Source organism: Pipistrellus kuhlii, unplaced genomic scaffold, assembly GCF_014108245.1.
Source record: "Pipistrellus kuhlii isolate mPipKuh1 unplaced genomic scaffold, mPipKuh1.p scaffold_m20_p_9, whole genome shotgun sequence".
Classification (NCBI taxonomy): domain Eukaryota; kingdom Metazoa; phylum Chordata; class Mammalia; order Chiroptera; family Vespertilionidae; genus Pipistrellus; species Pipistrellus kuhlii.
In genome coordinates, this window is record NW_023425595.1 from 60713450 (window position 1) to 60785538 (window position 72089).

General features: G+C 42.5%; 1 protein-coding gene and 1 long non-coding RNA gene across 4 annotated transcripts; both read left to right on the top strand.

The window, feature by feature from the left end:
* Window positions 1–33448: 33448 nt before the first annotated feature.
* FDX1 (ferredoxin 1) lies at window positions 33449–56151 on the top strand. Of its 3 annotated transcripts, none has more exons than XM_036426874.2 (4): window positions 33463–33751; window positions 40500–40624; window positions 51868–51997; window positions 55461–56151. In XM_036426874.2, exons 1-4 carry the CDS (start codon window positions 33597–33599, stop codon window positions 55573–55575), a joined length of 525 nt encoding a protein of 174 aa, XP_036282767.1. In that variant the 5' UTR covers window positions 33463–33596; the 3' UTR covers window positions 55576–56151. The 3 variants fall into 3 exon arrangements, with proteins under 3 accessions (XP_036282769.1, XP_036282767.1, XP_036282768.1); XM_036426875.2 differs by lacking the exon at window positions 33463–33751 and adding an exon at window positions 39119–39213; XM_036426876.2 differs by lacking the exons at window positions 51868–51997; window positions 55461–56151 and adding an exon at window positions 45645–45873 and having other exon boundaries at window positions 33449–33751.
* A 976-nt stretch (window positions 56152–57127) lies between these two features.
* On the top strand, window positions 57128–60036 carry LOC123651849. The gene is made up of 2 exons (XR_006740807.1): window positions 57128–57885; window positions 58096–60036. It is a non-coding gene; the product is annotated as an uncharacterized LOC123651849 (long non-coding RNA).
* The last annotated feature ends 12053 nt before the right edge of the window (window positions 60037–72089 follow it).

Below are 72089 nucleotides of genomic sequence, written 5' to 3' on the forward strand. Positions count from 1 at the left end.
TCCAGCAAACATTTATGGAGTGCTAATGATATGTCAGCTCATGCTGGTCTCTGAGAGATACAAGAACAAAAAGACAAGTTTCTAACCTTTAGGATAGGGAGAGTCAGATCTACACGAGGCCCCTCAGAGAAAAATCGGGGTGGGGGCGAAGGGGATTTTAGTGCTGAAGGATCAGCACTCAGATATCAGGACCAGAAAGAATGAAGGCCTCTGGTCCGGCAGGGGAAGCCTGAGATAGGGGAAGGGAGTGAAGGGCATGTGCCTCCTCATGGGACATAAGGTCAGGGTCAGAAAGGAGGGATAAGAATACAATAGAGGGTTGTGTGACACAGATAGCGTTGTGTGGCCAACCTGCTCTATCCCTTCCCCAGCACACGGGGGCTCTGAACTTGAAAGAGTCAAGTGACTCTGCTTGGCAGGCTGGATCATCTGCAGTTGGCTGGAAGAGCTGTCCTGCTTATGAAGAAAATCTCTCTTTTGGTCATAGTAAGAGCTGAAGCTCTGTGGGTGGACTTGAGGTGTGTGTGTGTGTTTTTTTTTTGTGTTTTTTTTTTTTTAATGTGAAGATGAGTTAATGAAGTCAGGTAGGGAGGTCGTGGAGGGAAGTGGAAAGAGCAGAGTCAGAAGACAGATTTTAATTTTGTTTTTTACCAATTATGAGGTAAGCAAATAATTCGTATGAGCTCTGGTTTTCTCCATCTATAAAAATCCTAAGAGATAGTAATGAATCATCCTATTTCTTGAATTATGTGAACTACATTTTTCTTTTAATCTTCAACTGAGGATATGTTCTTATTGATTTCAGAGGGAGAGGGAGAGAGAGAGAAAGAGGGGGTGAGAGGGGTAGGAAAGGGAGATGGAGAAAGAGGGAGAGGGGAGGAAGAGGGTAACTTGTAATGTCTGGGTAACTTGTAATTTTCCTTTTTCCAGACCCCTAGGGGCACAATCGAATGTGCCTGGGCACCAGGACAGATACCACAAATTCCTTCATTGTTATTGTTATCATGTTAATTGTTGACTGTTAACTGTCCTGCACCCACCTAAGTGAAAAAAGTATGTGTCTATCATTTTACTTTTTATGCAATCCCAGAGGTTTTCCGCTTTGCTTTCTCCCGCCTCTCTAATCTATTACCAATGGATTTCATGTAACCCACCTAAGTCTCCTTTGATTGCAATGTATACAAGTAGATGAAAAACTGCCATTCTCCGGAGCATTATCCCAAAACGATTCTGCTTCCTGGCAATTGTCAACAGTTTTGCTCAAATAAACATATAAAGAATCTTTACAGGCTTCAATGTGTTTACATTAACATAAGACTGTACTACTAATGATATATGGAGAAGCTTTAAGCAAGCAATGAAAAGAAAAAAAATGAATTAAAGAAATCTGACTAGATAAGTTTTAAATTCTTTCTAACTTTGAAATTTTATCATCCAGATAATACTACATTGTAATATTGTAGCACTTTGTAATATTTCAAAGGACTTTGATTTGATTTATCCTTTCTTTTCCTAACAGGGACAGTATGAAATGGTGAGGGGAGTAATGAATGAACTAACAATTAAGTGGTGGCCTCAATTGGGGGATAGAGGCAGGACAGAGGCTTTCCAACCCTTGCTCTGTCTACTATGCCACAGCATTCCCTGGCTCCATAAATATTAACTGTTAAAAGACAATGGCTTAACACACATTGCATTTTATTCTAGACTGACAGATGATGAATTTATTTTTTGAAAAGCCGAAAGTCTTTAGTGCATCCATTTTTGAGTCATTTATAGGCTCAACAAGATTAGGACACAATATTTGCAACTCTCCCCAAATTTGAAATCAGAAAAGCTAGAAAGTGGATGTTATTTCCCCCCCCCCCCCCAACTTATATAATATGCTAAATTCTTTGACTTAAGACAATTTTGTTAAAACCCATGAGCCTTTGAGGACATTTAGCAACTATGATTAAGCAACTTATCTTTCAATTACCTATGCCTATGTTATATATTACTAGAGGCCCAGTGCACAAAATTTGTGCACAGGCAGGGTCTTAAGCCTGGTCGGTGATCAGGGCCAATCAGGGCCTTCCTTCATTCCATGCCGCCTGGGTTGGTCAGCACACATCATAGCAAGCAATTGAACTCCTAGTCAATCGAACTCCTGAGGAGACAATTTGCATATTAGCCTTTTATTATATAGGATTATTATGTTTGCACAAAACATCATCATATTAGCATATTTCCACCTGTTAAAAATATTAATGAATGGCCAAACCAGTTTGGCTCAGTGGATAGAGCATCAGCCTGCAGACTGAAAGGTCCCAGGTTTGATTCGGTTCTAAGGGCATGTACCTTGGTTGCAGGCACATCCCTGGTAGGGGGTGTGCAGGAGGCAGCTGATCGGTGTTTCTCTTTCATTAATGTTTCTAGCTCTCTATTCCTCTCCCTTTGTCTCTGTAAAAAATCAATAAAATATATTTTAAAAATATATTAATGAACGTATTATTGTTGAAGTAGTTTATTCTTATTTTATAGCAGTTTTATATATGCATAATATGAAAATATTTTGTCAGTTTGGAAGAGTATAAAACGAATATGCTCTGCACCCACTTCAGCCCAGGCTCACTCTGTGAACAGCTACTGTTGTCACATTGTGCAGCAGTTATCATTATAACTTAAAATAAAAGGCTTACAGCTCTATTTCTCAAGTGATCAGCCTTAGAAAGTATTTACTGCTTCTATCTATGAGAGATGAAAGAATTTCTTTGCTTATATTTTCTTCCTCCTCCATTTCCTAATTTGTTAGTTATATTATGTTTTTAGTTTTTCTAAAAATTATATTTAAAATTATTCTTTATAATTTTAACTAATGAGTCCAAGTTTCTATTTCTGGACTTATTGATCTAGATGTGAGATTCCCAGTTATGTGAGAGGGCTCTCAATATTTGTTCTATATGTACATGGCCATGGTTTTCTACATTTATATTCTGCTATAGGGGTCCAGAATGCGTAACTCCAAATGTGCTTCTGTGGTATGTGGATTATTTTGAGCTAAAGTCAACCAACACCCTGTGGGCTCAAGAGAAACTGCTTCTGATATCTCCCTCCTCCCCCTGCCCCTTAACTATCTAAAAGATTTTGAATTAGAGGCCTTGTCCATATAAGAGATTATCAGAGATAACTTTTTTTTTTTTTTTTTTTTTTTTTTTAGGGCAGGGTAAAATTCTAATTACCGAACATCTGTTCTTTTTTATTGTCCTATAATGGTCTTGTGAAGGCCCAAGGATCCTTACCTCATTCTTAGTTCAAAATGTTATATACATTCCCTAGCCAGTTTGGCTCAGTGAATAGAGTTTTGGCCTGTGGACTGAAGGGTCTCCGATTCGATTCAGGTCAAAGGCACATGCCTGGTTTGTGGGCTCGATCCCCAGTAGGGGGTGTGCAGGAGGCAGCCGATCAATGATTCTCTTTCATCATTGATATTTCTGTCTTTCTCTCCCTCCCCTTTCCTCTTTGAAATCAATAAAAATATATTAAAAATTTTTTAAAAACACACAAAATGTCATACACCTTTCACTTTCTGTCTCTGAAACTCTTGTGTGTGGGGTTCCCATGCATAAATATGTAATTAAATTTGGTTATTTTCTTTTGTTACTGTCTGATGTAGACCATTAGACAGAACCTTGAAGGGGAGAGGAAAGCTTCTTCCTCTCCCACACAGCTCTGTAATTATAGGAAGTCTTCAGCATGAAACAAATTGGCCAATCTCAGAGGAAGGGAGAAGGGAGGAGGGGAGCATAACCGATGGACACAGACAATAGTGTAGTGAAGACCTGGAGGTGGTAAGAGCACAGTGTAGGGGGGTCAATGGGGGAAAAGGAGGGGGACATTGATAATACTTTCAACAATAAAGATAATTTTTTAAAAAAAAAGAAAGGAAATTTATATAAAGCACTCAGCACAGAGCCAGCACTTAGATTTTCTGGTAACTGCCTGCTGCTATCTGCTGAGTTGAATGGATAAACCCCCATTGAGAAGGAAATGCAATCTTATTTAACTGGAATTTTGTTGCTTAAATGAGATTCTTCTAAGCCTCAAGATCCAATGGAGCCTTCCTTCCTTTTTATCCTCCTTTTCTTGTTTTCTTCATTTCCTCTGGGTCATATTCAGATGGCTTCTTGTTTTCTTTCTTGGATTACAGTCTGCTGGATGACTTCTTTAAGGTTTTATTTTGTATAGGGAGTGAGCTCTCTGAATTTTTGAATGTTTAAAAATATCTTTTTTTAGCCCTCACATTTTATTGTTAGTTTGGCCAGGTTTAGATATTAAGATCCATGTTTTCTTCTCAGAACTTTGAAGACATTCTCTCAATAAAATGCCAGATCCACAAGGGCAGGATTTTGGTCTGTTGGATTCATTGATGTTACCCAAGGACCCCTAGAACAAGGTCTAGCACACAATATATCTTTGATATATATTTGTTTTATTTTTTATTTTTTAATATATTTTATTGATTTTTTACAGAGAGGAAGGGAGAAGGATAGAGAGTTAGAAATATTATTGAGCAAGAAACATCGATCAGCTGCCCCACTGACCTCTCCCTGGCCACCCCCACCCCCAAGCACATGCCCTCACCCCCCTGGTGTCTGTGTCCATTGGTTATACTCATATGCATGCACATAGTCCTTTGGTTGATCTACTATCCCCTCACCTCCCAAGCCTTCCCTCATAGGTTATACAGTCTGTTTGATGCTTCTATGTCTCTGGTTCTATTTTTGTTCATCAGTTTATATTGTTCATTATATTCCACAAATGAGTGAGATCATGCGATATTTATTTTTCTCTGACTGGCTTATTTTGCTTAGCATAATGCTCTCTAGTTCCATTAAAAAAAAAATATATATATATATATATATATATATATATATATATATATATATATATATATTTAATTTATTTATTTTTTTAATGGAACTAGAGGAAGGGAGAGGGAGAGGGAAGAGGGAAAGGGAGAGGGAGAGGGAGAGGGAGAGGGAGATCAATGATGAGAGAGAATCATTGCTTGGCTGCCTCTTGCAAGCCACCCACTGGGGATCCATCCTGCAACCCAGGTATGTGCCCTTGACTGGAACTGAATCCAGAATCCTTCAGTTGGCAGATCATCAGTCTTTCAACCGAGCCAAACCAGCTAGGGCTAAAAATTTTTTTTTCCCTTAAACTGTTTATTATCTTTTTCCTTAAGCCTCAGCTATTCAAGTTATTTTTCTAAGGCTTTCCCTTTTATATTGTTTTTTTTTTTTTTTCCTCATAAGTTTTGATGTTCCTAGTTGTCCATTTATATGAATGAATTAAAAACTAAATAAACATCTTGATTTAGTGTAGGTGGTTTGTGGGGGTTTCCTCTTCCATTGTTTAGGTCTGTTCTCCAAGCGTTTCCCTTGAATGAAATGACTCACACTGGTTTTTGGAGAAGCAGGTGGGGCTTAGGGACAGGAAGGCTCCCCTGTGGACAAAGAGTAGAAAAGGGGGCAGGAGAACCCAGGTCTCCAGGAGCTGCATTTTAAGTAGACTATTTCTGCTGTGAGTTTATTGTACAGATTCTTCAAAACCTCCTCTTAGGCCACAAAATTATCACCAGACACTTCCCCTGAGCTGAAGGCTTGCTTTCTCCAGGGCAGTTCTCTGGCTTTGGCCTGAGGGCAAGTCTCAGCTGCCAAGCTCTGTTTACACAAGTCAGAGGAAAGGGGCCCAGCTGTCCCTGGGCACCGCATCCAGTCCTCTAATGAGGCCACTGAAGATCGCCCACAGCCCGTCATTGTCTTATGGACTGCAGTGTGATCTCCCTGCTCGGCACCTCTTGGGAAAACACATGCTCATTTTTTATGCCTGCAGTTTCAATATTTTCTTATCAGTCCATTCTTCTGCTTTCAGTTATTCAGAAATTTCTCAACACTTCTGGTCTGCTGATGATATTCTTTCATGTTTCTTGCCACTTTGTTGAGAATATGGGAGATATTAGAGGTAAATGCACGTGCTTAATCCACATGTGTGCAAGAATACATGCATTTGAAAAGCAAATACAGTACTTCATCCAGTTAATTCTTTGGGAAAAGATAGGATCCTGTAAATTAACAGAATACAATTCCTGAATTTCTTAGTTGGATTCAGTGTTTTGTCCAGCTTATGTTTACTTAAAAAAAAATTAATGTTGAACAATGTGTCAGGAATTATAGTTATAAAGTCTGGAAATAAGTTCCAGAGTGACATTTTAGATATATGTAATTTTTATATAAAAAATTAAATAAAAACACACACATATCTTTTAATTTAATTAATTAATTCTTTTTAAGAAAGAATTAGTCATTTTTTGCTTTTTCAGACCCTTCCCTCAATAGTAGATATAAGGGACCACATGCCAAAACATTGTTTTAGGCACAATTCTGAAAGAATTGTTTAACTGTTCAACTCATATCCTCTGGCACATCAGTGTTATTTGTGTTCTCCTGATTCAGATTCATTTCTTTAGAAATGCCTTAAATGAGTGTTTAACTTAAGACAAACAAAGCAAAAAAATATTTTTTATTGTATAAAAACCCAAACTTTGAAATGAGCAATATGCTCAACATTTGGTAAATCTAAGATCAAATGTGGACTCTACCATTCACTAACCTTTCATCCTGGACAAAGAATTTAAACTTTCTAAGCCTCACTTTCCTGAAGTTGAAAATAACCATAAAAATAATACCTATCTCATGGGATGGTCTTGAGAGCAATATAATGTACATAAATGTCTTATAGTAAGGTCCTCGATTTATTTCAGAGGGAAAGTGAGAGATTGAAAGAAATAGAAACATCAATGATGAGATAGAATCATTGATCAGCTGCCTTTTGCATGCTCCCTACTGGGATTGAGCCTGCAATCTGGACATGTGCCCTGACCTGGAATTGAGCCAGTGACCTCCTGGTTCATAGGTCGATGTTCAACCACAGAGCCATGCTGGGCGGGCATTAGCAATTATTATTAATGTTCACAAATAATTTACATCTCTTTTACAGAAATGTTCTAGAATAAACATTCCATCTCTTATTATTAAAATACTAGAGGCCTGATGCACGAAATTTGTGCAAGATTAGGCCTTCCTTCCCCCAGCTGCCGGCACTGGCTACCCTCTGGCACTCAGGACCTGCTCTGGCTTTTCTCTGGCCACCCGCAGGCACCCGGGACCCGGGCTTCCCTGAAGTCCAGCTTTGTGTGGTCTAATTAGTACATGATGCTTTAAATTCTATAGATTACTATAGATTGGTATAGACGGCTCTCTCTCGGGAGCATGTCCATGCCTTCCCCACCCTCCTCACCCTAAGTGCGTTTTCCTTGCCTCTCTCTTTCTCCTAAGCTCCAAAGGCTGTTCTTTTCCTCTGGAACTTGTTTTTTAAGCTCATTTCTCCCACAGCTCACTTCTTCTACCTCTGTGACTTACAAATAAAAAAAGAAAAAGAAAAAAGAAAAATAAATAAATAATAAAATAAAAATATTCGTGAAATAAAAGAAAATATTACTTCCATTTCATTTTTTTTGTTGCACTAAAATATATATAACATAAAGTTTATCATTTTAACCATTTTTAAGCATACAATTAAGTGAAAACCATCTCCATCATCCATTTCCAGTACTCTTTTCATCTTGCAAAATTAAAGCTCTGTGCCGGGACTGGTTTGGCTCAATGGATAGAGCGTTGGCTTGGGGACTGAAGGGTCCCGGGTTCGATTCCGGTCAAGGGCATGTACCTTGGTTGCGGGCATATCCCCAGTGAAGGGTGTGCAAGAGGCAGTTGATCAATGACTCTCTCTCATCGATGTTTCTGGCTCTCTATCTCTCTCCCTTCCTCTCTGTACAAAATCAATAAAATATTAATAAAATAAATAAAATAAATAAAAATTAAAATTAAAGCTCTGTATCCATTAAACATAACTCCCATTTCTACTTCCTCCCTTCCCCTGGCGACCACCATTCGACTTTTTGTCTCTGTGAATTTGACTACTGTAGATATATAAGTGGAATCATATAATACAGGGTATCCCCCAAAATTTATGCACATACTTAGGATAATTATTAAGGCAAATACACTTTATTTTCATTTAACAGTTATCAGCTGTTAAAGTGTGTATATATTTTTAGGGAAACCCTGTATTTGTCCTTTCGTGTCTGGCTCATTTTACTTTACATAATGTTTTTAAGGTTTACCCATGGATCAGAATTTCATTCATATTGAAGACCAAATGATATCTCATTGTATACCACATTTTATTTATTTGTTCAGCTGTCAGTGGACCCTTGGGATTTTTTATTTTTTGGCTACTGTGAGCAATGTTCCCATGGACGTGGGTGTTGTGAATGAAAGGAGCCACATGTTAACCTGACAAGCTCGGGGGAGGCCTATATGGCAGTCTTGCAAACTCAGAGACCTAAAATAACCACAAAAGATGGTTTGAAAATTAAATATTTAAACTCCAAACAGGTTATAGTGGGTAGTCATATCCTAAATATTTTCCCAGACAAAGATCAACTTAGATCTTCTTTACTGAGCTCATTAGCCTTTTTGCCTCTAAGATAACATATCTGTGAGATGTCTGGTTAACTTGTAACTTCCTTTCTTTTCTTTTCTTTTTTTTCTGGAGCCCCTGGGGCATAACAAACTGGGGTGGGTGCCCGGACAGATGCCTCAAATTCCCTCTTTATCATGTTAATTGTTCCTGCACTCACTTAAGTATATGTCCATCATTTTACTTTTTATCCAATCCCAGGGGTTTCCCACCACTTTGCTTTATCCCACCTCCTTAATCCGTCACCAATAAATTTCATGTAATCCAGCTATGTCCCTCCTTTGATTGCAGTGTATAACAAATGTAACCCGCCATTCTTTGGAGCATTATCTCAATTTATTAAGGTTCTGCTTCCCGGCATATGTCCGGCATATGTCGACAGTTTGGCTCAAATAAACTCACTAAAATTCTTTACAGGTTTCAATGTGTTTGTTTGTTTGTTTGTTTGTTTCTGTTTTTTTCTGTTAACAATGTCCAAATATCTGTTCAAGTCTTTGCTTTCATTTCTTTTGGGCATGTATCCAGAAGTGGAAATGCTGGGTCATATGGCACCATTTTTGGCTTTGGTTTTTATTTTCACTCTTCTCATTTGGTGTTCCGTGCCAGTTTGCTTTTCTGCGTTTCAACAAGATACATTTTGTCAAAGACGGAGTCTTTTCCCCCAACCTGGCACAGAGTCAACCTGCCTGTACCACTGTGATGACCCAGCAGAGCCCTCTCCGGGCCCAGGGGCTCCCCTGGGGAGGAGCTGTCTCTGTGGCCTGTTTGTGAGAGATAGGAGCACCCTTTCTGCCTCCCACAGAAAGAGCTCTGCAAGGCCTGCCCCTCAATTGCTCCTAACCATGTCCATGAGCTAGGACGGAGATAGGAGGAAGGCTTGTACTTGCCCATGAAAATTCACTTCTTTACAGCAGCGCTACACATGATCTTTTCATATCTGCACTGTACTAGACATGTGCTAGGCCACAGGGGTGCAAGTGTGTGTGCACTGTGGCCTCCGAGTCCCCCTTCTGTCCCCTTCAAAGCAGAGATTAGAGCTCGACTGTGTCATACAAGGATATTTAAAAAGTCATAAAGTACTTCGGCGTGCTTAGGCAATGTTGGGTCTTGGTTTGATAGATTCTGTAATTGGGCAATGTATAGTCCCTGTAAGAAAAAGAATACAAAATTGTGAATTCAAAATAAGGTATCTTTTCAACAGGATCCATGCAAATAAGGGGTGTGTGTGTGTGGGGGGGGGGTTAAGGGGGATGATGGTTAGGGAGTAGGGGCTGAAGCATAAGCTTGATTATTTTTTTATTTTAAATATATTTTATTGATTTTTCACAGAGAGGAAGAGAGAGGGATAGAGAGGTAGAAACATCGATAAGAGAGAATCATCCATCAGCTGCCTCTTGCACACCCCCTACTGGGGATGTGCCCGCAACCAAGGTACATGCCCTCGACCGGAATCGAACCCAGGACCTTTCAGTCCGCAGGCCAACGCTCTATCCACTGAGCCAAACCGGTCCTGGCTAAGCTTGATTATCTTTATAGTAAACCAGCTTCTAGATTTGAGGGACATTAAACAGATATTTCACCCAAAATCTTTCCCTCAATGATCTTATTATGTGCCCAAAGTTTCTGTCATTTTCTTTCCGTAGTTAAGAAATTAAGTGCTTCCTAATGTTGGAAATACTTACGCCCATGCCAACTGCAATTTTCCAGGGCCGAGAAGGCTTTGATGGCAAGGGTCAGGTCTGGAGGATAAACAAGGCTTTAAAAAATTCTGTGTTTGTTGTAGAAAATTTTGAGAGACACAAAGAGACAAAGAAATTCACCTGTTAATTGCTCTACTGCCCCCAGAGAATCATTGTCAACATTTTGCTGAATACCTTTCCAGTCTGTTTCACATACTTTGAAATGTATAACCTGTTTTTTGTTTTTTGTTTTCCTGCATTAGAATACTCAGTTACATTTCCAGACCGTGCATTTTGTAAATATATACTTACATGTTCAAAAAAACTTACTTCTTATGAAAAGGAAAAATAAAATATCCAAATGCTGTTGTTGAATAGATCCCCAAGACTAGTGGAACATTGCATAAGAACAAAAAAAGCAATTGCTGCCACCTAGGGGGAAAATGCTACAAATAATGAAATAATATTTTAAGATGAAGTTTGATGTATTAAGCTGAGATAAGGGTTCTAATTAAAAAAAAAAATATCTGAGGATATTTTTTTTCCAATTGATTTTTAGAGAGTGCAAGAGAGGGAGGGCGGGAGGGGGAGAGCAGGAGACGGAGAGAGAGAAACATCTGTGTGAAAGAGACACATCGATTAGTTGCCTCCTGAATGTACCCCAATGGGGGCCAGGGATTGAACCTGCAACCCAGGTACACGCCCTTGACCAGGATCAAACCCACGACCCTTTGGTGTGCAAGCCAGCACTCTAACCACTGAGATATATCAGCCCGGGCACAGTTACAAGATATTTTCTCTCCGAATGTTGAGGGTATTACTCCATTGTCTTTGAGTATCCTGTATTGCCATTGAAAATCTGATTGTCAGTCAAATTAATGATTCTTTGTACATTATGTAGCCTGTTTTTTCATTCTGGCAGCTTTCATGATCTTTTCTTTGATATTTTAAGATGATGTGCCTGGGAGAGTGTGGCACAGACTGCTATTGGGCCATCACAAAGTGGTGCAGAGTGGTTTTCAGGGAAGCCTGTCCCCCGCCTTGTGCGGCATCTCCCTGCACCTCTGCATCTTGGGAGAACCTGGGACTCGTTCTCTCCAACAGGAAGAATGTGAGTAGAACTGTTGTGTTGGCTCACTTGGTGGTGGGATCAAGGGCATGGACTGAGGGTGGGGGTGAGAAACAGGGATACGCCTAGTGCTTGGCTGACCAGTATCAGAGAAGGTCTACGTGCCTATTTCCACTCTAGCTCCAGTTTCAACCCCACACCTCCTCCTGCCTCTGCTAGGTCCCTGCTGCCTGAGCCTGACCTCTCTGGGACAACTGACTCATGTCTTGCCTCACACATTTCTTTCTCAAGACTCTCAGGTTGCTGTTCTCTTTACTCTGATAAGTTGCCTCTCATTCAATCATAGTGCATTTTCCAAAAAGTTATCAGAGTCCTTTTCTGCTGTTCTCTTTATCTTTATGAATTATATCAGTTTCCCTTCCTTAACTGGAGTGGGTTTTGGGAGTGTATTAGTTTCCTAGGGCTGCTATGACAAATTACCACAAAATTGGTGGCTTAAAACAACAGACGTTTATAGTTTCACATTTCTGGAGGCCAGAAGTCCAAAATCAGTTTTACTGGGCTGAAATCAAAGTGTTGGCAGAGCCATGTTCCCTAAGTAGGTTTTAGGGAAGCTGTCTATTCCTTACTTCTTTCAGCTTCTGGAGGCTGCCAGCATTCCTTGGCTTGTAGCCACATCACTCCAATCTTTCCTCTGTTATCACACAACATTCTTTTCTGTCTGTTACACTTCCCTCTGTCTCACTTTTCTGTTCCCTTTAACATATATATTTTATTTTATTTATTTTATTTTTTAATTTTTTTATTGTTTCAAGCATTACAAATAATAGTGCATATGTCTCATTTTCCCCCCTTGACCTTCCCCCGGCCTCCCCTACCCTCCAGCATGTGCCTTCATCTGCCCCCCACCCTCACCCAGTGTCTTGTATCTTTTGGTTATGTCCATATGCATGTATACAAGTCATTCAGCTGATCCCTTACAGCCACCCCTCATAACTTTCCCTGCCTTCCTCCCATAGTTTGACAGTCTGTTCAATGGTTCTTTATCTCTATAACTATTTCCCCCCCCACATTTCTTTTCTTTAAAAATTCTTGCAACTGAAGACTAGAAATAAACATATAATAACAAAAAATGTTTGAGTCCCAATTTCAATGTCCAATAGTTCTGAGACCCAGTTTCAATCTCAAATAGTTCCTTATGTGTACATGTCAGCAATGATATCTGGATGATGGACAGATGGTGGCAATGCAGGTCCGACCCCCTCTGGTTTGGTCCTGGGCAACCCGCATTGACGCACAGCTGCTGACTGCTAGTGTGAAAAGGTGTTGTTAATGTCTTCCATCTCCTCTTGCCTTCGTGGTTGGAGCAGATCTGACAACTCCTCTCTGTTGCAGGAATCCCCATGGTCTTGGAGTAGTTTTCTGAAAATATACAAACATATTCTCGACCAAAAGTTAATAAAGGAATCTTTTCTATAAAATTGACTTGGGATCCTTTTTATTTTTGCCCAAATGATTTTCCTTTGGCTTATTTGACACCATGTGTGATTTTCATGGTGTCTTGCTATTAGTATTACAAATGAAAATTTTCTACAGTAAAAATTTTCTAGATGTAATTTACTTAAAGGATATTTTTCCTTACATGATATTACCCTAATATCCCTCCTTTTTTTTTTTTAATGGATGCTTTTGTAAATTTTGTAATACAATCTTGATAACTTTAAATTTTAATATTTTGCACAAAAATAAAACTGCTTTAGGTTCGTTTCATGTTAAGCACTGTGAGACACTACCAATAGCAATTTTAGTTAATACTTTAGGAACAGCTTTTTATCCAGTATACTTAAATTTTTTTGGATGTTCGCTTATTTCTATTAACCAATTTAAATGAACCTAAAAATTTGATTACTGTTCTACTGTCAAATTTAATGCTCTAACAACAATCCTAGTTTACTCTGTAAATATTAGTGGAAAGGATTATTTGCATTCTTGAGTAGGCCCTGAGCATTCCTGGTGCTAGGCTGGATTTAGATATAGGGCAGCTGCTGTCAGCCAAGTCTCTGTCTGTTACCTGGATCCCGATCTAAGCTGGGCATGGGAAGTGAAGCAGCCATGGGGGCAGAAGACCTCCCTCCAAAGGAGTGAGGGTTCAGGTCCAGGCAGCAATTTGAAAAAGGACATGAAAGAATTTAATCCATTTCAGTAGGAATTAGGCACTAGGAAGACACTTGAGCATTCTATATTGGCCCCTCTTGCCCTTTTGGTCGAGAGGGACCTCCTTTTACAATCCAATTGCCTACAGCTGTTGACTGAGCTTTCTGTTCATGCTGAGGTTGAAACATTGTGGTGGCTGGTACCATGGATCTGTCTCTCGCCCAATGGTGTGAGCTGGGCCCTCCCTGGAAACCTGAGTCCTCCGAGATATGTGATCAGTGCGGGGGGCCTGCCAACAGGCGAGGGAGGGGATCCCAAGATAGGAGCTGGGTGAGGAGGCCATGGGGGCATAGGCTACCAAGGAGACAGAACTGAACCTCAAATCACCCTGCTTGGCCCTGGAGGATGGCTGGTTAGCCAGAGATGGGTAAGATTCCTCAGGGAAGGAACAACCTAAGAAAGGCACAGTCACAGAGGGGCCATCAGGAGAGAACGTGGAGGTCAACAGAGTGGGGCACAGACCCTTACCCCCTAACCTATATTTTTTAATATATTTTTTATTAATTTAAGACAGGGAGAAAGAGATAGAAACATCAATGATGAAAAGAAATCATTGATTGGCTGCCTCCTGTATGCCCCCCACTGGGGATCGAGTCTGCAACCCGGGCATGTGCCCTTGACCAGAATCAAACCCTGCAGTCTGTAGGCTGATGCTCTATCCACTGAGCCAAACTGGCTAGGGCTGTCTCTCTTTTCTATAAAGATGTTTGTCATTGTACTTAGGGCCCACTCAGAGTGCTGAGAACCAATTCCAGTATGTAATAATTACAAGAGTTTTACCGAAAGGTTGGTGAAGCTTGGGGAGCTCAACAGGATTGAGTCACATGTAGTTTACCTGTTGGAAACGGCTACAAAGCATCTCTCCCAAACCTGAATGGGATTGTTAACTGCCAGACAGCTCAGGGCATTTTATTGCCTCCCATTGGCCAAACACCTGAACAGCTGTAGGCTATTCCAGAAACTGACAATCTCTGTAAACCCTTTGAAATGTATATTTCCACCTTGCCTTAGGACAGGCTGGGTGAATAAAAGCTTGTCCTGGGTCAAGGCAGAGTCTTCTAGCTCCTTCAGCTGAACTTCCTCTGACCCCCAATGCCTATCAAAAATATCTTTCATCCTTGGACTCCTCCTTAATCATCTACACACAGCCCCTTTCTCCAGAATGCTGAACCTTTTGTAAGGCTGGGGAAAAAGAACCCGGGCATCAGAGAATCCAGGATAATCTTGCCCAGATTTCAAGATCCCCAAAGACCACCAGGGAGCCGAGTCTGATGCAAAAACAAAGAGCCTTTTATTCAAGCTTGAGCCCAGTCTCTCCACTCTTACCGACGCAGCGGCAAGATGCAGAGAGCCCCGAGTTCCAAAAGTATAGCAATTTTATAGGGCTTAGGGTTGGATGGTGGGGTGATGCTCAGACCACTGGTTTGCCTGGTTCCGATTGGTTGGGTGAGGGTTAGGGGCTTAGGGTTAGGTGGTGGGGTGATGCTCAGACTACTGAGTTGGCTCGTTCCGATTGGTTGGGTGAGGGCTGGGGGCTTGGGGTTGGGTGGTGGGGTGATGCTCAGAATACTGAGTTGGCTGATTCTGATTGGTTGGGTGAGGGCTAGGGTCTAGTTTCATAAATGACAGGATACTTCCCTCTGCATTCCTTTGTGTGAGTTAGGTAACTGGAACATTCTTGTGGTTTTTCTCAGAAAAGGGTCATATCGGGGACATAGTTACACAAGATGGAGGATACAGAACAAAATGGAGTCGGCCCTGTCCTGCCCCTTCATTTCAAGGGCCTTCATCACAACTGCAAAGTCTTTGCCATATAACATTCATAGGTTTTTGGGGATGATGACATGGGCATATCTATGGGAGCCATTATTTAGTTTACCACAGAGAGAGAAGATAAAAGGGTATATTATATCCACCATATTTAATAGGAGTCCTTTTTATGTTTTCTTCTAGTTAGCATTCGATTTCCTTTTATAGATTTAAACATCTGATACAGTTGGAATTTGTTTTGGAATAGAGCTTCTCTATCATCCCAAACACTAATTATGAAATATTTTATCTTCCTTCTGTAGAAAGGAATCAAAAGTGAGAGGGGGGGAAAAAAACACATTTTTTTTTTGTAATACATATGAAAACATTTTTTGAAAGTTTAAAAAAGACAGCTTTAATTTTGGAGAAGTTGACTTTGCTCTGTGTGGATTCTGGAGAGCATGAGTGACGTGCCCACCTCTGCATGGAGAACACAAAGCCCCCCTCCAGGTCAGTCCTCTGACGAGAGCATGCAGCCTCAGGTGGCAGAATGGAGTATTATCAGCATCAGCATTGCTCCTACACACAACAGTGGGAGAACTGTGTGGGTGGGGAATGACACCCTTCCATGGCTCTGGCCTCCCAGCCTTACAATGAATGAGAAACTTTAAGTTGTGGAAGCCTCTTATTGTTGTGCATGTACTGTAATCTATTCTAGCTAATAAAAGAGTAATATGTAAATTAACCATCACTTTGCTACACCCACAAGCCATGCCCACAAGCTATGCCCACTAGACAATCAGGAGCAAGTATATAAATTAACCCCAACCAAGATGGCTGTGGCCACAGAGAGAGTAGGAGAGAGGCTTGGGTTTCCCCAGCGATGAAGGAAGTCAAGCTTTCTGTACACCCTGGCCAGCCCAGGCCTCTGCTTAAGGTTACAAAGTTTCAATGATATAAGATAAATAAATCCCAACAAAAATGATGGCAGCCACAAAGCTGGAGAGAGCAGGATGCTAGGGTTTCCCCCAGCAATGGAGGAAGCCAAGCTTTCCACACACCCTGGCTGGCCCAGGCCTCTGCTTAAGGCTACAAAGTTTTAATTATAGAAGATAAGTAAATAAATCCCAGATACCAGGACCTCCTCTTGGGTTGCCGGGGGTGGGGGGTGGAGAGTTGGGAGGGGTGGGGGAGGTTTGGAAGGGGGAGGTATGGCCAGCCTGAAAACTACCACAGACCCCTCACCCAGGCTGCCCCACGCCCCAAGGGAACCCCCACCCTGATCTGGGACATGTTTTAGGGCAAAGCAGCTGGCCCCCACCCATGCACTAGGCCTTTATCCTATCTAATAAAAGTAATGTGCAGATTGACCATCACTCCAACACACAAGATGGCTCCCCAGCATGTGGTCAAAGATCCTGCCCCCACACAAGATGGCTACCACAATATGGCCAGCAGGGAATGGCAGTTGGGAGGGACCAGGCCTGCAAGGGAGGGCAGTTGTGAGTGATCAGGCCAGCAGGAGAGGGCAGTTGGGAGAGACCAGGCCTGCAAGGGAGGGCAGTTGTGGGCAAACAGGCTGACAGGGGAGCAATCAGGGGGTGATAAGGCTGGCAGGCAGAAGCAGTTAGGGGCAATCACGAAGGCAGGCAGGCAAGCAGTTGGGAGCCAGCAGCCTGGATTGTAGAGGCTGCAGGCTGGGCTAAGGCACACTCTGACCCCCCCTGTGCACAAATTTCATGCACCGGACCTCTAGTATATATATAAAAACCCAGTGACCGGAATGGCAGAATGACTAGAACAACTGATGGCTATGACATGCACTATAGCAGCCAACCAGCTTGATCTAGCCCCCTATTGATCCCAACACCCTAATGGGGGCGTGGCTGGCTTGTGGCCCTTCCCCCGCTGGTTCCTCCCTCCTGCTGGCCTGGCCCAATGGGTCCCCATTGGAGCAGGCCGGTCAGATCCCATCTGTGCACAAATTCATGCAGCGGGCCTCTAGTGAGTAATAAGAGAACAAAACAAGCTAGATCCCTTGTCAGACATCCCAGGGCCCACAGGCCTGGCTGATCTTCAAATGAACTTGAAAAAGTGCAAGATGTTCAAGTTTTCACCCCATCTTTGGCACACCCCAGAGGCAAATAACCAATGGCCTCTGTAGGGGTTTTAGGGCAAGCTGTGGGTACAAATTTTTCTACTGCAGCCTCCTTTTCCTTATTTAAAGAAAGCATGCCAAGGTAACTGTCTTGTTCTAATGCACTGTAATTTATTTCCTCTGTGGCCTTTGTGTGTCTGAGTCACTTTTTGCAGCAGTGCTAGGAGATGCAAGTAGAAGAATATTATTTCTGAAAACCTGAAATTTCAAACTGGGCCTTTTTATTTCTATTAGCTTGTCTGTTTTAGTCTCAATTGTGACATTCAGATTCCTAAAAGAATGTCAGAACCTGAATAACATTTTTGTCCCAAGTACAAATGTAACAAGCTGCTTCTCAATTTCACAATATTATTTCTTTAATTGGAAGCTCATTATCATATTGTTTTTATCTCCCCCACCTCTGAACCATCTATCCCCCACTCACATACAAAATGTATCTCTGGGATTCTAGGTCTTTCTTTATGGGTGATCTAGATTTTTGTGTATTCTATTTTGTTACTTTTCATACCCTCTAAGTACCCCTCTTTGTCTAAGTTTGATTATCTTATACTTATCCTGTACCAGTTCTTCCTTCTTCTAATAGTACAATAAACTAGTTCCAATGCTTTATCTTTGTTGCTAGTGTGGCTGAAGAGCAAAGAAAGGAGATGGTGAGTTTGAAAGGAAAGGTGAGCTGTGAACAAAGAAAGAGGAAGAGAAGAGGGGGCTAGGAAGAGAAGAGGTAGTGGCTCTTAAAGCAGTATCTTGTGTCTTCTCCTTTTCTAAAATCGGGCACAATGTCAGGACCTAAAATGAATGATACTGAGCTATACTGAACGCCTGGCACAGAAGCAAAAGTATGAGCAGCAACAGAAGTTAGGGCACAGATGCTTCTCTCCCATCTCCTACTTTTTTCGTTGGCTTTCTTTGTAAACCTTAGCACAATGCACTATTGCTTGGTTTACAAAATGTGTATTTGTTTATGAAAGTAGGTAAGACAAGAGTAGAAGTTTTATTTTTTTTTAATATATTTTATTTATTTCAAAGAGGAAGAGAGAGGGAGAGAGAGATAGTAACATCAATGATGAGACAGGATAATTGATCAGCTGCCTCCTGCACACCCCCCATCTGGGATGGCAACTTGGGCATGTGCTTGCAACTGAGCTTCTGCCCCAGAATGAAATTGAACTCAGGACCCTTCAGCTGCAGACCAACATTCTATCCAATGAGCCAAACGAGAGTAGAAGTTTTAGAATCAGAAAGACTTGGGCGAGAGTAGAAGTTTTAGAATCAGAAAGACTTGGTTTTAATTCTTAGCTTTGCTATGTGATCTTGGACAAATTATATAACCTCCTTATGCTTTAGCTTTAGCTTTCTCACAGTAAGCTAAAGTGAAAAAATGAGAGGAAAACATGTAGAAAATGTGTGAAAACAGCCCAGAATATTAATTAATTAATTCAACAAATATTTATTGAGTGTTTACTATGTGCTAGACTACCTGCCGGGTACTGAGAGTACTGTAGTGAACGGGAAAGCCAAGATCCCTCCCCTCATGCAGCTTACCTTCCAGCAGAAGTAGATAAGAATCATGTGAACAAATCAATTACATAGTTACAGATGCTGGCTAGCCCACAGTGAAATAAACAGGGTATGTCACCAGGACCAGCAGGGAGGACATGGGAGCTGGGGAAATCACAGCCTGAAGGATGAGAATGAGTCAGTAGTTGCAAGAGCTGCTTGAGGCAGAGGAGATTAGGACACTGGCTAAGAATCTACTGGTCCTCAGAGGCCAGCAGTGCAAGGTTCATCCTGTCTTCTTAAGGCACGTATCTCATGTCCCTAGCCCCTGAGAGCAAACTCAGAGAAAGGTGAGTGTGGGGAAAGGCTGATTACCTGCAGAGACTTCCTAGCTGTGTGACCCAGACACACAGTCTGGTTGGATTTGTGAGTTTGACTGAGTAAGGACACGTTTCAAGGGCGAGAAGGACTGTGCTTTGAAGAATGAGATGAGATGGTGTGCCTGTGACTTCCTATCCTCAACAACCTCCTTCTCCAACTTAAATTTAGTGGTAACCATCCTAATCACCTTCCTCAGTACACCGCAAACTCCCTTATCCTTCTCTTGGTACTTTATGCTCACTTGGACCTGCTCCCACCTTGTTAATCCAGCTGTCTACCCTACTCCATGTCTACACCCGTGAAGTGGAGTGGAAAAATCACCTGCAACCTCATCGAGTGCTCTCAATTTAACTTCATGGAAGCCTTTATGCTGCCCAGAAATCCTATGATATTTTGCTGGTCCTTCTCTCCTCCATTCTCCTTACTGCAGGCTGATGAAGGGAAGGTTGACGCATGATCCCTGTCCTCCCCTACCAGGTGGATAAGAGAAGGGCAGCCCTGTGAGTCTCTGCTCCCCTTTCTGTCACTTTCTCTTCACCCACACCATCTCATCTCGTTCTTCAAAGGACAGTTCTTCCCTCCCTTGAAATGTGTCCTTACTCAATCAAACTCGCCTATCCAGCCAGACTGTGTCTGGGTCACACAGCTAGGAAGTCTATGAAGATGACCAGGCTCTGCCTATGTCCTGACCTCCTCTCCCCACACTCCCCTTCCTCTCTCCCTCCAAGGCCATCCCCATCTCTCCACTGGCTTGAGGGACCTTCCCTACATCCTTTCCTGGTTTACCTCTTATCAGCAGGTCTCAGCAAAGCAGCCATCTCCTCAGATCCCTTTGCAGTGTTCCATGAAGCCAAACAGAACCTGAATTCCTTCTCAATCCCTTGCCCCTAGCCCACCCTTGCAGTTTCATGCTTGCAATCAGACCTGGCCCAAGAAGCAGTGAAGGGGTAAAAAAAAAAAAAGAACCCACAAAACTTATTCAAAGAATTAAGGGGGCAGGTGACTCTTGGTAGTTAACAGGAACTTATAACATGTTACTACTTGCCCCATTCATTTTGGGCTAATTGTTCATTTCTGTTTCTGAGGTTCTGTCTGGCTCAGTGGTTGGGTTGGTTGGGTGGTTGAACCTCAACCTGTGAACCAGGAGGTGGCAGATTCAATTCCCATTCAGGGCACATGCCCAGGTTGTGGGCTTGATCCCCAGTGGAAGGTGTGCAGGAAGCCACCAATCAAGGATTCTCTCATCATTGAGGTTTCTATCTCTCCTTTCTTCCTCTCTGAAATCAATATATATATAACTTTTAGGAAAAAAAAAGTAGGAGAGCACTGGCCCCAGCCAGGTAGCTCAGTTGGTTAAAGCAAACTCCAGATATACCAAAATTGTAGGTTCCATCCCTGGTCAGGATACGAATCAACAGCCCTGGTTGGTGTTGCTCAGTTCTGAGAGCGTCAGCTCATGAGTGAAGGATCTAGGGTTTGATCCCTGGCCCTCTCTCTTTCTTTTCTCTTCCTCTCTCCAAAATAAATAAAAACAAAAGAAAAAAATCAGGTGATCAAATTTTAAAAACTTTGTATATCAGTCACAGGCATTTGGGGGAATTACTAGACACCACTTTTCTTCTTTCTTATGCTTTGTTTTCTTTCTCTCCCTCTAATACATATGTGTTCACCATAAAATCATAGACTTTTTACTTTAATTTTAATGATTGGCCAACTCATACAATCTAACCCCCCAAAAACAAACAATCCAATTGTAATAAAAAATGGACAAAGGACCTGAATAAACACTTCTCCAAAGAGGGATACAGAGGGCCAATAGACATATGAAAAGATGCTCAATATCACTAATCATCAGAGAGATGCAAATTAAATGACACTGAGATATCACCTCACACCTGTCAAAATGGCTGTCATCAACAAATTGACAAACAGTAAGTGCTGGTGAGGATGCAGAGAAAAGGGAACCCTTGTGCACTGTTGGTAGGAGTACAGATTGGTTCAGCCACTGTGGAAAACAGTATGGAGGCTCCTCAAAAAAGTTAAAAGTAAAATTGGCCTATGACCCAGCAATTCCACTTCTGGGTATTTACCGGAATAAATCTGATATAACAACTCAAAAAGTTATATGCACCCTAATTTCATTGCAGCACTATGAACAATAACCAAGATATGGAAGCAACCCAAGTGCCCCTTAATAGAAGATCCAATAAAAAAGATGTGGTACAGCCGAGACCGGTTTGGCTCAATGGATAGAGCGTCGGCTTGGGGACTGAAAGGTCCTGGGTTCGATTCCGGTGAAGGGCATGTACCTTGGTTGCAGGCATATCCCCAGTAGGGGGTGTGCAAGAGGCAGCTGGTCGATGACTCTCTCTCATCGATGTTTCTAGCTCTCTATCTCTCTCCCTTCCTCTCTGTACAAAATCAATAAAATATATTTAAAAAAAAAAAGAAAAGAAAAAGATGTGGTACATTTACAAAATGGAATACACAAAATTGAAATCTTACCATATGCGTGCGACAACATAGATGGACCCAGAATGGAATGCTAAGTGAAATGAGTGCGACAGAGAAAGACAAATTCCATATTACTTCACTTATATGTGGGATCTAAAAAACAAAATAAGCAAACCAAACACCCAGTTCTGGCCGGATGCCCGATGGATAATTACGGGATAGAATCCACAATGGATTCTCAGTTGAATATACTACCCCAAACAGTCTCCTTTCTACTTTGGCTCCATCTGTTGGAGGAAAATGACCAGTGCTGCCTGTTTTATTTGATGATGGCTTTGTTGGCAATCTTCACCTTACGTGGAAATCTAACACATCTTTCCTTAATGTTATTCTTAATTTCGACTCTATCAAGCCCTATTCCTAGACACAAAAAATTTAAATGTTTCTTATTATACCTCCTGGACACATTTTTTTTTTTTCTTTCTTGAAGGGAAGTTCTGATGTCCCTTAGTGGTAATTAATTACTTTGGCTAGTGAGGGCTTATGGGAACTGTAACCTCCCACCTATTTTCACTGATCCTCAGTTACTGCTTCTAATATGCAAAAGTTGTCTTTCTGGAAGACCTTCATTGATCATTGTTACGTCTGTTAGAATCACAGGGACTGACGTGGGTCTTAAGTCCTTGGAATTTTATTTCTGGAGTTTGCAATTTACTTCTGTGTTCAAGTCCAGGGATGAGTAGCTTTGGTTTATTAATTTTTTCAACTAATATTTATTAAATGCCTACAATGGGCAAAACATTGATTTGTTTAAATGAAAGTATTTTGTGTACTCTTATTAGGAGTATATTAAAGTTGCTACCTTCCTGAAGGGTTGTATCTTCTAGGAGGAAGGGAAGAATGGATATGGAGATAGACAGTGACTGAACATAATGTATGTGACACAGCAATGCGTGCTGTAGAGAACAGCAAAGCAAGGAAAAGGAGCTAGGGTCTGGGGGGTGGGCATTCACTATTTTATAATATGATTTGCAAAGGTCTCACTAAAAAAGGTGACATGTGAAAGGCCCCCAAAGAAAGTGAGCCACGTGGTTATCTGGGAGAAAAGCATGTAAAAAAATAATTAAAGGGAGCCTCTTTAAAAATGGAGTTGGAGCTACCCTCCTAGAGGAACTGCCTTGAGCATCTTATGTCTCAAACCTTTGGCATGTTAACAGGGCAACCAACCTTTGAACTGGGCCTAAAGCAACACTGCGGCTCAGAGAACTGTTTGTAGGATACCAAGACAGCCGATGTCATGACTACAGGACTGATGACCACCCAACTGAAAACAAACACATTGTTTAGCATTAGCATCACTCTGCTGGTTTAGTTGCGCAAGTAGAGGTGTCTTTCTCTGTTGATGCCCTTATCCCCTTTCCCTTCCTCATAAACCCTTGGCCTGAATCCGTGCTTGTTGAATAGCTATTATTTTGGATCTTAAATAAATGCGTGTTGGCCTTTTATTTTTAGGTTAATGAACATTTTAGGCGGAAGGACCAGCAAGTGAAAAGGCCCTCAGGTAGAGGGCCAATGTGGCTGGAAAGGAAGAGGTGAGAGGGCAGAGCAGGGAGACAGAAGGCAGCAGATCACGTGGGGATGTATAAGCCATTGTAAAGGCTTTCCTTCTGCACTGAATAAGATAAGAAGCCATTTGAGTATTTTGAGCAGAAAAATAACATGATCTGACTTAAATTTTTATAAAATTTGTGTTTAGAAGAAACTCTAGTGAGAGCAGATGCAGAGCAGAAAAACTGTCGGGAGTGGGAAAATTGCCCCCTCTCCTTTAGCTCTCATGACTGGGCAAATAATAAAGTTGACACAAAGCTAGCCCTGACCGGTTTGGCTCAGTGGATAGAGCGTCGGCCTGCGGACTGAAGGGTCCCAGGTTCGATTCCTGTCAAGGGCATGTACCTTGGTTGCAGGCACATCCTCAATAAGGGGTGTGAAGAGGCAGCTGATCGATGTTTTTAACTTTCTATCCCTCTCCCTTCCTCTCTGTAAAATACCAGTAAAATATATTTTTTTTTAAAAGAATTGACACAACGCTAGATTAGCAGAAGAAAAATTAAATACATGTTCATGGGAAAATCCCAATATGATACTCAGATCATAAAATGAGGCTCAAAGAAATGATCAAACTAAGCACCTTTTAAAACGTTTTGGATAAAAACAATATATTTGTGAAACATTGACGGGACATCGAAAGTGTTAGAAAGGCATCCAGCCCTAGCCGGATTGGCTCAGTAGATTGAGCATTGGCCTGTGGACTGAAGAGTCCCAGGTTCCCTTCTGGTCCAGGGCACATGCCTGGGTTGCAGGCTCAATCCCCAGTAGGGGGTGTGCAGGAGGAAGCCAATCAATGATTCCCTCTCACAGTTGATGTTTCTGTCTCTCTCCCTCTTCCTTCCTCTCTGAAATCAATTAAAAAAATATATATGTATATATATATATATATATATATATATATATATATATATGTATAGAGAGAGAGAGAGAGAGAGAGAGAGAGAGAGAGAGAGAGAGAGAGAAAGAGAGAGAGAGAAAGGCATCTAAGAAGGTTTTGGCTTACCTAGCAGATTAGTTAAAGAGTTGCAAGGTTTGTTTATACAGGCCTTTTCAACTCTGGATTTCGTAATGCTTGTGATAAGGTTGTCTCAGTCCTTCAGGAGTGGGGAGGGCACCTATCACAGGGAGAGTTATTTGCTGCATTTAGAGAGACAGAGAGGCGTTCAAGAGCTTCCCTCACTCCTGCTGCCTCTCATGTGATTTTAATTTGGAATAATCAATATGCCCCAACACTACAATAGGAGATTAGATCGCAATAACCCAAACAAGAAATAATGGTGGCTGGCTTCCAGGGTAGTAGCAGATGGAGGGTAAGAAATGGTCTTTGTGGGGGCCTGATGCGGTGGGGATCTCCCTTTTCCGCGTCCTACACGAAAAGAGAGATGAACGAACCAGTTCTAAATGAAGGTGGCCAGGGATTGAGAAACAATAGAAATAAAGAGAGAAGACACAGAAATAGATTTTAAGCTGGGAGCTGAAAGGGCCACTGACCTCTGCTGGAGAGACAGAGGACGACCTCCTGAGCCACGTAGCACATCTATTTATTCTCCAATCCACAAGGAGGTTTCACAGGAAAACAGGGAGCCTGGGAGGGCCCAGGTCCCACCCACTCCTCCTCCTGGACAAACAAGCCAGGAACTAAGAACAACTTCACACTCCCAGGGCCGGAGTGCAACTGATAGGACTCTGCCAATATCCCGGGCCCAGTCAGCAACAATGTAAAGAATGTCCAGGTGTCTTCCCAGGTGGCCCTCTACAGGTCTGATTTTAATATCATCTAAGGATAGAACTGATAGGGTTTGCTGATGGGTTAACTGGATGTGAGATGAGAGAAGAAGGAAGGCTTCAAGGATGACTGTACATGCCCTTGACCGATACTTCAAGGTAGCCTGAGAAAATCTGAGAAAAACAGTTGCCATGAGCTGACACAGAAAAGAGGATGGGAAAAGACAGTTTTTTCCTATGGGGGATGAGTCAGAAATCAGTAATTTCATTTAGCATATGTTAATTTGAGAGGCCTATTAGACATTCAAGTGGAGACGTTGAGTAGGTAGTTGGAAAATTAGTTTTGGAATTCAGGCTTGTTGTCAGAAGACATGCCCAAACCTGTAGAGAATTTTTATGAGTTAATTTGAGCCAAGCTGATGACATGTCAGAAAGCAAAATCTCAAATGCTCTGAACAATCACGGTTTTGCAATTTTTTTTTTTTTTTATACATTTGTGAATTAAGGAGGGGACATGGGGAAGACTATATGAACAAGGGAAAAGGCAAAGCAGGGAAATCTCCATGATTGCATTATAGGATAAAGAAGGTTCTGTGCTCTCCTGAGGGTGTTCAGAGGGGTCTGAAAAGGGAATTACTTCTGGCATTTTAAAGGGGTTAATCTAGGTGCACAAGACCAATGGGCCGGGTTTGCTTAGCAACCTTTTACTGAAGAAGTTATAGGCCTGGGGTACGACTACCCACCATGACCTGCCCAGTTAGGAATTTATGACCAGTTCACCCTGTGAGGTTTCTTTCCATTACTGAAGTTATACTGATAAAATCCTGTTCAATCCACAGGCTAGAGGCCCGAGGAGACTTATTTTATTTTATTTATTATTATTTTAAAAATATATTTTTATTTATTTCAGAGAGGAAGGGAGAGGGAGGGAGAGAGAGATAGAAACATCAACGATGAGAGAGAATCATTGATCGGCTGCCTCCTACACTCCCCCTACTGGGGATCAAGCCAGCAACTTAGCATGAGCCGTTAACCGAAATCGAACCTGGGACCCTTCAGTCCAGAGGTCAACGCTCTATCCACTAAGCCAAACCAGATAGGGGTGGAGACATATTTTAAAGCCAGGAGTATGTGTGATATTCCTGAGCAGAAAGAGGGAAAATAGAAGGTTTGAGGATTAAGCCCTGGACACTTCAACATTTAGAATTGGGGACACGAGGACAAACCAGCAAAGGAGATGGGGAAAAAGCAGAACTACAAGGTGTACCCTGAAGACAATGGAAGGAAGCATTTTGGAAGGAAGGAGGAATTCACAAGAAAGGATCCAGTAAGGAGAGGATTGAAAATTGACTAGAATATTTAGCCATGTGGAAGTCATTGATCTAGACTCAAGGATTTTCAGTGAAGTGGTGAAGTGAGTCTGACTTTAACGGTTTGGAGAGAGAATGGGAGGAGAGAAATGGAGACAGAGCATGCAAAACTCTTAGAGTCTTTTCTGTAGGCTTTTTATTTTTCCCAGGAATGCTTGTATGGTTTAATATTTGAAATTCAATCACTATAATTCATTACACAAACACTTTAGAAAAGCCACATAATGCTATCCTATATAATAATCCTATATAATGAAAGGGTAATAAGCAAATTAAACAAACGGAGGAACAACTGGTCACTATGATGGGTGCTGTCACCAGGGAGCAGATGCTCAATGTAGGAGCTGCCCCCTGGTGGTCAGCCTACTCTCCTGTGTGTGTGTGTGTGTGTGTGTGTGTGTGTGTGTGTGTTTGCAGCTGAGCCAGACAGGGCTCGCTTAAGGCAAACATAAGCTTTCCTTTAGCACAGAAGTTAGAGGCCTGGGCATGACAACCCACAATGGCCTGCCCCGTTAGGAATGCATCAGCAGATAACCCTGAGAGGTTATTTTCCATAGCAACATACTACTGAAAACCGATAAACCTATTTTCCAAAAATTGCCAGAAAACTTTATACTGAATGGTAAAATGTTTAAATCATTTAAAAAAAACAATTTCCATTAAAATTGGCAAAAAGATAAGGATGCTCTCTATCACATCTATTAAAATCAACATTACTATTATTTTTCCATCAAGAAAGTAACATGATCAAATAAATCAGTATTTAACAGGATCAACCTACTGGCAGTATGGAGGATGCTTTAGAACAAGATAAAACTGCAAGCAGGAAGATCAGTTAAGACAAAGATAGTAATTTATGCAAATATCAGTTACATCTTATTTAACTTTAAAAAACTCACCAATATCATCAGCCATATTAACAAATCACCTGGGAGTGGAGTCAGCAATTTCTGGGGGTGAAATATGATTAGATCTACTTTCATATTCCTTTAAAAAATTAGATAATGATCATTTGTGACTTTATTCTTAAATTATAGACATACCTCATTTTATTACAATTCATTGAGCTTCACAAGTGTGTTTTATACAACTGGAGGCAACACTTCCTACCAACAAAAAGATTATGCCTCATTTTATTGTGATTCTTGCTTTATTAAGTAACTGCATCTGAAATATCTCTAAGGTATGCATGTATAAGAATCATGTAAAACTTAAGAATTTTCTATTAAATGCAGAGTTCAAAAATATATGGTATATAAATATACATAATAATATATTTTATAATAAAATTTAATGAATGACATGTAAATATATAGTAGAATACAGATGCTCCTCAACTTATAATGGGGTTACATCTTTTTTTTTTTTTAAAATATATTTTATTGATTTTGTACAGAGAGGAAGGGAGAGAGATAGAGAGTTAGAAACATCGATGAGAGAGAGTCATCGATCAGTTGCCTCTTGCACACCCCCTACTGGGGATATGCCCGCAACCAAGGTACATGCCCTTGACCGGAATCGAACCCGGGTCCCTTCAGTCCCCAAGCCTACGCTCTATCCATTGAGCCAAACCGGTCCCGGCACTGGGGTTACATCTTGATAAACCCATTATAAATGGAAAATAACAAATTTGAGATATACATAACCTACTGAACATATAGCTTAGTTTAGTAGGTTTCTATTGAATGCATATCACTTTCACAATAACATTAAGGAAAAACTGGAAGTTGTACCATTTTAAGTTGGGGGATTGTTTATGTAATAAAAATAATATGACTATTCCTTGTGCTTATGCCTTGGACTTAGGACCAGGAATACTTAGATTTAAATTTTAGATCTGCAACTTACTAGCAGTATGATTCTAAGAACATCACAGCTACTGCGCACCACACTTTCCTCATCCTAATATATAAAAAGCCAGGGGCTCGTAATGACCAAAACGACTGAACGGACGACGGAACAGCAGGCTAGGGAACTGAGGGAGCGGGATGAACAGTCACCATGAGGGGACTCCCACTTGGATCGGAGGCATGGCCGGCCTTCAGTTCATGGGCAGACCCTCGCCTAGGCTGGCCAGTGCCCAGAGGAGACCCCTGCCATGATAGGGGTCATGGCTGGCCTTCAAACTGCTGGTGGCCCCTCGCCTGGGAGGCCTCTTAGCCGAGGACTCCTGAGTCTGTTCTGGACCGAGGGCCACGCTCTCCCTTCAAGCGACTTGGAAGCCACCAGTGTCTAACTGCCAGTCTGTAGGAGGTGGAGTGCATCCACCGTCCACCAAAAAGCAGGACCATCTAAACTAACTACTCACAGTCTCAGTGCAGGCACGTGTCCGTGGCTGACAGGGTGGAGGCCAGACCAAAACCAAACAGAAGAGACACCCTGCCCACCTCGGTGGGTGCAGCTGCAGTCCATGTGGCTGGGCAGTGTAGAAAGTGATGTACCTTCTCCTGGGTCCTGCTGCCTTGCTCACCCTCAAGCCCCCCTGAGTCCCGACAGCGAAGTGTGTAGAGTAGGGGTGTCGAACTCAATCAGAGAAGGGGCCAAAATCTAAAATCCAGCCTAAATCGCGGGCCGAATGGTTTACTGAACAGTCATAAACTGTCATTGTGATGGAAACGCAGCGGAGTGCATTGATGACAGCGCGGTGCGGGCCACATTGCAAGGCCTGGCGGGACGGATTTGGCCCACGGGCCTTGTGTTTGACACATGTGGTGTAGAGCATCCAGCAGGAGTTGTGCCATTCTGGGTGCTTTTGCCCAAAGACATCCTTTGGGATGAATTCAGAGCCACAACTCACTTTCTATGAGACTGGAAGAACCATGTAAAAGGATCTCAACAAAAGCTTTCCACATCTCTGTTTACTCATTTGAATCCATAAAACGACCTTAAAAAAAAGCATTCTGCTCCTAAGAGAGAATGCACTTTCTGGCCAGAGCATGCAGGATTGTTTTGCCTAACAGGTTAAAGGAAGCAGAGAGCTGGCACAGTGGAAATGGCCCTGGTGCCCTATGAGGAGACCACGGGAATGGGTTGCAAAAATTCCACAAGCCTCTTGCCACCTTCTCTTTTGCAAACCACACCACCCAGATCCGCCAGGACTGGAGGCAACTGGGAGTTGCAGCTGTGGTTTGGGACACTGTAAACAAATCCCGGGGACCTCTGAAAACATCTGCAATTGATTATAAGACTGGCCTTTATTTAAAAAGACAAAAAAGAACAGCTTTGTTGAGATATAGTTCATATACTGTACATGTCACCTAAAGTGTACAATGAACTGTTTTTTTTTAAAGTAAATTCAGAGGAGTACAACCAACACCATACTCAATTTTTAAATATTTTCATGACTCCATCCCCTCCAAAAAAACTTCTACCCACTAGAATCACTTTCCTGATCATCTTCCCCAAAATAGATTGCATTTTAAGGGTGGATAAAGGAAAGTTGAGGGAAGTTAAAATACTGCACAAAGGATACGGTAAAATGACAAAGCTCAGAGTGAATATACCAGAGTGTTTTCTTTAAAAAAAATTTTTTTTTATTGATTTTGGAGAGAAAGGGAGAGGGAGATAGAAACATCAATAAGAATCACTGATCAGCTGCCTTCTGCAGGCCCCTTACTGAGGATTGAGCCCGCAACCCAGGCATGTGCCCTTGACCAGAATCAAACCTGGGACACTTCAGTCCACAGGCCAATGCTCTCTCCACTAAGCCAAACTGGCCTTTTCTTTAAGTTCTGTGTGGTTCTAAAGGTCCCCAATCTATACTAATAAAAGGGTAATATGCTAATTTGAGTGAAGGTCTTCCGGACATCCTTCCAAACAAAACTGCAGCAGCTGCAAGGCCGAGGCTCAGGCAGTGTTGGGTGGCTGCAAAAGGCTGAAGCTCAGGCTGGCAGTGACAGCAGCAATGGGATAATGGGGACAGAGCCTTCCCCTGACCCACCAGGTCACCTCCCACAGAGGAAAGCCAGACTGGGGGCCAAGGCAAAGGCAGTTAGGGGTGATCAGGCCAGCAGGGTGGCAAGGTAGGGACGATCAGGCAGGCAGGCAGGCAGAGGAGTTAGGGGCAATCAGGCAGGCAGGCAGGTGAGTGGTTAGGAGTCAACAATTCCAGATTGTGAGAGGAATATCGACTGGTGGTTTTGGCCTGATCCCAGTTGGACATTCCCCAAGGGGTCCCAGATTGGAGAGGGTGCAGACTGGGTTGAAAAATGTCCCCTCTGTGCACAAATTTCATGCACCGTGCCTCTAGTTTAAAAAATAAGAAGTCAGGGATTGTTTTGTTCACTGCTATGTCTCCAGTACTAGCACAGTGATTTTACACACCTCTGATGTAAAACATTGATTCATTAAAGCTACTATTGCTTATTGACATATCTACTTTACAGAGTTGTGGTGATGAAATGAGATAAAAATTGTGAAAGTACCTAAGCGAGCTCTTAACAAAGATATTATTACAAGGCTGCTTTGTGACAGGCACTATGCCACACAAAGCACATGTGATGGAGCACAGAGCAAGTCTCCGTAAACATCGCAAAGCTCAGAGAAGGTGTCAATAGACATTGAATCTCAATTGTTACTACACTGCACAGTTCACAAAAACACTTTCATGAACATTATCTTGTTTGAAACAACAGACACTATAAGTTTAACAAGAATAACCCAAGGTCTTAGGCATTCAGCAGAGGAAGGGATGATCTGTTGGGATGAATAGGCATGACTTCATGGGAAAGACAGACTTTGAGATGAGTTTCAAAATATGGGTGGATTTTGACAAGAGTGAAAGATGGAGGGGAGTTTCATAAAATAGAGAAATATATAAACAAAAGTTTGTCCTCAGTAATTCCATATTGCTTTTTTATTTGTGTTAATAAATCTCCTCTGAAATGCTGTCTCATGAGTATTGATATCTATAAACTTTAGAATCACCCATTACCTGCCTTAGAAAATCTGTGGAAAAATTTCTCCATCTTTAATTTTCATGCACCTGTTTCATGAATTCTGATGATTGGTAGTTACAGGACAACATTATTCACAAACACTTATTGAACCTGGTAGTAAGGGGGCTAAGATGAAGTGTATATGCAAACAACCGTTCTACAAAGCAGAACGCAGGAAGTGCCACAACTGAGCTGTGGCTGAATAGGGGGGCTGAGAGGAAAGGGAACATCTGCACCCCCCCCCCCCCCCCGCCGTATTCTTCCTGTTATTAATTCATCTGACTTTGAAGATTTAGACCTATACAAAAGCAACTGTTCTTTTTTTAAATTTTATTTTATTGATTATCTTTATGTGTTTCTACCAAAAGCAACTGTTCTTTTACAATTTCCTCTTTCACATTACTTGTCTGGGTTTGTGTCCTTTTCAACTTGAACTTTCTTTGTCCTAAGCTCTAAGGGTCCTGATGAGACTCTAGACTCTCACCCAGGGGAACAATGGTCAGAGGCAGCTCTCCAGCGCTTACCCCCTGATTCCCAGATTTTATTTCCTGGCACCCTTCCTTTGCCTCACTATCTCAAGCTTTAATAAACTTACACTCATTAAAACAACAACAACAACAACAAGAAGACAGCCTTAGGAGGAAGGCCCAGGAAGTTATCAGTCATTGTTTGTGACGCACCAGGTGGCTGTGCCTTGTGTGTGTTTGCCTAACCCTCAGAATGGCCCTGAAGGATGGAACATCTTATCTGTGAAACTCTGTTCCTGACAGAATGATTTATCCAAGGACTCTGAGCTCAAAAGTGGTAGACCTTGGATTTAAACATTGCTAATGTTTGACCTCAAAGCCACTATAACGTATTAACTATGATTAAGAGTATTTTAAAATTCATCTTTCTGGTTTTTGTAAAAGACTTTAAAAAAAATCTCAGTTCATCAAAGTTTCTCTTTAAGTCTCATGGATTTCAAGTACTCACGAAGCATTTGTTAATCAGGACTAGGATTATTACTCACCTTCTCTATTTCCCTCAATTTATTCATTAGTGTGATCATAAATTTATAGGCACAATTACTCCTCTGGGTAGCATGCCTATAGCCATTTTGAAGTTTCCTATTGTTCTAGTTTGCCAATGCCCAGAATTTCCTTTTACCCAAACTTGAACTCCAAGATGACAGAATCTACCATGTTGATTTATTTATTTTTAAAAAATATATTGTTATTGATTTGAGAAAGGAAGAGGGAGAGAGAAGAACCAAGGAAGAGAGAAAATCATCGATCGGCTGCCTCCTGCACACCCCCTCCTGGGGATCAAGACCGCAACCCAGGCATGTGCCCTTGATCAGAATCAAACCTGGGACCCTCAGTCCGCAGGCTTCCGTTCTATCCACTGAGCCAAACCGGCTAGGGCCCCACGCTGGCGGGAGAAGAAGGAAGTGCGGGACAGAAGAAAGTGGGTTAAGTAAGGGGCGGAGGGTGTATGTGTTTTACTACATCTTCCCGTCAGATGATCAGCTATCTGTGTTTTTGCTTGGCAACACTAGACGCTTAACGGAGGAACAGGGCGGTGGTGGGAAGAACTTGTAAGCATATGTGCATCACTCGGGGGACACAGGCCCTGGCCTGGGGCCGGGCCGGCTGGAGGAGGTAAGCAGAGGAAAAGGGGATTTCTGTATTACCTTCAACAATGAAAATTAGCTCTAACCGGTTTGGCTCAGTGGATAGAGCAGCGGCCTGCGGACTCCAGAGTCCCAGGTTTGATTCTGGTCAAGGGCATGTACCTTGGTTGCGGGCACATCCCAGGTAAAGGGTGTGCAGGAGGCAGCTGGTCGATGTTTCTAACTCTCTATCCCTCAAGTCAATAAAATATATATATTAAAAAAACCCCAACAATGAAGATTTAAAAAAAGGGAGAGAGAAGATCTGCTCAGTGTGTTAACAAGCACACACCCCGAACTCCCTGTGCCTAGCCCCGCCCTCCCAGGGGGACGTGGGCGGGGCGGGCTCGCGGACGGTTTAAAGGGCACCGGAAGGCGCGGGCCGGCGTCCGCGCTCCTCCCCGGCCCCAGCCCGTTCTGCCCGCACCGGGCCCGGCGTGCCGCCCGCACTCGGACCCTCTCGCGGCCCCGGGCGCGCCCGCGTCGCATCCGGAGTTACCGGCCCGCCGGCGATGGCGGCCGCGGGGGGCGCCCGGCTCCTGCGCGCCTCCTCCGCGGCCCTGGGCGGCGCGGCCCGCCGCTGGCTGCTGGGCGGCGCGGCTCGCGTGGGAGCGGGCGGCCGCCCGGGGAGCCGGCCGCTCGGCCTGTCGGCCGCGGCGCGCTGCAGGTGAGGCGCGGGCCGGCGCGCGGGGGTCCGGTCCTTCCCCGGGGCGGCCCGGCCCGACTGCGGGCTCCGCTTCCTTCCCGGCGCCGGTGCCCGGTGCCCGGTGCCCGGTGCCGGCTCCGCGCCGCCCGCTTCCGCCTGTGCCCCGCGGCCCCGACTTAGCGCAGTTTCCTTTCCGATCCCCTGGCGGGAGACGGGGCCCCGGACCCCGGTTCCCTGCACGGACCCCCGGTTTCCCCCGGTTCCCTGCCTGGGCCCCCCGTCTCCCCGGTTCTCCCGGTTCCCTGCCCGGACCCCCGTTCCCCCGGTTCCCTGCCCGGACCCCCGTTCCCCCGGTTCCCTGCCCGGGCCCCCGTTCCCCCGGTTCCCTGCCCGGGCCCCCGTTCCCCCGGTTCCCTGCCCGGGCCCCCGTTCCCCCGGTTCCCTGCCCGGGCCCCCGTTCCCCCGGTTCCCTGCCCGGGCCCCCGTTCCCCCGGTTCCCTGCCCGGGCCCCCGTTCCCCCGGTTCCCTGCCCGGGCCCCCGTTCCCCCGGTTCCCTGCCCGGGCCCCCGTTCCCCCGGTTCTCCCGGTTCCCTGCCCGGGCCCCCGTCCTCCCGGTTCCCTGCCCGGACCTCCGTTCCCCCGGTTCCCTGCCTGGGCCCCCCGTCTCCCCGGTTCTCCCGGTTCCCTGCCCGGACCCCCGTTCCCCCGGTTCCCTGCCAGGACCCCCGTTTCCCCGGTTCCCTGCCCGGACCCGGCCGGCGGGACCTAACCTTTGCTCCGCCCGGAGCCGCGGTGACCTTCGGAGACGCACCCGCGGGGAGCCAGGCCTGCGGGTTGTTAAGGCCTCTCCTGCGGCCCAGGACGGGGTGTATGTCCCCGGCATGTCCCCCGGATTGTCCGTTTGGGGGGAACGGCCCCTCCGTGCCGGGCTCCCGCCCGCCCCCCTTCTAGCTGACTCGGCGCCAAGGCCCTGCGTGCCCTGGCGGTTCGGGTTTGGCAGCGGCTCTGGCGCTCGCCATCCGCTTCCGCAACCTCCCAGCTGTCAGCGGAGGACAGCGGTGTGCGGGTCACACATGGTCACTGGGGAGTACATGAGAGAAGGCAGGGGAAACTGGTGGACTTCTGGCCCAGATGTTCCCTGGAGCAGCAGCAGCAGCAGCAGCTCAGGCCTAATGTGTGTATGTGTATTTATTTATTTTAGAGTTTAAAGTGAAGAAAAAGCTTATTAGTGAAGCAGTGAGAGAGAGTATGGCTACTCCACAGGCAGGGCAGCCAGAGTGTTGCTGTGTAGTATATGTTGAAAGTGATGTGAAAAATATTTCCCCAAAATACATTGATATTTTGTATTCTTGGGCATATTTGCTTTTCAAAGACACGATCTCCTTAGATAATTAGAGCTAAGATGGTATTCATTTCAGCCTACAGGAACGTGATGGGACCCTATGTCATTCAGAATGCTCTCTGCCCCTGCTGGCATGTAGCAGGAAGTTGACATGGAGGGAGGGAGAAACTGTTGGGTTTGTATTCTGCCTTTTGTCTTCCTGATGAGGTACCTGAGAATAGGGTGTAGGACTTACTCACCTTTTCTCCTTAATCTTACTCCATAGATGGTGCTCAAGAAATTTGTTTCATTAACTGTGAGGAGAATAAGAGAGAAGGCGAGCAGGATTCATTTGCCTCTATTTCCCCTGCTCTTCCCTGCTTTTGACCTCCCTCCAAGCAGATGCCTTGTTTTCTACAATGGATGCTTTCTTGAACATAGTTGTGTAATTAGTATTTAAAGGAACATAAATGCCTTTGTAAATAGGAATTATCTCCTCCGACCTTAATGTTTGGATTTGGGTATTATAAAGTTGTCTTAAAGGGACACACATTTAGTCTGTTCCCTCAGAGACCTGCTTTTCTATTGAGGCCTTGTGGCCTTGTGCTTCCTATCACAGACTTTGGAGCTACAGCTAATGTTACTTGAGAGTTGATCACCACTAACCACATGTGGTTGTTTGTTTATTTTAAAAAAATATATTTTATTGATTTTTTATAGAGAGGAAGAGAGAGGGACAGAGAGTGAGAAACATTGATGAGAGAGAAACATTGATCAGCTGCCTCTTGCACAGCCCCTACTGGGGATGTGCCCACAACCAAGGTACATGCCCTTGACCAGAATCAACCTGGGACCTTTCAGTCAGCAGGCCAACTCTCTATCCACTGAGCCAAACAGGTTTCGGCCACCTGTGGCTGTTTAAAATAAACTTAAATAAAATTAAAGAATCAGTTTCTCAGTTGAACTTTAAAAAAATGTTTTTCTTTTAAAAATTGATTTTAGAGAGAGAGGAAAGGAGAGGGAGAGACATCAAAGGGCTGCCTCCTGCATGCCCCCTACTGGGGATGGAGCCTGAAACCATTTAATGTGCCTTGACTGGGTATGGAACATCCCCTTTTGGTGCATGGGATGACGCCCAACCAACTGAGCCACGCCTGCCATGGTCTCAGTGGACTTTTTATTTATTTTTATTTATTTAAAAAAAAAATATATATATATATTTCATTGATTTTTTACAGAGAGGAAGGGAGAGAGAGAGAGAGAGAGCTAGAAACGTCGATGAGAGAGAATCATCGACCAGTTGCCTCTTGCACACCCCTTACTGGGGATATGCCCGCAACCAACGTACATGCCCCTGACTGGAATCGAACCTGGGACCTTTCAGTCCGCAGACCGACGCTCTACTGCTGAGCCAAACCATTTTCGGCCCAGTGGACTTTTTAAGTCCCCAGTGGCTAGTAGCTGCTGAATAGAACATCACAGGTGTAGATCACACGAAGGCCAACTGGACAGAACAGTCTAGAAGTTGTTCTTCTGACTTGGAAGTTGAACACTTAGATAAGCTATTAATAATTGAGAGTTGAAAAACTCCTTTAACTCCAAAATATCCTGACACAGTACTTTATATTTTGTAGTGACTTAATTTGCAAAGAGCTTTCCATATATGATTTCACTTGACTCTTAAGAAAATTTTGGGAGGTAGATAAATGAAAAGAAAAACTCCATAGCAAGCTGCTGGCAGAGCTAGGACTAAAATTCATATAGTTTCTGTTTTTTTGAGCACCATAGTAGTTGGTAATTCTTTAGCCCATGGGGTCATTTGGAAGAGTTAAGGTGGCTAAGGAAGTAGGGAGCCCGAGATGGGTGCCCCTTTTCTTGGACCAACGGTCCCAGGCTACTCAGTGTGGTGAAGGAGTGGGCGTCAGCAGCGTACCTCCCCTGCCAACTGTCCAGTTGAGGAGAATAAATGGCAGCGAGTAAAGGGTACCAAGTGAAGAACATAGTTTTTTTTTTTTGTGTGTGTGTGTGGTGTTGGCTGATTAATTGATGAAAGAAAATTTGGGAAGATCATAATTATTTCCCAGTGTATGAAATCTTCCTTTTTGGAAAGAGCTAAAAGCTTCTTGCTAGTTCAGTGAATTGAGGGAGAAATCCACAAAACCCACCAACACCAATTATTAATAGTGAATGGTTAGAGTTACTTGGATATAACGTAGTGCTTTAAGGAAAGAGTTTCCATAAACTTTCTCTCCTTTATTCTCTCAGCAGCTTGGGGAAGTCACTGTGGCTTCCTATGGTCATTTAGTATATGTCAGAACCAGGGCTGGAATCTACGTCTGATTCTTACATGCCATACTTTTCAACTGTAAAATTACTTTTCTACTCCCTCTCCTCTCCTTTGGTAAACCTATTAACACTCTTACTTTGCAGTTTTTGTGTGAAGATACACATACATAGCAGCATTTCAGGCTTCTTAGCAACAAAAGGACTGAGACTTTAAAAGTTACTAATCCGTGTTTGTTGAGCTCTACTCTGTGTTATGTATTTTGCGTACATTATTAACCCATTTTTATAGAGGAGTCTGATGTAAAAGAGTTCAAATTCCTTTGCTGTAACTTAGCTCTAGAAGAATAGCAGCCCTACAACCTTCGGCCTGCGGTAGTAAGTACATATGATGGAATTCTCTCTGTTGTACTTTTACGAGACATCTGTGGATGTCGGATCTCTAGACTGTGCTGCTGGGCTCAGATCCATCTGGCTTCTGGACATTCTCATCCATTTTTTTCTATTATTAAATTAAACAGATCTAAACTCAAACTCATTTCTATCTTCCCCAAAGCTCCATCTCTCATCTGTTAACCCTACTTTAAACTGTACCCCCTAATTGCCCGAGGAAACTTCAACGTTCTTTCTTTCCTCTCTCAGTCCATCTTATATTGCTGCTACCAGAACCTTTTAATTCTACCTCCTGAATATCTAAGACAATGTCTTCTATGTCCTTGCTTAGTTTGTGGTCTTTTAATAATTTACAAAGTGGTTTCCCTGCCTCCAGAGTATCTTCATTCTCTCACTGTACTTGGAAAATCAAGAATAATATTCAGAATATTTATTTTTAAAGCATTTTTTTTTTCTATGAAAAAAATAGTTGGAGTACTCAAGCACTTTTGAGGGACTTTCACATATCTAAAAGGGTAATGTGCTAATTAGGGCAGAAGTCTTCCAGACATCCATCCGGACAAAGCCACAGTGGCTGTGAGGCCTGGAGCTCAGGCAGCCATGAGCCCTGGCAGCTGGCAGTGGCAGCAGCAGCAGAGTGATAGGGCACAGCGCCTTCCCCTTATCAGCCCGGTCGCCTCCCACAAAGGGAGGCCAGACTTCAGCTTAGGCCCCTCTCCATGGGGAGTGTGCCTAAGCCATCAGTAGGACATCCCCTGAGGGCTCCTACACTGAGAGGGGGGAGGCCAGGCTGAGGGACGCCCCCTCCAGTGCACGAATTTTTGTGCACTAGTCCTCTAGTCAGTCTGTCTGTCTGTCTGTCTGTCTATCTATCTATCTATCTATCTATCTATCTATCTATCTATCATCTATCTATCTATCTCAAAGCCTAAGCAACCAGCTGACTGGCAGGTAGCTAAGACACATACTGACCATCAGGGGGAGGACACTTAACATAGAGTGGAAACCACAGACATGGAACAGGCTGATTAATCTCAGAGGGAAGTGGGGAAGAGATAAACCAAAGATTTTATATGCATACTAAGGGCACAGTGCATGGATTCCTGCACTGGTGGGGTCCTTTGGCCTGGCTTTCAGGGATTGAGCTGAAACTGGCTCTCCGACATCCTGTGAGGGATTCTGGATTGCGAGAGGCCAAGGGACCTCACTGGTGCACGGCCTCTAGTATTTTATATATAATTTTTAATTAAGGGAATTCTCTTTTTTCAGTGTTGGCATATTAGGGAGGCCATTATCTGATAGGGACTTCAGTTGCCTCATTTGTGAGGATTTGATAAATTGGAAGATGTTTATAACTCTGGAATTATTTATTTCCAAGTTTTACTTGTATTAAAGTTTTCTTTGATATGGATTATTACCATCTTCTGGCTGTAGTGAAAATTGCAACTAATTATTTTAGGCTGGAGTACATCTTTTCAATTGTGAGGTAAAAATTATAATGACCAATGGTGGAGAATAAGGATCTAGTTACTTATATAATTTCTTTTCCCAAATTTTGTTTTGACATCTGTGAGAAGGGAAAGAAATTTAAGTCTGGTTGATAGATAATATCTATACTAATAAAAGGGTAATATGCTAATTAGACCGTGAGACTTTCTGGATGTCCTTCCAGACAAAGCCATGGTGGTAGGGCTGAGACAGAGGTGGTTAGGGATGATCAGGCCAGCAGGAGGGGCAGTTGGGGGTGAGCAGGCCATTGGGGACGGGGGAGGCAATTGGGGTGATCAGGCCGGCAAGGGAGTATAGTTGGGGGTGAGAAGGCCGGTGGGGGAGGGTTTAGTTGGGGATTTGGAGGCAGAATGGTTAGCGGTGATCAAGCAGGTAGGCAGGTGAGCGGTTTGGAGCCAGAGGTCCCTGATGTGGGAGGGATGTCTGACTGCCAGTTTAGGCCTGATCCCATGGGGCAGTCAGAAATCCCTGAGGGGTCCCAGATTGGAGAGGGTGCAGGCTGGGCTGAGGGATCCCACCCCCCCCCCCATCCCTGCACGAATTTCGTGCACTTGGCCACTAATCTATAATAAAGAACATAAAGGGGTATATTTATCTTCCCACAGATTCAAACAGACAAACAAACATACATATATTTTCTAGTCCCTTTGATTTTTGAGCACACAATGTAGACCAAAGTAAGATGTTCAAATACTCAGAAAACTATCAGACTGCTGCCTTTCAGCGCAGTACCTGCCAGAAACATGCATAACTGCCTATTGATGGCAGGGTGCTCTGCTTTTCCAGAGCTCACCACAGCCGTGGTCTAGTCTTTAGGGGCACATTCATGGAGACTGTTTTTCAGAGAGAGCTGTGTGAGAGCAAAATAGACTTCCATGATGATGATTGCTAAATGTTTTCACATGACAGTGACCCATGACCATGACCACTCGGGAGACACAATGCATAGGGGAGTACATGGCCTAGTTTTCATTTCCTTTCAGGCAGTAGAGCTCTCCTAGTAGGTGGGCAGATAGACATGCCTTTTTGGTATTTATGGCATTTTCTTCCCAAATGAACTTTGGAAAGAAAATAAAATACTGTAAAAGCACATTTGCTTGCATGTGCGTACACACACACACACACACACACACACACACACACACACCACTATTTCTTTTGACCTTACAAGTTTTTTTTTAAATTTGACCTTACCAATTCTTAAAACAGTTATTTTAAAGTATTTTTTGAAAATAATTAATAAAGGACTGCTTCCTTTTCCAGCTCAGAAGATAAAATAACAGTCCACTTTTTAAACCGTGACGGTGAAATATTAACAACCAAAGGAAAAATCGGTGACTCTCTGCTAGATGTTGTGATTGAAAATAATCTAGATATTGATGGTTTTGGTGAGTATGGAAGAGTCCTCAAAATTTATAAGTGAAATTATTGAATAGATTTCAACACTGTTCTTTTGAAAAATTTTAACCTATACCATATGGAGTAAAATATTAAAATTCAGGATGTATTAGTGGTTATATTCTCACTTTGAAAGAATAAGAATAAACACTGTATTTCTATTCTTTGTACATTTGATTAGCTTTGTACCTCAATGTCTGTCACCTCATTACCTTATTGTTTACCTGTGTTAATTCAAATCCAGGAAATAGCTAGTGGAGTTGAAAAGTAACTGGTTAGAGATAATAAATGTCATATTACAAGAGGTAATTAGTTTTAACTTACTCTGGAGTGTTAGCTTACCCAGGAAGGGTGATTTATCTACCTCTTATCAGGGGAGAAATGGTTTTTATGGAGAATGTTTTCATTTCTAGAGTCTAGATTTCTGACCATAGTCCTTAAGCACTCACATGAGTCACGCCCCAGATGCTGCCAGGGAAAGCTATTAGCACTTGTCAGTTCTGCTCAAGCACTCTAGTGATGGTTCTGGAAGAGGGTTCTCTTGATTATCAGCATCAGGTCATTTGGGAACTGCAGATTCTCAGGCCCCACTCTGGATCTTCTGAGTCAGAAAGTCTGGGGTAGGGCCCTCTGTGCTTTACCAAGCCCTCCATGTCACTTTGATGGGTGTTAAAGTTTGTGAACCATTGGCCTGAAATAAGGTCCATCGAGCACATCTGACTATGCTTCAGTCAGGGCACAGTTCACATGGCACTTCTGAGAACCATTTGTACATCAGAGTTATTTCTCTTCTGTGAAACCCACCTCCCTGTGAAGGGTCATCACAGCTTCCTCTTTAGAGAGAATGCCCCTTCCCTATTGGACTGTGAGCTCTTGGGAGACTGTCCTCACTCAGGTGACTGCACAGAGTGTGCTTTGTCCAGAGGTGCATGGAGTGTTTATGCTGCATTTTTAAATCAGATATTTGTGTAGTCAGTTCCAGGATTAATTAGAACAACTACCAGTTGAGCACATACCACGTTCCAGCACATGCTATTTATGATTGTAACAACTCTTAAGAGGTAGATTAAAATAAAAACTTTCACTTTATAGATGAAGAAACTAAGGTTCAGAGAAATTAACATTCCCTGGGTCATACAAGTGAGAGGGCTAAGATTCAAGCCAAAGTCTCTAATTCTTTATGCCTTTTTCCTCTAAGAACCGTCCTTTCTGTATGAACTGTTTTAGAAATTAGATGATGAGATAGTTAATATAGTACCACTTTTAAGGAGCTTTTAGTCTAATGAAGTGGTTCTTGTCTGGGATGGAGTTAGAATCTACACAACTTTTAAAAGTGCAGACATCATTTGTGTCCCACCCTGGATAGTACAGGTAGAGAAGAGTTTTGCAGGTATGTATTAAAAAATATATATATATATTTATTGATTTCAGAGAGGAAGGGAGAGGAAGAGGGAGATAGAAACATCAGTGATCAGAGAGAATCATTGATCAACTGCCTCTTTTATGCTCCCTAGTGGGAATTGAGCCCACAACCCAGGCATGTGCCCTGACTAGGAATCAAACCGTGACCTCCTGGTTCATAGTTCAATGCTTAATCACTGAGCAACACCGGCTGGGCCTTGCAGATACTTTTCTAAAATGCTCTACATCAGTGGTTGGCAACCTGTGGCCCTTTGGCCCCTTGAATTTTTAGCAAAGGCCAGTTTAGAAGTACCGTACTTAAGTTAATAACAATGTACCTACCTATATAGTTTAAGTTAAAAAATTTGGCTCTCAAATTTCAATCATTGTACTGTTGATATTTGGCTCTGTTGACTAATGAGTTTGCCGACCACTGCTCTACATGATTCAGATACAAAGCATGGGTACCAATGACTTATGTAGATAAAGACCTCAGTGATAATTTATGTATAGTACGAGTTCTATAAAATTTATTTATATTTGATTTCCATTGTATGAGTTCATATTTAGCTACACTTTTAACTAAACTTAGTTTCTCTGAATTGTTTTTTCACAAATGAAAAGTAGTACACAGCATGGCAATGGAGAATAGACTGGAATTAGGTAGATTATGGTTCATAATCCTTAAGGCTATAGTAGCTGTAAAAAAGCAAATGCTTAAAATAAAACCTAGCTATTATTTATTACATAGCTATTATTAATAACACAGGTTCACTTTTCATTAGATTATGGTTAGATTATGGTTCATAAACGTTTTCCTTTACAAGCTATGAGACCTGGAGCAAGCCATCTTAATATCTTTATGTCTCAGTTTCCTCTTCTGTAAAATAAGATTCTAATAGTTCTAACTTCATGGGATATTGGAAGTAGAGTCCTTAGCACAGTGCTTACTGAGTAAGAATGGTAGGATTTGTGGCGTTTTAACTTGGCCTGTACAGTCGTTAGTAGTTTGATGAGGATTTCCATGCATTCCCTTATGCCGACTTAGCAGAGAAACTTTAAAGATCAAGGGTCCTAACAAGTCCAGAATTTTTCATGTAACTATAAACTTGAGACAAACTAATCTAGGCTCACAAAAGATAAGATTTAAGCCTAAATCATTTTCTTGAATAAAGATGAAAAGAAGAGATCAAGAAGTCTGAAATGCTATTCTTACAAAGAAGAGGTTATTGTAACCACATAGGGGCAGCTATTTCATTAATTCCTCAAGGCAAATACAGGAGACCCTTTAAATATTGCCCTGTCAAAGTCATATCACAGATGAACACCATACCAAAGGAGGCTGACCAGTTACAAAGTCTCCATGGTTTCTCCCTGAGTGATCTCTTCCTTCTGTGACCTGAAATCCCATATAGATGCCCATAAGCTTAAGTTTACCTTGTTGGCTCAGACATCGGCTCTGAGTCTTGGGCTACAGATCCAACTTCCTCTTTTACATCTCTTCTTGAAAGTTGCACAGATATTTTAAAGTCAATATTTAAACAGGTTTTGATTACCCCCAACTGAAACCTGCCCTTCCGCAGTGAGTAATGAGCATCTCTCAGCTGCTGAAACCTGAAAACAGCATCTTTTATTCTTCTTTCTGCCCCATCACCTACCTCCAGTCCCACTGGAGCTCCTGTCAGTTGTGCCTACAAAGCATGTTTCCTATTTACTTATTTAGAAACAGGAGACTTCTTTAAAAATATATTTTTATTGATTTCAGAGAGGAAGGGAGAGGTTGCCTCCCACACACACCCCTACTGGGGCTGGGGATGGAGCTTGCAACCAAGATACATGGTCTTGAGAGAATCGAACCCAGAACCTTTATCCGCAGGCCAATGCTCTATAACCACCGAGAAAACTGACTAGGGCTAGTCTCACTTTATGTCTCTTTCATAGTGAGGCTTTGTCCCGCTGCCCGATTCTAAGTAGGGTTTTTCTTCTTAGCCTGAACCCATTTTTCTTCATTACAGCATCCTGTTCATTTCTTACATAGCATTTATCACAATCTATTGGTTATATATTTCTTTATGTGTGCATCTTTCTCCCAAGGGACTGCAATGAAGGATAAATAATTCCTGTTTTATCCCTTATTGGATATGAAGTGAAATAACGAATGGATAAGTGAGTAAAAAGGAACAGTTAGAAATTTTGGAAGCAACAAATTTATAAGCATTCTTATTTCCAACTTTATGAGCTGTTTTCAAAGTGTATTATAATATTCTGTCACTAGGGGGCAGTTATAGCTCTCTGATCAAATTTACCTAGTTTATTATCTCAGACCATTTTTTTCCTTTATATTATCTATATCCTTTATATGTCTGTTTTGAGAAAAATTCAAATTGGGAAATCTTGATAATGTTTATATAAATCTATATTTATTACCATCATGTTTATTGACTTCATATTGTATAATGTATTTCTGGCTATGCTAGATCAAACTTTGTTTATTCTCACTTGAGGATATGTTTTTATTGATTTTGTTTTATGTTTTTAAATCCTCACCAGAAGATATGCTTATTGATTTTATTTATTTATTTATTTATTCATTTTTATCCTTATTGATTTTAGAGAAAGGGTGAGAGAAAGAGAGAAACATTAATGTGGAAAGAGAACATAGATTTCATATGTGCCCTGACCAGGGATTGAACCTGCAACCTTTCAGTACACAGGATGACGTTCCACACAACTGAGCCACACCGGCTAAAGGCTGACAGCCACCAGTACCGCTCTGGGACTATGTTTAAGTATAAATCCATAGCTTTTGTTGCACCTGCAGTCCCTATCTCCCCACGAGCCATTATATCAGTGCACTCCTATCCTGGCAGCTATCAGTTTTAGACTGAAGACTCTGTAGTGGTTGTTACTTTGGTCTCCTTTTTCCTTTTATATGTTGTCTCCCATTGCTTGTTTTGTAGAGTTTTTTTTTCCTGTGTTTGTGATAAGAATAAAAACAATAGATATTCCCCAATTTATAAACAGATTTTATTCTCGAAGTCCATATTCAGGTCAACTAACTAGTATTTGGAATTTGTTTTTCCTATTGGAAAACATTTTTAGGCCAACCCTAAAGAATCTGTTTTTTCATAACTACTTAATCACCATTTACAGTTTGGTTTCTATGAGAAAATGCATTGCAACTTATTATGTCAGGTCAAGAACACCTGAACTTCCTGAGCATACTCACTACACACACACACACACACACACTCTCTCTCTCTCTCTCTCTCTCTCTCTCTCTCTCTCTCTTTCTACCCCTACCTCTACCTCTACCTCTACCTCTACCTCTACCTCTACCTCTACCTCCTACGGTTAACTCTACCTTCCTCTTCCCCTTTCCCTCCCCCACCCCCTCTCTTTCCCTCCTTCACTCCATACTACACATACCCCCATACTATAGGGACTCTTGTTAATTCTGCACCTTATTCTGGTAGTGGGAATATATGTATTACTATTTTTTGCCATTGTTGTTGGAAAATATAATAGTTATGATTTCGATCTTAAATATTTGTTTCCCTTTTTTTCTCCCCTTCCCCCCAATTGACTCCCTCCATCCCCCACCCCCAGGCCTGCACCGCCCTGTTGTCTGTGTCCATAGGTTGTGCATATATGGTACAAGTTCTTTGTTGATCACCTTCCACCGACCCACCCTCCCCCGCCATCCCTCCAAGATTCCCCACTCTGTTCTATGCTTCCATGCCTCTGGATCCACTCCATTCATTGGTTTATTTTGTTAATTAGATTCCACATATGAGTGAGATTATGTGATACTTGTCTTTTTCTGACTGGCTTATTTTGCTTAGCATAATACTCTCCAGGTCCTTCCATGCTGTCTCAAAGGGTAAGGGATCCTTCCTTTTTTTTTTTTTTTTTTTTTTTTTTTTTACTGCTGGATGGTATTCCATGGTATAAATGTGCCACAGCTTTTTTATCCACTCATCTACTGATGAGAAGTTGTGCTGTTTCCAGATTCTAGCTATTGTTAAGTTGTGCTGCTATGAACATAGGGGTGCATACATTCTTTCTGATTGGTGTTTCGTGTTTCTAAGGATATATTCCTAGAAGTGGGATCACTGGGTCAAATGGGAGTTCTATTTTTAATTTTTTGAAGAAACTCTAAACTGTTTCCCACAGTGGCTGCACCAGTTGCATTCCTACCAGTAGTGTACCAGGGTTACCTTTTTTCTACATCCTTTCCTGCACTTGTCATTTGTTTTGTTGATGGTAGCCATTCTGACAGGTGTGAAATGATACCTTATTGTCATTGTAATTTGCAGCTTTCTGATGATCAGTGACTGTAAGCATTTTTTCATAAGTCTCTTGGCCATCTGTATGCCTGGCCGGTGTGGCTGGTTGGTTGAAGCATCCTCCCATACACTGAAAGGTAGCAGGTTCAATTCCCGATCAGGGCACAACTAGGTTAGGATCTCTCTCTCTCTCTCTCTCTCTCTCTCTCTCTCTCTCTCTCTCTCTCTTTTTCCCTCCCTCCCTCCCTCCCTCCCTCCCTCCCTCCCTCCCTCCTCCCTCCCTCCCTCCCTCTTTCTCTAAAATCAATAAAGTTTTAAGAAATTTTTTCTAAATTCTTTAGAAACATGTCTTCAGTGTTCTTTAAAATGCTTACTTTTTTATAGAACATATAGGTAAATCTCAAAAACACTTGAAAAAACTGCTGAGATTGTCTTACTATTTTGGGGTTTTGTAGGATTGACTATTTCTTCTAAGTACTACTGATAAGTCTTGTAAATCTTTGCTGCAGTTTTTTCTATAGTAATACTTGCACCACAATATGACATCATATTTCTCTGGCCCACTGTTAGCCAAGCTGAGTTGATTTCACTCTTGAGTCTTAAAGTTTCTTTTATATTTGAGTTTCTTCCTGGTGTGAAGAATAAGAAAAACATACCTGGCCACAGCTTGTGGTGGAAAACGTTTGAAAGGGACTATAAAATAAGGAAGGATCATGAATGTGATCCATTTATTTATTTATTTAAATAATAAACCTGGGACTAGAATCTGTAGTAGGAACTTTGCATGTAGGAACCAAATGTAACCTGTATATTCTCAACATTTATCAAATTCTTATAAGAATACTCTCTAGCTCTGAACTTGACAACTTAAGCAAGATGTGGAAACAATTGGCAAGGTTCGTTAAGAGGGCAATAAAATTATATTAGAGAATGAAGAAACCTTTAAGAGACGGTTAGAAGAATTGAAGTTTCCTAGGGAAGAGAGAGCTTAAAGCGCATGAGGAGCTGGATGGATGGCAACTCTGCATGTCGTCTGCCCAGGTGGTACAAAAAGGAACGTCCTAAATTTTTCTGGAAGGATTTATGGGCTCATGAACTTTTCTCTCCATTCCAGCATGATTGAGAACACATTGTATGCACTCTCTTTTTCCTTGATCTTTCCTGACATCACACTTTTCTGGTTCCCTGTCTACCATCTGAGACATTGTTGTTTTGACTGCCTTTCTAGGAATGGTCTCAGCTTGGCTCTCTTTGCCTTTCTGATCCTTTCTTTCCTTTTTTCCTCCTCCCCCTTGTGAAACCTTAGGGCTTTTGCTTCTGCCTCTTTTTTTTTTTTTTTTTTTTTTTTTTTTTTTTTTTTTTTTTTTTTTTAATATATTTTATTGATTTTTTACAGAGAGGAAGAGAGAGAGGGATAGAGAGTTAGAAACATTGATGAGAGATCAGCTGCCTCCTGCACACCCCTTACTGGGGATGTGCCCGCAACCAAGGTACATGCCCTTGTCCGGAATCGAACCTGGGACCTTTCAGTCCGCAGGCCGATGCTCTATCCACTGAGCCAAACCTGTTTCGGCTGCTTCTGCCTTTTTTAAAAAACAAAAAAACAAACTTAAATCCATCCTTTACAACCAGCAGTAAGATCTCTCCAAATAAAGTTTCCACGTCACTTTCTGGCTCAGAATTGGTTAGCAACTATTTGTACCGTATAGCAGAGGTTTACAAGCAGTCTCTCCAGGGTCTGGGTCTGGGAGAGGAGTGACATGTTCATAACCCCCTGGCTAGTGTCATCCCTGTGGCAACTCACCGTGAAAGACGGTTACTGAGCCTGTGCTGCCCACCGGGTATGTCAGGAAACAAGGTGGAGAAATCGGGCTGATAGAACAGGTTCAGGCGCCTTAGGGAACTCCGTCCCCTGCCTCTGCAGCCCCACCCACCTCACCCTGCCCTAGACTGTGAGTTTTGTTTTCTTTGCATCTTCTGTTATACTTGGCTTGCAAGTCTCAGGATTTGTTATTTTAATAACAAATCTGAAGAAAGTTGCTGGGAGTATTTTGTAAAGATTGTTTTACTTACATTTTGAAGACAAAAGGAGGCTGGATTTCCTGAATTTTGGCCTGCAGTATTTCTAGAGGGATTTGCTATTTTAGTTTTGTATTTGTATTGGGTATTGGTAACATAAAAACAGAAATCAAGATAAGTATATATTTATTGAATACTAGTGGATAAGTTCATTAACAGTGGTGATACTTCTGTATGGAGTCATAAAATATTGGCGCCAGCAGGCCCTTTGAGGTTATATTCCTCCATCTCTTACTATACAGATGAGAAAATAACAGGTCTGAGAGGCTTGCCCAGGACACAGCTGATAGTGTGGTAGGTCCATCTAGGTCAAAAAGGTGGTCCCCAACCTTTTTTTGGCCATGCCCCACCTAAGCATCTCTAAAATCCTGACCTCCCCCCTCCCTGTGACATACAATTCTTATTATTGAAAGAGTGAACTATTCACGTGGAGTAAGCCTAAAAGGCTGTTAACTTAGTCTAAACAAGCTTCCAAAGAACATGGCACCCATGAAAGAGAAAAATAAAAGAATGAAAGGACAGTTGAAGTACTGAGGAAGAAATCACTAAGAAATTGTTAAAAAAAAAAATGATATGATGTGAAATTGTTAAAAAAAATGATATGATGTGTTATGAAACATAATAGAGAACTGAAATGCATAAATATGTCACAATATATTTATTTATTGTATATGAAGCCTCTAGAACCATAATAAATGCAAAAAATTCACTGTTACTAACTCATTCTCGAATTGCCCCCCTTAAAAATCCAATTGCCCCCCAGGTTGGGAACCACTGATTTAGAGCCTGACCCTGCTGTACTATAATCATTCTCTTTTTATTGCAGGGGTTTTTGAAATGCGCGCGCGCGTGCGCACGTGTGTATGTGTGTGTGTGTGTGTGTGTGTGTGTGTGTGTACTTTTTTAAGTAGAGAAAGCCCTTTTCTTTTTATGTAAAGTATATCCATTTACCTTTTGTTTGAAATATTTCAAATTTACACAAAAATAGGAAAGTAAGCTACTTTTTCAAGTAACCAATTGGTGTGTATATACGTATATTGGTGTATTATAAATAGGTGTATATTTACATTATGTCTGATATTTAAGGAAGGTGACTTAGATTATTGTGTGGAAGGATCTAGTTGTCTCAGCATTGAGCAACTCAGATGAAAGTCATGATTGATCTCTAGTAGCATGACCTCAGTGTATTTATTTGACTTCTTGGGTTTAGTTCTCATTATGTTTATAAAAAGAAAGTGGCCGAAACCGGTTTGGCTGAGTGGATAGAGCATTGGCCTGTGGACTGAAGGGTCCCAGGTTCAATTCCGGTCAAGGGCATGTACCTTGGTTGCAGGCACATCCCCAGTAGGGGGTGTGCAGGAGGCAGCTGATCGATGATTATCTCTAATCAATATTTCTAATTCTCTATCCCTCTCTGTAAAAAATCAATAAAATATATTAAAAAAATAAGAAAGTTACATTACTCCAAGATTTCTTATAACTTTAAAATAATACTAATTACCAACTCTTGCATAGTGTTTACTATCTACAAGTCCTGGTTGCAAATACATATGCTAAGTACACACTCAGATGTAATCCTCACAACTACAAGATAATTGGTGCGGATACAATATTGAGGAAACTGAGGCATGGAGGGTTAAGTAGCCCAAGTTGATCCATTAGGAAAAGTGGAATCACATCGAACCCAGGGAGTCTGGCTCTAAGACCCACTCAATCCTCTACTTCACTGTATGTTCTCTCTCTTCTTAGTCTTGTTACTTCTTTGAATTACATTTTATGAAAATGAACATTTAAGGAAGCCTTTCTTGTGTTTTTTTAAGATAACAACATATGAATAACAAATGTTTAAATTATGAGGGAACCATCTTAGTAAAATGATCTGTTCACTCGGGAAAATTAAGATTACTAGATATTGATAGTAGTTATTCTTACATATTCTATGTGTTGTTTATTGCCAAAAGAGAATCTAAATCAAACTTAAGTAACTCCTAGGCGTCTGTAATTTTCAAAGTTGTTATGGTTTTTAGTGTTATTTATCAAATAGTTTATTTATTTGAGAGGAAGGGAGAGTGAGAGAGAAAAATATTGATGTGAGAGAGAACCATTGCTTGGTTGCATCCCCTATACATCCTGATCAGGGATCAAAACCACAACGTGGGTATGTGCCCTGACCAGGAAACAAACCTTTTGGTTCATGAGCCAGTGCTCAAACAAGAGAGCCACACCATTAAAAAAAAAATTAGTATTAAAAAACAAGCTGGAAAACTATTTTTAATATAGAATTTGAGGAGAACACAATTCTGCACCATTCTGTTTTGGCAGACAGTCATGGCTGCCATGGTTTAAGAGCCCAATCAGGCTGAGGGAAGGGATGCAGAACTCATACAAGAAATTGGGAAGACTGGGGTGTGCCCAGTCTGGTGACGGAGCAATAGTCTCAGATATATGTAAAGCGTTGTTTAAAAGAAGGATTCACTAAAGAGTTAATAAAGTTCTCACATAAACAGAGAGCAGAAAAGAAGTTGCCAGGGGCTAGAAGTGAGGGAAGTAGGGAGAGGTGGATAAATGGTACAGACTTTCAGCTATGAGATGAATAAAGTCTGAGGAGCTAAAGTATAACATGGTGACTACGGTTGATAACACTGTTGTATAATTGACATTTGCTAAGAGAATATAATATACATGTTTTCACAAGAGTTTTTATATTTAAAATGGATATGTTAACTGAATGAGAGGCATACTTTTGCAATATATATGTATATCAAATCATCACAATGTACATTTTAAACATCTTACAATTTTATTTGTTAATTATGTCTCAGTAAAGCTGGGAAAAGGATTGGATTCCATGGGATAGTACTGGACTAGTAGTTGTGAGAGTTGCAGACTAGCTCAGCAGAAGTCAAATGCAAAATTGGCTGGCTATGCAGGTGTGGCTTTCTTTCCCAGGTTTTCAAGGAAAGGTTGGGTAAGCCCTGGAAAAGGATATGCAAAGCAGGCTCAGTCATAGTTGGGTTGAACCAGGCGATGTCTCAGTTCCCCTTTCACAGTACCTGGCATGTATTAGGCACTCAGCAATAACGGGGGTAGGAGAAGCAGCTCATTATTTAAAACCACGGTGACTCTTAAAATGAACTTACTTGATCTCTGTCCTGATCACAAGGAAAGACAGAGGGAATAATATGTACCATTACTTAGCTGTAGGTTTGTTTGCTAATATTACTCTTATATACTACAGGACTTCACAGAATGTGTTGAGCTCTTGAAAACCTTTTAAAAATAATACGTGAATGTGATTTCAAATTGCGTGTATGTGGGCTTTCCCTAATTTTTATTATTATTCAGAAATAAAGTCTTAATCATGGATGCTAATGCTGATCCTCAAATGTAGAAATAATTAACTTTAATTCAAACCAGTTTGAGTTGTGTGAATGTAGAGTATGTTCAATGTCTTGCTTTTGTAGGTGCATGTGAGGGAACCTTGGCTTGCTCCACCTGCCACCTCATCTTTGAAAAGCACATATACGACAAATTAGAAGCAATCACTGATGAGGAGAATGACATGCTTGATCTGGCGTACGGGCTAACGGATAGGTAAGATTTTAGGACCTCTTCAGTTGTACCCATAGTCTGGGAAAATAAAGGTTTTACTAGTTCACGTCTATGTAAGGCCAGACCTGTGTGTGTAATTGTGATCTTTCTGCGTAGATAAGTAACAGTTACAAACTTTGAATATAAAATGTGACATTTCTCTTTGTTTTTACTGTTCCACAGTTTAGCTCTTACAAAACTTTTTTTTTTATATAAAAGTAAAAAAATTAAATCTTATATAGTCTATTTTTATTCCAGGGATTACTATTTATCACAATTTAGTGAATTGGGATTAAATTCAATGCTTTTTATGGTATCATCGAAGGATAGATTTGATAATTGAACGAAATTATAATGAAAAGTTTTACCTACTTGAGAATAGAATTTTTAAAGATACTTAATACATAATAGTAATTATGTTAAGATGAAGTTCTATTTCTAAGTGTGTATTAAACTACAGTTATGTTATTCTTCTTATTAATTAATAGATAGAATTACTCTTTAAATTAGTAACATCTAAAGCAGCAAGTGAGTGGTATCAAGTGATGCCTTATTATTTTTTAAATCTTTATTGTTGAAATTATTATAAGTGTCCCCTCCCCACTCCTCCACCCCAGGCCTTCACTCCACTATTGTCTGTGTCCATGGTTATGCATATATGCATACAAGCTCTTTGGTTGGTCTCTTCCCTTCCACCCACCCACCCCCACCTTCCTTCTGAGATCCCACAGTCTGTTCCATGCTTCTATGTCTCTGGATCTTCTTTTTCAACAGCTTATTTTGTTCATTAGGTTCCACATGTGAGTGAGACCATGTGATACTTGTCTTTCTCTGACTATGATGCCTTATTCTTAAAAAAATTACCTAATATTTTGGTTGGAGCCAGGAGAAGTAGCTAATTGATTTACTGTTTAAGGGGCAAAATAATGAGGGCTTATGTGATGTTGGCTTTGGTGTTCACCTATAACTTGGTGACCCTAATGTAAAATAATAATAAAAAATTAAAAAAAAATAGCTTTATTGCAGGTATACTATGTAAACTACAATTTTGTTAGATCCTTAGCAAACTGTCCTATCTAAAAACATACATTTTCTTATCCTCACAAAAATGTTTAGAGCACATTCTAAACCCCGTCTCCCCTGGATAGGTCTAAGTGCTGTCCCCTCACATCTTCTGGCTTTCACTCCGTATGGCATTGTCACAAGCTCATATGTTGTATTATCTGCAAATGTATCTCATCTCTTCTATTTGATTGAAAGTTCATTCCTTAATACTGATATTAGCAACTAATCCTCCACACAGTCCAGTGAGGAGCCTGTGTATTATCCATCTTTAGGATGAGATTAGGAAATGAGTGTTTGGGGAGGGGCATTAAGAAAGTGTACACACCACGTTCAGGCTGGATTCTGAACCCCTGGCCTGTTTGGCCCTAAGGCTCTAACCCACGGCTGCTTCCTGTTGCATCCCTGGGCGCCAGCGTGTCAGAGGTGTTCAGACTGTTGAAGTGAGTCGCTGTTCTTTGTACCCCATTGATACTTAGTACTATGCCTCGAGATGCTCTGTGAATATTTGATGAATGTGTTAATGAAACCAAGACTTCCATGTCAAATTGAAGACAATTTGTTTGAAGACTGGCATTTATTTTTGTTTGCCACTAAGAAAGAAAAGAGTAATGCTAGTAAAAATGTGGCACAAAGTTATCACTTAACCTATTTTAAACTGGAGTAAAATAGCTATTTTGAATTACCTAGACATACATTTGTACATTATTGTTAAAAAGGAAAATATTAATAAAATCGGTAGTAATTCTGAAAAAGGGAAGAAAATGGGATTATATCAATAATTATTTTTCTTTCTTTTTAAAAAAAAATATTTTATTGATATTTTACAGAGAGGAAGAGAGAGGGATAGAGAGTTAGAAACATCGATGAGAGAGAATCATCGACCAGCTGCCTCTTGCACACCCCCTACTGGGGATGTGCCTGCAACCAAGGTACATGCCCTTGACGGGAATCGAACCCGGGACCCTTCATTCTGCAGACCGACGCTCTATCCACTGAGCCAAACCGGTTTCGGCTATAATTATTTTTACAATGATAAATAATTGGTCTATGATTATCAATTTACACTTTTGTGAATATAAAATTTATACTCTGCTGTGTTTCTGTATTAATTTTTTCTTTCGTAGTCCTTTTGCACTTATTTCTGAGGTCCCCATTGGAGGATGAGATACTGTTGCAAGCTTTATTTTTGTGGAATTACACCCCTGAGTTTCCAAGGTCCCATTTCCCTTTGTCCTGCCAAGAAAAAAGTCCCATTTCATTTTCAGCAAGGCTAAGATCAAAGCTGGTGTCGAGTTTTTGTTTCATGTTGGAGCAGTGTCCAGTCCAGCGTCAAGCTAGCTTAGTTAGTGATTCTAGCTACAGTCCATTAGTTCATTGTATTTGGGTTCTTCAGAGCCATATGGCTATGGAGGGAACATAGGTGAAGGAGACTCCTTGGTCTGTGGGCTTATGTGTTCCCAAATTGTTGTGGGTTTGCATTGGCCCTGCCCCCTTTAGCCATTGATCTCTGTTCTAAGGTTTGACTGATAGGCATCTTCCCTATGTCATCCCTACTCACTGTGCATGTACCCGTCTTCCCCTTTATCCAGTCCCTTCCCCAGTGATATGCAGGGCCTGGCTGGTGGTTCTCCAGGGAGTGTGAAATTGCAGCTTCCTTGTGAAGCTGCCCAGATGACAAGCCTATAATGTTTGGCCTCCCCTTTGCTCCTTTCCTATTATTAATAACTAGCTAATTACAATGGCATAATTTTGACTTGTAGTTAAATTCAACATATGTGGTAGTAACATAGTTCTTACAACTCATTTGAAGAGGCACCTATATGAATATTGTGACCAAGTTTGCAGTGCTCATGTGACTGCCTCCTCCCAGTGTACAGTGATTGTTAGATGCCAGTGATTTTAAGATTTAACTGGATTTTAGACATGTTAAAAATGTGGGGAAAAGATATATCTGATAATTGATGACTTATTATGTGTGTTTATTCCAAATTTCTTGTTTTAAAGACTTTCTTTCTAGTCTGTGTATGGTTTTAGTTATCTGAGAATTGATTAGTCATTTTCTTGGCATTGCTAAAATCTCAGTTCTCTTCTCCACTGTTGTGCTTTCTGACTATTTCATTGCTTGTCCGTTTTTTTCACCAAAAAGCAGTAGTATTGGTGAAACAATTAGTGGATGATGGAGACAAAGACTAAAATGAAGCCATGGTCCACTAGGCTTTTGTTTTATGATCACATTTTGTTACCCTCTAGTTGAGAGTTGAATATCTTTTTTAACTTAAAAGAAATGTACAAGTTAAATAAATTCTTAACTTTTTTGAGTAAGAAAATGTTCTATGTGACTGATTGTTTTATGAATAATACCTGCTTAAAACTAAACCATATCTCCCCCTTTTTTATACAGATCCCGGTTGGGCTGCCAAATCTGTTTGACAAAGGCTATGGACAAAATGACTGTTCAAGTACCAGATGCCATGTCTGATGCCAGACAATCCATTGATATGGGCAAGACCTCCTAAGATAGAATAAATGGGAATATTTTCACAAAATTTTACCTATTTTTATAATTATTATTTCTTAATTAAATGAGAGCATGGATGAATGGGTTTACTATTATGACCTGCTTTACTACTTTAATTCACCTTGTATAACTACTGAATTTTGTAGTCTGAAAGTATGCAGTCTTTATTTTGTTTAAATTATAGGAAGCAAATCAAATGTTAGAAAACATGTGATAAAATGGTACATATTTTACCTTATATTTGTTTAGCAACTTCAGCAAAATGTTTTCACATGAATTCCATGCCTATTTGCCTATAAAGTAGGCTTAAAAAGGCACTGTTCCTGTGAGATGTGGGTGAAGGCAGAGATCCAAGATCGCTTGTCTAGGGCCATACAGTGAATTAGAAAATCTGTACCAGAACCCACATCCTTTTACTACAAATTTAATGTTTAGATTGAAACTGAAGAAATTATGAATATCTTATTTAGAATAATAATTAGTGTGAATGTGAATGGAAAAAGAACTGTTGCTTTGTTCACTGATTAATTTCAAAGACAGTTGTAACCTTATAAATAAATATTTCAAAATTTTATTCGGTGAAAAGTTTTAAGTCTGAGCATAGGCAATGCAAATAAGTTTGATCTCAATCTTTTAAGAAGGGCTAGGTTTTACTGTTGTATTGTGTTTTAAAAGAAGTTGGGACTAAACTGGAGGAATGAACAAAAAATTAGGTGTCTTTATTCTTTTCTGTCCTAAGCAGAATAGTGTGTCTTTGTAATATTTTAAAAAATAATGCTGACCTATAAATCTCTGCGTATAACAAAATAGAGATCTGGATTAGGTTTTCTCTGTCCTGAGTTGCAGAAGGAAATGAGCAGACTCATGCACTGCACAGCTGAGCAGGGGTGAGCCCCCTTCCACCAGGACAGAGCTGCGTGATGAGCAGTGAGCTCAGCAGCGTACATCATCCTGGAGATGTGGGGAATGGCTTGATCACCACCAGATGACCAGTCACACATAGCAAACATTTATATCTTTATCTTTACTCCAAGTACACTAGTAAATGATATAAAAGGGTATGCAGTGTCTCTTGTAAATATTTAAAACTAGAGGCCCAGAGCATGAAAATTCATACACTGGACGGGGGGTCCCTTAGCCCAGCCTGCCCCCTCTCACAGTCCGGGAGCCCTCAGTGGCAGGAGGTGACCTGATGATCAGAGGAAGATGATACCCCATCACACCTCTGCTGCTGCCACTGCCGGCAGCACAATTCTCGGCTGGCCCTGGTTACCTGAGCCTCTGGTGGTCCTGGGTGACTGGGCAGGTGCCATCCAAGGCTTGCCTGTGCCTCGGGTTGGCCCTGGGCGCCTGGGGGGCTGAGGAGACTGGGAGACTCTGGGGGCAGGTTGAGGGTACTGGGTACCACCATCCTGTGGCTGTGGGTGCCGCCATCTTTGAGGGTAGGACAGTTAATTAGCATATTCCCTCCTTATTGGCTGTGGGTGCTGCCATCTTTGTGATTGTATGAGGGTCAGTTAGCATATTGCCTCTTTATTAGATAGGATATCAACTAGCTTGGACTAATCGTGGGAAAGGGCAGAACAAAAGAAAATAGTGAACTATAAGACCTTTGAATTAGCTTCAGGCACATCTGTGTAGTTTGATTATTTGCACAAATATTTGTAAGTGCAGTAATTGACATATAACATTTTGTTGGGTCCATTGGGGAATACAGAGGTGAGAAAGATTAAGGATACACTCAGGGAACTCACCTTTAATTAGAAAAAGATAAAATATATGTATGCACAAATAATTTGCTTGAACTTAGCTGACCAATTTGCCAAATAGAATACTTAAAACTAACACATGAAAACTGATTAGAAAGAATTTAGGGGAAGGTTCATTTGACAATTTGTAACTATCGAGTGCCTTCTATGTGGAGAGCACTTTACTATGAAGTACTTTAAAATAATGTTCTCTTAATTAGCTTCAGTATTCCTCTTTTATTCTTCTGTGGATTACCTAAACTTTCCTTCCCAGAACTCTTACTGATGACATTCAGCCTAAACACTCTTAAAATTTAGATTCTAATTTTTTCAGATTTCAAAATATAAAAATTTATACTAAAGAAGTTTAATTGTATCACTTAAATAAACCTACCAAATTTATTAAATGGAGGATATATCTTAAATTGGTTGGTATAAAGATTATTGTTTTCAGTTTGAAAAACAATTTTTTTTCCTGTTTAATAGTGTGTGCATTCAGTCAACTATTAGTTGTCTGTTACTGCAAAACAAATTGCCCCAAAACTTAGTAGCTTACTGCAGTGTTTCCCAAACTTTTGACATATGTGTACCCCTTCTATAATTTCCGTAATGCTGAGTACCCCTCGTACTCAAGAGAACGTAGAATTAGGCGCAGCTAAGCACAGTGCAGTGCATATCCCCACCAAACTCGGTGCAACACGAACCCCCACCAAACTCTTCCCGTACCCTGGGGGTACGTGTACCATACTTTGGGAAACACTGCCTTACAGCAACAACCATCTCCATTTATATGGACAGGGTTTCACAGAATACAGAGCAGGATGGCTCACCACTGCTTCACTATGTCCGTGGCCTAAGCTGGAGGATGGAGAGGCCCGGTGCCGCAGACTGACGATCCCTCTCCTGGCTGCATGTCGATGCTGGTGTCAGCTAGGGATCCAGTAGAGGCTATTGACTGGAATACCCACATGTGGCCTCTGTGTGGCCTGGCTTCCTCCCAATGATGGTTGGGTTCTAAGAGCCAGCACCATGAGAAAGCTTGCATTCCGGGCAGAAGCAGTATCCTTCTATTTCTGTTTTAAGTATGTTTTTATTGATTTTAGAGAAAAGGAGAGGGAGAGAGGGAAAGAACCATTGATGTGAGAGAGATACATTGATCAGTTGCGTCCCGTTGAACCCCCAACCTGGGAATGTCCTGACCAGGAATTGAACCAGTGACCTTTCAGTCCATGGGATGAAGCCCAACCAACTGAGCAACACTGTCCAGGGCAGACGTGCTGTCCTTTTAATGACCTCGTCATGGAAGCTACGCAGTCTCACTTCTGACTTGCTTTTTGCTAGTAAGCCTGGCCCAGCATTTGGAGAGCTGGGTATCAAAGAATTTGCATACATGTTTTAAAGCCACCAAAATAACCATTATTTTTTTAAGGGCTAGATTTTACTGTTACAAGGTGTTTTTGAAAGATTCTTGTGTCTCTATTATGATGGTTTATTTGTTTTATTCTCTAAATCCCCACGGTTTTCTTGACAGTTGATTTAACGGTTGGCTCTCTTTCAATGCTGTGTAATTTTAGTTTACATTTCGCTGTCATATTGCCATCAAGAAAGGCATCTTCCTTTGGTGTAATACTTTATATAATTGTCAGTTATGTGCTAATTGTTAATATTCTATGTGGTTTTCTCAGATAAAACCAACCTATAATCACATAAGTAACTCAGAACTGCTTGTTTAGTTTTTTAAGTGAGCCATTCTAAGAATTTCCAAAACCTCTGCCTAACTTTCACTGTGAAAATATTACCTAATTTTTGTCTTAAAGAGCAGTTTTCCTTTTTCTTTATAACTAATTTAGGATCTTGTGGTAATTCATGTGGGTTCTATCATGGTCACTGAGCACTTATTAGAACTATGGCATTTCACTTGAAATATTGTTTTCTAAGGGAAACATATTCATTATATGTTTTCCCATATTTTCCTTTTCTTCATTTTTACATACTACGACTCTTCTAATGGCTTTTCCTTCCCTTAAACTACCTGAAATATTGTGGTTAACCACATTTTGTAAAAGGTGAGAGATTTATACATTCTGAAGGATAAGGTATTTTAGATCAAAATTTGTTTAGATGGCTTTCTTATTGATAGGACAACATAACTCAGTGAACTAAAAACATAGTAATGTGTTTTATGGACATTTAAAATAGTATATGAAACCTATTCTAAGTATAAAACATTCAAGACATTCAGACATTACCTATCAACTTTGTTTCCTATTACAGAAATATTTAAGAATAGAAATAATGTCCTGGTTAAGCAACAAAAGGATTCCTTTAATGTGTCAACACTTCACATGATATCAAGTTATTTTTATCAGATCTTTTTCTGTTTATAAGTTCCTAGAAACTGAAAAATTAGAAAACCAGCTGGAAGGTGGAAGGCGTGGTCACTTGCAGACAAGTAACTGTGGGCTGTAACAGAACAGAAACAGGGAGTTAAAAGGTGACCTAAACTTACCAGAAGCAGCCCAGGAGACAGTGGACAGGAAAAATCTTCACAGTGCGTGCCATAACTTCTGCAAAAACTGTTAGCAATAAATCTCCTAATCAATGTCTTTTTCTCTTTTTTTTTTTTTGACTGCCATTTGTTCATTGTGTTATGTGGATGTACTCTTTGTCATTTGATTTTTAGACAACTATTATAAAATTAAGTGGGGTCATTGTGCCTTCCTGGCTCCTTTTGTCTACTAGTCATTTCTGAAACCATCACCCCTCAGCCTGACCTACCCCAGTGGTCTTTACTGTCCCTCCCCTGTGCCTGCGCTCTGCCTCAGACAGCCCTTTCTAGCATTTACTACATATGGTACATAGCACTCCACAGAGCAAAACTCACATGTACTGTATTTTCTCTCTGATAGGTTAAGCTTTTTAAGAGTGAAGAGTGGGCCCTACTCAGTTTGGCTCAATAGATAGAGCATCGGACTGTGAACTGAAAGGTCCCAGGTTCAATTCCAGTCAAGAGCACATGCATGGGTTGTGGGCTCAATCGCCAGTAGGGGGCTTGGAGGAGGCAGCCCATCAATGATTCTCTCTCATCACTGTTGTTTCTATCTCTCCCTCTTCCTCTCTGAACTCAATAAAAATATATTTTTTTTAAAAAAGTGAGGAGTAGGTTGTGTTAAACTTTGTCACTGCAGTGTTTATCACAGTATCTAGCCCACAGTAGGTACACAATATATACATGAATTAATAAAAACCTGGGGTTATAAGAAACGTGCTTCTAGCATCCTGCCCTATGGCAGTCACCTGTTGTGGATGAGAATACTTAAGCTCAGTATAAGCCTATACACTGAGCCTGTATCCTTACCCCAACTTGACAGGAGTCAGGATACATGGGAGATCAGGTAATTTCCACTATATTAAAAAGGACTATGTTCAATTTGTCATAATTGTTTAAACACGTCTTGGATGAAACAGCTTTTGAATGGGCTGAATGCAGGTCCCTCTGCTGGTCTTGGATCTTGTAGGTCATCGATTCTTGAAATCTGAATGCTGAGGTCTTGTGAGTGGATGCTGGACTCCGTCCCCTTGACTCATGGGACACTGCTTGGACCATGATGAATGGGTGCTCCTCCGTCTTGGAAGTGCCTGACATCAGATATTTCAGTTGGCCCCCTGCCATTTCTCCTCAGCAGAAGGCTTCCTATTGGTCCTGATGAGGATTCCTCAAAGTGGTGGAAAAGGGAAGGTAGTTTATATAGTATTCCTAAACCAACAAGCCAAAGACAGAAATATTGAGACACTCAACTTAGTTTTGTTTTGATGTTCTCTCTCCAATAGTCTTACTTTGTTGTTAACTGAAGTCCAAAGACCGAATGAGCCTCCCTGAGACAGCATGAGAGGCTTAGGGGAGGGAAAAACGATTTGTCGTTTGAAGATCTGGGTACTAGAAAATGAGCTAAACTTGGCAGTAAAGCAAAAAGATGACCGCTGGTCCCTTCAGAGTTGTCCTTGGAGCCTTGGCCAGCTTGGCTCAGTGGTTGAGTGCTGACCCAGGCACCAAGAAGTCACAGGTTGGATGCCAGGTCTGGGCACATGCCCCTGGTTGGGGGTTCAATTTCCATCAGGGGGCATGCAGGATGCAGCTGATCAATGTTTCTCACATTGATGATTCTTTTCCCCCTTCCTGTCTCTAAAATTGGAGAGGACAAGGGAGGATGGCCCCAGGAAGCTGACTTTCCTGTTTTTTCTTTCCTCCACCAGGGGTTAAACATTTGCCTAACGTACCAGTTCTCGGCTGACTGGCTGACTGCATGTGTGCAGTAATCACACGCAGGCTCTAGCTGTCCCACAGCCCCAGTGAAGCCCGCCCTTCCGGGCCAGAGCCTCCTCTTGATACATCTTGATACGCTAACGTGCACACTTCAGGATGTCCATCACCAAGCCCAGCATTCGTGCCAAGCGGCAGGATAACTTATTTCAAGGCCTTAGATTATGAAACCACCTGTTGGCACTCATGTCTGTGTTATTACACAATTCTTTGTGCCACAAGTCCAGTTCTGTGGCCTGACTGCGGCCTTCAAACCAAAAGTTATTTGGAGAGAGAGCAAAGGAAAAACTAAACAGGAAACAAGTAAGCCAACAGTCATCACCTAATGCAACTGCACAGAAGAGTTGAAAATATTTTAAGTGTTTTCAAAATGTTTGTAGATATCAAAGAGCCAAGCCATCTGGGTGAAGCATTCCGTTTGTCTTATTTTTTTGGTAGGGGCATTCATTTTGAACTGGAAAAAGCTCATCCCTGCCCAAGTTAACATACTTTGCACTTAACGCCTCATTCAGAACTCCCATGCACGCTAAGTTCTAATTAGCAATAAAACTTAGAAGTGTGTAGCTATTAATATTTGTCTCTTAAACATTTGTCCACGAGGCTTGAAAAGGAGAGAAATCCCTCTGTACCCCTGGCACTCACAAGTCCTGCTGAGATACTATTCTATTCTAGCTCCTCTGCTTCCCTTCCTACTCCCCTTTCACGCCTTTTTATATTGACCCAGTTCCTTGAGCCCTTTGATCTGGTTCTGTGGTGGTCCGCCTACCCCCAGTGCTCATCTGACCCCCACTCCCTTCTGTGATGTAGTACCTATTATGTCCTCCTTTCCAAGGTATCTTTCCCCTCCAACTAAGTATTAGCACCCAGTCATTACCAGGAGAGCCCACCATGACTCAAAAGAACTTTTCAGTGAAGCCACTTGATATACCTGGACTGGGGATGAGAGACTGCGGTTTTGAATAAGGAGGAGACATTAGGATGTGTAGGGCCACTCTCTGAAGACTCAGGAGTCAGCTGTAAGGTCCCACGATAAGACTGACCAATGAGATTGTCCCCCATCTCATTGGGGGACAGGAGGAGGGGGACAGGAGGTGGCAGCTACAGCTGTGTCATTCCAGCTTGTTGCCAAATAGGAAGGCAGGCCAGTATTTTCAGATTACTGTATGTTTTTCAAGGATAGTTAGGAGCCAAGTGTTTCTGAGAAATATGGTTGTTATATGATTGCAAGGATTTTAAGTTGTTTTAGTTTGTTAACATATGGGGTGAGTTACACAGCCAAGAGCAGATAGAGTGGGCTGCCACCTTGCAACCTCTGGTCTAGAGAACCCTTGGGGCAGTTGAGTCCTATTTATTAGGACTTTCATTATGCTCAGAAGCTCATGCAATGCCAACATGGCTCTCCTTCAGTGAATTTGATTTTTAAAGAACCTCAAAACCAGAGATTCGCCTGCTAAGAGAGTCTCCAGTTTTAGGAAGCTGGCCTGACCTGAGGTGACCATGGATTGGAGAATAACATCTAGCCTGTCTAGGCTATCTGCCTGATGCTAAGTGGCTACATGGGTTTCTGACAGGTTTGTATTCTCTCTGGTCATACTGAGAAAAGGGCAGGTGTGCCATCCAAGATTTTGCCAAGTCTTGCTTTACTAGACCTCAGATACCTTTAATAACATTAGGGTGATCAGTTGAGAACAAAGTGGGTCATGCCACATTCCTCAAGTGTAGTCCAAGCTCCTCCATACAGAATATAAGTGACCTTCAGCCTCAGACTTAAGGTTCGGGTAATGGAACCTCTGCAGTCCCTGTGTGTGTCCTTTAATTTCACAACTGCATGGGCTTACACTGATTCCTGGAGCACCCTCCTGCCCCTTCTGGGCCTAACTTTATTTTATTTTATTTTTAATATATTTTATTGATTTTTCACAGAGAGGAAGGGAGAGGGACAGAAAGCTAGAAACATTGATGAGAGAGATACATCAACCAGCTGCCTCCTGCACACCCCCCCCCCCACCGGGTATGTGCCTGCAACCAATGTACATGCCCTTGACTGGAATCGAACCCAGGACCTTTCAGTTCGCACACTGACGCTCTATCCACTGAGCCAAACCGGTTTCGGCCCTAACTTTATTTTTAAAAATTTACCTTTATTGTTGAAATTATTACAGATGTCCCTCTTTTTCTCCCATTGATCCTTCCACCCTGCACCTGCCCTTCTCCTCTCCCCCCCCCCCCCCACCACCCTATTGTCTTGTGTCCATGGATGATGCATATATGCATACAAGTTCTTTGGTTAATCTCTACCCACCCACGCACCCACCTCTGCCTTCCCTCTGAGATTCATCAGTCTGTTCCATGCTTCTATGTCTCTGGATCTATTTTGTTCATTAGATTCCACATATGAGTGAGATGATGCGATACTTGTCTTTTATGACTGGCTTATTTAGGGTTAACTCTTCATGCTCTTTAAGGTATCTTCTGGGAAGTCTTCTTCGAACTCTTAGCTGGTGCTAAATGTCCCCATTGTAGGCCCTCTGGATACAGTTTCTTCTTAGCATTATTAGTACAGTATATTGAGATTGGCTGTTGTTTGTCTCTACCAATAAGCTGTAAGCTCATCCTGGGAATCATACTGCCCAGAGTCTGGTGCCTGACACTCCAGCCAGTCCACAGGTGCTGGCATTAAGATGTTGGAAAGCAGGGAGGTGAACACTAAAAACAACAACAACAACAAAAGATAACCATATAAAGTCCTAAATATCCCAAACACAGGAAACTGAGTTATAGTGTGGATAAAGAGGCCCCAGTGTAGCTAAGATTTTTTTTGTTGTCTTTTTTATATTTTGGAAGTACAGAGACTTCTGATATGTGTGACCTTGGAAGAAGAAGCAAGGGAGGCTGGAAGATAATATCCATTTATTAATGTAATGAATATGTATTGAATATCTACTAGGTGCTGGGGATTCAGCAAGGACTGAACAAAACACTTACCCCCCTGCCCTTCCAGCTTGCTTTCCAGAGGGAACAGGAAGCACATGGACACGTAGGGTACTTTCCGTGGTGACGGTGCTCTGGAGAGCAGTGGAGCAGAGGGGAAGGAGAGGTGAGGGGGAGAGTGAGGAGCTGCACTTCCATTAGGGTTGTCTCTGAGTGGGGGAGGTTCTTGGTAGAAGGCCTAGGGAGCGGGCTGGGGTCAGAGGGCTAGGAGTGTGGCCGGAAGTCCGAGTGGAGAGGAATTCCCAGATGGTGCAGGTCCTGTAGGCAGAGCAAAGACTTGGCTTTGCTCTCGGGGATGGAAGCCGCTTGAGGGTTTGAAAAAAGCAGTGCGATACTCTGACTTATATGCACAGCTTGCCCCACTAGGTGCTCAGGTAAACTACTTCATTCAATCTTGTAAAATCCCCTGCAAGGTGTGGGCTGTTCCCATAGGTGGGCACTACGTGGCCTTCTCCAAGACCCAACAAGCTGTGTGGGGGAGCCAGGAAGACAACCTCTGTAAGCCCTGGCTCTGCCCTCTATTATAGGAATGGCACCTATGAACCCTATACAAGTACTGGGAAAAGCAAATGGCGAAAAAGGATCTCAGTCAAGGTTAATGCCTTCTTTGTCACAGGTTGCACATGCTAATGAAGTCAGCGCCAGAGAGAACACCCCACCTTTAGAGCCTAAACCGGGCTCACCCACACATGGATTTTAGTTGCCTCCTCTCTCTCCCCGGCTCTCTTTCATCCAGTTTTCTTCTTGATGTACTGAGCCTGTGGCACTGCGCTCTCAGGCAGTTTCCAGCTAGAAAACTCTTTATTGGTTCTGCATATTCCTAAATCTGTCATACCCCTTACCACCGGAGGGGTGTGCACACAGGGGGAGCATCATCAGTCCCCAACAGAAGCCCTGGGAGGCAGGATCAGAGCACGGTCCGGTGAAATGCCAACGTCACTTAAAGTTGGGTTGTGTCGATGTTCTTGCCAAAGGGCCGTGGCTGAGCGCCCTGGGGAAGGTCTTAGAGTTTCTGAAAACGATGCAAAATGTCACTGCTCCCCAAGCAGGACTGGAGTGATGCTGCCTCCCGGGTGCCATCCTATCCCCTTATCATTTCCTCCTGACCTTTACTGGCTCTGACAGTTGTGGGTCTTTAAAAAAAGGATTCCAGAATATTGCCATTATGCAGTTGCCTAGAAACAGGGCCTAAAATACATCTGGCTTTAATAGAGGAGCTAAAATGAGTTTTCATTTTTTGGCATTGTCTCTCTTTCTCTCTCCTCCTCCCCCTACCTTCCCTTTGTGTCAGCCACGAATTGCAATAGAATTTCTCACTAATCCTTTCTGGACAGTTCGAAGCCAAGACCCTGAACACCAAGAGCGTTTCCCTACCACGGGGAGCGTTACAACATTAGCGTGGCGCTAAGAAACCCCAACCCTAGCCAGCTTACATGCAACGCGCATAGAATCTGCATCGTCCGCTCACTCACCGCTCACTGAGAAAGCTGCGGCCAGCACTCCCGAGGCTGCTGGAAGGAGGAGGCACTATTTGTCTCTTCATCAAGGCGTGTGCTAGTACAGCTTGCCAAATAGCTGCAAACGTAATTTTCTGGCCCATAAACATTTCTATTCACCGCCCTCACCCCTCTTCCAGGATTCAGCCTCTCTCTTCTTCCACCTCTTTCATCACTGCGTGTTCAGCCCGTCTTCCCCTACCAAGAGCACGTGGCCAACACAAGCCCTCCTAGCCTAGTAGCAAGGAAAAAAATAGCCACGACCGTGAAAAGGAGAAACAGAATAGATCGAGTTTCTTTGGTGTCTGCCGTTTGATCTCTGCCTGCGGAAACAGCCTGATGTGCAGCGGTGCCTCTGGGGGCAAAGGTCGCACACCGTCTTATTGGCTCACGAGTGCAGAAAGCCCAGGGCCAGGTGAGCGGGCCACCCCTGCCGGCCACTCAGACACCCTGGCGGCTCCGGAACTCAGCTCTGCAAGCGGAGGCTGAGGATATTCACGGTCAGACATGAGCTGGTCTAGGCATCACCTGCAGGCTGTTTCCAAACTCGCCTGATCATACCAGTCACCTGAGGGCTTGTTGGACCCGGTCCTTGGAGGCCTCTCCCCTGAAGCCTGGCGAGGCAGCCTTTAGCAAGCACCCTGATTCTTGTTCGGTGAGTTTAGCAAACATGCAGGCCAACAAGGGAGAGGCCAGGGTCTTCGGGCTGCATACAAGGCTTCCTCTGACTGCACTTCTTTCTTTTAAAAAATATTTTTATTGATTTTAGAGGGGGAGAGAGAGAGAGAAACCTCAGTGATGAGAGAATCATTGATTGGTTGCCTCCTGCACACCCCACACTGAGGATCGAGCCTGCATCCCAGGCATGTGCCCTGACTGGAATCGAACCGTGACCTTCTGGTTCATAGGTGGATGCACGACCACTGAGCTACGCCAGCTGGGCCACGCTGCGCCAAGCTGCTTTCTTTCTTTCTTTTCTTTTTTTTTTTTTAATATATATTTTATTGATTTTATACAGAGAGGAATTGAGAGGGACAGAGAGTTAGAAACGTCGATGAGAGAGAAACATGACCAGCTGCCTCTTGCACACCCCCCACCAGGGATGTGCCCGCAACCAAGGTACATGCCCTGGACCGGAATCGAACCCGGGACCCCTCAGTCCGCAGGCCGAAGCTCTATCCGCTGAGCCAAACCGGTCCCGGCCAAGCTGCTTTCTAATCCCACCTTTTCTCGCTCACACTTTTGGCTCCAAGGTAACACCCTTAGTGCCACTCCGTTGCAGGACTCCAGGCCTTTGCTGTGGCTCAGCACACCCTTCTCCCCGGGCTTCCTGTGCTGTCAGGCTCAATCCAGGAACAGCTTTCCTTGCGTTTGTGGAGTGCCCTGCTCTTGCTTCCAACACAGGAACAGCACCTCCTCAATGTATCCCAGTTTCCAGTTGCTCCATTTCACCTCTCCCTCACATGCCTTCGTTGGAAGGCAAGGGCCCTTGCGTGTTTTATAGTCACGCGTGCTCCGTGCCTGGGAGAGGCCGCGCGGGGCACACGGCAGGTGCTCTCCAGCCGTCCCAGGGTCTGCAGTGGGAGACTGGCCTCCTGAGAGCGGCGTCTCAGCAACCTCTGGCTGCTTGTGGTGTCAGCCGTGGGACGTTAGCTGAATGGGTCGCTGAGGAACTGACTTCATGACCAGGCTAAGGTCCACTCAGGGCTCTACGTGGAAGGAGGATTAAGCAAACACAAATTTCAAAGTCAGTGAGGAGCCAAGTTGGGGAGAACTGTGGAAATGGAAAAAGGGTAGAGGAAAGAGAGGAAAGAGAGGCAGAAATGTTGCTATAGTGAAGGGGGTGAGAAAAGTATTGGGAAGGGGATAAGGGCTGGCTGTTTCTAAACGACGCAGTTTTTGTTGGGAGTTTCCAGAGGCAGCCCTGGGGTCACCAGGACCATCTCCACTGTCTGCCCCCTTCTGACTCTGCACATACCCTCACCCAGGGCGCATACACTCTGCCAGCGGGTGGGAGGGTGGATTCCAGTCAGTGCCATAGCCTCACGTCTGGCTCCACCACACTGGCCTTTCTCTTTGGGCACATGCTCAAATATTCTCTGCCTCAGTCTCCTCAGTTGTAAAATGTCTGTGCTGATAGTCCTTTGTCACAGGGCTGTTAATTAAATATGGTAATTCATGCAAAGTACTTAATACAGTGGGTGGGCCTGGTGATTAGTATGTGCTAGGCATTGGGTGCAGTGTCATTAAACAGGAGAGTGGCCAAGAGCACAGGCTTCTGAGTAAGATAGGCCGAGTTTAGAGATCTAGCTCTACTGCTTCCTAGGATTGTGTCCTCAGGCAAGTTACTGCTCTGAGCTTCAGGTGTGAAGTGGGGGAAATAGCTACTATTTATTGAGCACCTACTGTATGATGAGCACTTTGCATCCGTTAGCTTGTATGAGCCACACAGCCCTTCTATAAGAAAACTATTACCCTCATAGACCCATCACCCAGTTTCCATAAGTGTCAACTCCTGTGATCACTGTTTTATCTATAACCCCTCCTCATCCACATCCAGATACCTTCCCCGCCACGGTTATTTTCGAGCAAGCCCCAGATAGAATTGCACTCGGGTTAGCTTCACCACATCTGGATTTATTCTAATTTAAGTAAACAGTCTTGGTTCTGGACAGGAAACACAGTCCAGCATCTCGCCTGTTGTCACCATTCTTGCCTTTCAACTTCTGAACCACCCTTCTTAGCCCGCTGATGGGCTGATACGTGGGCTGCAGGCGGCGCTGGAGTTAAAAGCAGAATGAGGCCAAGTACCCAGCTCGCCAAGGGAGAGGTCACTGCCAGGCGGGAGTGTAACAGGAAATTATCTCTTTTCTTTGGCCCTGTGTGGATAAACTGGGTAAGAGTGCCTAGGGTGACTGTTCCAGGCCACAGCCAGAGTCCCTGTGTAAACCTGCCCCAACCGGAAGCCCCGTCCGCAGAGCACATTGCCACAATGGCTTAGAAGAGCCAGGATGCTCTCCTGGGGTTGCCCCGAGGCCACTGAGACCATTTTCGAGCTGGTTTCCTTCAAGTAAAAACAATAAGCTTTTTTTTAAAATTTATTTTTTTATTGATTATGGTCTCACATAATTGTCCTTATTCCCCCATTCCCATTCCAAACCCCTCCCTAGATATGCCCCTTTCTAACCCCCGTTGTCCATAGCCACTGGCTAGGCCCACAATAAGCTTTTAAGCTGCTGTATAGGCAAACCGGGGAAAAGCAAACAAACAAAACCCCCAAACTAAAAACTGTTCTGACTAAATTAGGGGTGTCGAACTCAATCAGCGAAGGGGCCAAAATCTAAAATCCAGCCTAAATCGCAGGCCGAATGGTTTACTGAATAGTCATAAACTGTCATTGTGATGGAAACGCAGCGGAGTGCAGTGATGACAGCGCGGTGCGGGCCACATTGCAAGGCCTGGCGGGATGGATTTGGCCCGTGGGCCTTGTGTTTGACACATGTGGACTAAATGGTCACTTGATCCGACCACATCAGGCTATCATTGTGGCTAACTTGTCAAAGTCCTTCCCATCTGAAAGCATTCTGAAATTCCTGAGCTCTCTAGTGAGCAGAACACTGTTCTGGATACCCTGTCTCTTGGACATAGATGTCCATGTCATTCTAAGACCAATGTGCTGTTTAAAAACTGCCTTTTTTCTTTTTCTTGTAGCTCACTTTGTTTCTTAAGCGATTGGCTCTAAATAGATTGGTTCACCACTGCTCCAAACAAAACAATCCTATATAATAAAAGGCTAATATGCAAATTGACCAAATAGCGGAATGACTGGTCGCAATGATGGGTACTGACCACCAAGGGGTAGACGCTCAATACAGGAACTGCCCCCTGGTGGTCAATGTGTTCCCACAGGGGAAACACTGCTCAGCCAGCTTCCATGGCAGCGCTATGGACCCCTCGGGGGATGTTTATCTGCAAGCTAATATGCTATCTGACTAGTTGATATGATGCACACTGACCACCAGGGGGCAGACGCTCAATGCAGGAGCTGCCCTGATGATCACTGGCCATTTACAGAGAAACGGCACTACACACTGGCACTCACAAAGCAACACTCAGGTTCCCCCAAGTGGGGCACAGCCTTGCCACCACCCCAGAGCAACTACCCACCAAATCGAAGCTGATGCTGCCAAGACCCAATGGTGTAAAATGTGGTCCACAGCCCAGCCCAGCCCAGAAGTGGTGGCTGTGGGCACTGGGTAATGACATCACGGAGCAATGCCCAGCTTCCTCTCCCTAGTGAGTAGCCTCCTTGCAGTTTCTTCAGCCTAGGAACCTTACTTGCTTTATAGCCAGGCGAAAACATATTACACTGTAATCAGATGTCTGCGAAGCATTTTCCCATGCCTCATCTCATTTGATCCACAAGACTTGGTGGAATCCTATTTTCTTTTCATTAGTGGAAAACAGAGATTTAGAAAGCTTAGAAACTTGATCCAACTAAAAAGAAGTAAGAAATGGTGGACCTTGAAAATGACTTCAGGCTTTCTCACTGCACAGAATATAGTAAAAAACTGCTGCAGTTAAATATTTTACCTTTTTTTTCCCCTATGTGATCTACAATAATAATCTGCTTCCTGTTGATATTTACTGCTGTGTTGCTGACAATTACCAGAAAGAGAAGTTGGGGTACTCTACTGGGCGGGAAAAAGTTTAAATCAGAAAACAGGTCTAATTAAGCAAGTTTATTCTATATATACACTGAGTGGCCAGATTATTATGCGTTCAGAGATATAATAATCTGGCCACTAAGTGTATATAAAAAGCTAAGTTGACTCACACATGTGAGATTCATAGAAAGCTTTTGCTGGAGCCAATTGCTCACGTGTGTTTCCATCTGTCATTGTCGATCATAAATTTGGCTGACACTTTTATTATAGAGAAAGGGTGAATAGTGATATTAAAATATTTCTCCTAATTAATTTCCCTTCAATGTTCATGGGCCACTAGTCCTTGTATAAAAGGAAATAATGGTCAAACTGAAACTTCCCAGTTCTCTCCAAGATTAGCAGCACTTCCTCTGGAACAAGATTCTAACCCTGATGCAATTTCCTAATCTATTCTTTAAAAAAAAAATATTTTATTGATTTTTTACAGAGAGGGAGAGGGAAAAAGTTAGAAATGAGAGAGAAACACTAATCAGCTGCCTCTTGCACACCCCCTACCGGGGATGTGCCTGCAACCAAGCTACATCCCTTGATCGAATGGAACCTGGGATCCTTGAGTCCCCCGGCCAATGCTCTATTCACTGAGCCAAACCAGTTAGGGCCTAATGTATTCTTTGTAATAGCTATAGATAAGTCTAAGGTAAGCTTGGAGCCAGAGAGTTTTATTTGCTTACTTATTTTGGTGATGCTGCCAATGTTCCTATTGCGATATAATTTCTAAGGGAGGCGGTGTTGTGTTACCACTGCATCAGATAAAAACCTGGTCCTTCCTCTGAGGGAGGACTTCCCTTTCCTCCTCGGTGATGAGCTAGAGAATGTCAGTGGTGAAAGGCAAGTACCACACTGCTTTCTCTGGGCTGCAGAACAGTTTTGCTGTCAGCCCTCGGCACGGATGGGAAAGCAGTGCTTATCTGGGCTCTGCCAGGGCTGCCAGAGGTTTCACATCTCTGTGCCCACAACTCAAAGCATATGAAACAAGGAGGTGATGAAGTTCCTATTTGGATGGGTTACTGAAATGTCTATTTCAAGATGTCTTTAATATCAATGCCACCCCAATAAATTCAATAAAAAATGATGTCATTAAAATGTGTGTTTACAACAGGGCTGCCTCCGTCACAGTTCTCTGATTCTCAAAATCCACCCCCCTCTCTCTCCATATATATCAGAGACCTAGCTCCCCTTCACCATAATCAGGAACCACCAATAGAAGACAATAGCCCGGACCAGATTAA

Excerpts from the sequence above, each read along its gene's own strand:
- FDX1 (XM_036426874.2), top strand. The coding sequence starts at position 33,597 with ATGGCGGCCGCGGGGGGCGCCCGGCTCCTGCGCGCCTCCTCCGCGGCC. Across the intron at positions 33,752-40,499 it reads TCGGCCGCGGCGCGCTGCAG|CTCAGAAGATAAAATAACAG; the intron begins GTGAGGCGCGGG and ends TTCCTTTTCCAG. Across the intron at positions 40,625-51,867 it reads TCTAGATATTGATGGTTTTG|GTGCATGTGAGGGAACCTTG; the intron begins GTGAGTATGGAA and ends TTGCTTTTGTAG.